At 34.6% G+C, this 71,384-nt stretch overlaps 2 protein-coding genes across 3 annotated transcripts in view; both read left to right on the top strand.

The window, feature by feature from the left end:
* Positions 1-18,994: 18,994 nt before the first annotated feature.
* LOC128239276 (uncharacterized protein DDB_G0274171-like) lies at positions 18,995-35,290 on the top strand. 2 transcript variants are annotated; one of them, XM_052955852.1, is made up of 7 exons: positions 18,995-19,181; positions 21,896-22,018; positions 22,833-22,937; positions 27,444-27,590; positions 31,465-31,608; positions 33,228-33,318; positions 35,094-35,290. In XM_052955852.1, exons 1-7 carry the CDS (start codon positions 19,121-19,123, stop codon positions 35,182-35,184), a joined length of 762 nt encoding a protein of 253 aa, XP_052811812.1. In that variant the 5' UTR covers positions 18,995-19,120; the 3' UTR covers positions 35,185-35,290. The 2 variants fall into 2 exon arrangements, with proteins under 2 accessions (XP_052811812.1, XP_052811821.1); XM_052955861.1 differs by lacking the exon at positions 18,995-19,181 and adding an exon at positions 21,563-21,721.
* A 21,798-nt stretch (positions 35,291-57,088) lies between these two features.
* Positions 57,089-71,384, top strand: part of LOC128235106 (cell death abnormality protein 1-like) — a 16,235-nt gene continuing 1,939 nt past the window's right edge. Inside the window, exons 1-2 of the mRNA XM_052949845.1 lie at positions 57,089-57,148; positions 70,779-71,384. The exon at positions 70,779-71,384 is cut by the window's right edge and continues 51 nt beyond it. Coding sequence (XP_052805805.1) covers positions 57,097-57,148; positions 70,779-71,384 — 658 coding nt within the window. The 5' untranslated portion in view covers positions 57,089-57,096. The remainder of the gene's footprint in view (positions 57,149-70,778) is intronic.

Here is a 71,384-nt window from a genome sequence, read left to right on the forward strand (position 1 = left end):
CGCATTGGAGGGGCTTCATATCTATAAGTCTAAACGTGGTTTATAAGAAACTGGTAGGAAAGGCTCATGAAATGAGAGTGCAAAACATTATAAAACTAATTAAATTCTTATGAATATGTTTGTTTTATGAACATAATTTAATTGATTTTGAATGATATGTTTTATAACTACTTTAATTCACATGTTTAACAATTGTTTATTTAATTATGATACTTGCAAATTTTATATATAAACTACTCTTTGAAATTAGTTACTGCATCGGTTTTTCATATAAATATCAATGTAACAGGGTCAACGGTACCTGAAGTGGCCATCCATCCAACCGGAAGAGATGCCCTTTGCAGTGGAGTTGGCGAAGAGGCGTAATGCGGCTACAATTGCAGTCAAGGTTGCGTAAGGTTATGTAGACAACTTCATCAACAAAGATATGTATTATTTTGCTCACTTTTTTGTTCAAGATTTTGTTTACACTATTTGGATCAGCATTGTTTTTTAAACATTCCATCTTTAAATAATGTTTTCACTAAGTAGGTCACTTTATATTGCATAGCCTTATGATGAACTAATTCAAATATATGGACAACATTATTTAAGGTTTTTATTAAATCAAATATTTTATTAAATATATCAATGATCCTTTGAATTATTGATTCCTTTTTCCAAATACATGAAAATTGAAGGGGCATTTTCTGTTGGTTTTAGAAATCTTACAGTGAAAATGCTAAAAGGTGCCAGCATCCTTTCCCAAGATTTCTTAAACCGAACCCAAGTAGCAGAAAATGTTTATTTCATTTTCGTGTATATCAAAATATATATATTTTTTTAAATAGTATGTTTCACATTGGAGGGGCTTCATATCTATAAGTCTAAACGTGGTTTATGAGAAACTGGTAGGAAAGGCTCATGAAATGAGGGTGAAAAACAATATAAAACTAAATAAATTATTATGAATATGTTTGTTTTATGAACATAATTTAATTGATTTTGAATGATATTTTTTATAACTACTTTAATTCACATGTTTAACAATTGTTTATTTAATTATGATACTTGCAAATTTTATATATAAACTACTCTTTGAAATTAGTTACTGCATCGGTTTTTCATATAAATATCAATGTAACAGGGTCAACGGTACCTGAAGTGGCCATCCATCCAACCGGAAGAGATGCCCTTTGCAGTGGAGTTGGCGAAGAGGCGTAATGCGGCTACAATTGCAGTCAAGGTTGCGTAAGGTTATGTAGACAACTTCATCAACAAAGATATGTATTATTTTGCTCACTTTTTTGTATAAGATTTTGTTTACACTATTTGGATCAGCATTGTTTTTAAACATTCCATCTTAAAAGAATGTTTTCACTAAGTAGGTCACTTTATATTTCATAGCCTTATGATAAATTCATTCAAATATATGGACATTTTAAAATGTTCTGATTAAAACAATTTTTTTTATTAAACTTTCAATGATTCTGGGAATTAATGATTTTTTTTCCCAAATACATGAAAATTGAAAGGGCATTTTCTGTTGGTTTTAGAAATCTTACAGTGAAAATGCTAAAGGGTGCAAGCATCCTTTCCCAAGATTTCTTAAACCGAACCCAAGTAGCAGAAAATGTTTATTTCATTTTCATGTTTGTCAATTTTTTTAAATAGTATATTTCACATTGGAGGGGCTTCATATCTATAAGTCTAAACGTGGTTTATAAGAAACTGGTAGGAAAGGCTCATGAAATGAGAGTGCAAAACAATATAAAACTAATTAAATCTATATGAATATTTTTGTTTTATGAACATAATTTAATTGATTTTGAATGATATTTTTGATAACTACTTTAACTCACATGTTTAACAATTGTTTATTTAATTATGATACTTGCTAATTTTATATATAAACTACTCTTTGAAATTAGTTACTGCATCGGTTTCTCATATAAATATCAATGTTACAGGGTCGACCAAACCTGAAGTGGCCATCCATCCAACCGGAAGAGATGCCCTTTGCAGTGGAGTTGGCGAAGAGGCGTAATGCGGCTACAATTGCAGTCAAGGTTGCGTAAGGTTATGTAGACAACTTCATCAATAAAGATATGTATTATTTTGCTTACTTTTTTGTACAAGATTTGGTTTACACTATTTGGATCAGCATTGTTTTTTTTAAACATTCCATCTTAAAAGAATGTTTTCACTAAGTAGGTCACTTTATATTTCATAGCCTTATGATAAATTTATTCAAATATATGGACATTTTTAAATGTTCTTATTACATCAATTATTTTTATTAAACTTTCAATGATTCTGGAAATTAATGATTCTTTTTTTCCAAATACTTGAAAATTGAAAGGGCATTTTCTGTTGGTTTTAGAAATCTTACAGTGAAAATGCTAAAAGGTGCCAGCATCCTTTCCCAAGATTTCTTTAACCGAACCCAAGTAGCAGAAAATGTTTATTTCATTTTCGTGTATATCAAAATATATATATTTTTTTAAATAGTATGTTTCACATTGGAGGGGCTTCATATGTATAAGTCGAAACGTGGTTTATTAGAAACTGGTAGGAAAGGCTCATGAAATGAGAGTGCAAAACAATATAAAACTAATTAAATCCATATGAATATTTTTGTTTTATGAACATAATTTAATTGATTTTGAATGATATTTTTTATAACTACTTTAATTCACATGTTTAACAATTGTTTATTTAATTATGATACTTGCTAATTTTATATATAAACTACTCTTTGAAATTAGTTACTGCATCGGTTTTTCATATAAGTGTCAATGTCACAGGGTCAACGGTACCTGAAGTGGCCATCCATCCAACCGGAAGAGATGCCTTTTGCAGTGGAGTTGGCGAAGAGGCGTAATGCGGCTACAATTGCAGTAAAGTTTGCCTAAGGTTATGTAGACAACTTCATCAATAAAGATATGTGGCGAAGAGGCGTAATGCGGCTACAATTGCAGTCAAGGTTGCGTAAGGTTATGTAGACAACTTCATCAATAAAGATATGTATTATTTTGCTTACTTTTTGTACAAGATTTTGTTTACACTATTTGGATCAGCATTGTTTTTTTAAACATTCCATCTTAAAAGAATGTTTTCCCTAAGTAGGTCACTTTATATTTCATAGCCTTATGATGAACTAATTCAAATATATGGACAACATTTTTAAAGGTTTTTTATTAAATCAAATATTTAATAAACATATCAATGATTCTTTGAATTATTGATTCTTTTTTTTTGAAATACATGAACATTGAAAAGGCATTTTCTGTTGGTTTTAGAAATCTTACAGGGAAAATGCTAAAAGGTGCCAGCATCCTTTCCCAAGATTTCCTAAACCGAACCCAAGTAGCAGAAAATGTTTATTTCATTTTCGTGTATGTCATTTTTTTTAAATAGTATATTTCACATTGGAGGGGCTTCATATCTATAAGTCTAAATGTGGTTTATGAGAAACTGGTAGGAAAGGCTCATGAAATGAGAGTGCAAAACAATATAAAACTAAATAAATTCTTATGAATATTTTTGTTTTATGAACATAATTTAATTGATTTTGAATGATATTTTTTATAACTACTTTAATTCACAAGTTTAACAATTGTTCATTTAAATATGATACTTGCTAATTTTGTATATAAACTACTCTTTGAAATTTGTTACTGCATCGGTTTTTCATATAAATATCAACATTACAGGGTCAACGATACCTGAAGTGGCCATCCATCCAACCGGAAGAGATGCCCTTTGCAGTGGAGTTGGCGAAGAGGCGTAATGCGGCTACAATTGCAGTCAAGGTTGCGTAAGGTTATGTAGACAACTTCATCAACAAAGATATGTATTATTTTGCTCACTTTTTTGTTCAAGATTTTGTTTACACTATTTGGATCAGCATTGTTTTTTAAACATTCCATCTTTAAATAATGTTTTCACTAAGTAGGTCACTTTATATTGCATAGCCTTATGATGAACTAATTCAAATATATGGACAACATTATTTAAGGTTTTTATTAAATCAAAAATTTTATTAAATATATTAATGATCCTTTGAATTATTGATTCCTTTTTCCAAATACATGAAAATTGAAGGGGCATTTTCTGTTGGTTTTAGAAATCTTACAGTGAAAATGCTAAAATGTGCCAGCATCCTTTCCCAAGATTTTTTAAACCGAACCCAAGTAGCAGAAAATGTTTATTTCATTTTCGTGTATATCAAAATATATATATATTTTTAAATAGTATGTTTCACATTGGAGGGGCTTCATATGTATAAGTCGAAACGTGGTTTATGAGAAACTGGTAGGTAAGGCTCATGAAATGAGAGTGCAAAACATTATAAAACTAATTAAATTCTTATGAATATTTTTGTTTTATGAACATAATTTAATTGATTTTGAATGATATTTTTTATATTTACTTTAATTCACACATGTTTAACAATTGTTTATTTAATTATGATACTTGCTAGTTTTATATATAAACTACTCTTTGAAATTAGTTACTGCATCGGTTTCTCATATAAGTGTCAATGTTACAGGGTCAACCAAACCTGAAGTGGCCATCCATCCAACCGGAAGAGATGCCCTTTGCAGTGGAGTTGGCGAAGAGGCGTAATGCGGCTACAATTGCAGTATAGGTTGCGTAAGGTTATGTAGACAATTTCATCAACAAAGATATGTATTATTTTGCTCACTTTTTTGTATAATATTTTGTTTACACTATTTGGATCAGTATTGTTTTTAAACATTCCATCCTAAAAGAATGTTTTCACTAAGTAGGTCACTTTATATTTCATAGCCTTATGATAAATTCATTCAAATATATGGACATTTTTAAAGGTTCTTATTAAATCAATTATTTTTATTAAACTTTCAATAATTCTGGGAATTAATGATTCTTTTTTTCCAAATACATGAAAATTGAAAGGGCATTTTCTGTTGGTGTTAGAAATCATACAGTGAAAATGCTAAAAGGTGCCAGCATCCTTTCCCAAGATTTCTTTAACTGAACCCAAGTAGCAAAAATTTTTATTTCATTTTCGTGTATGTCAATTTTTTTATTTAAATAGTATGTTTCACATTGGAGGGGCTTCATATGTATCAGTCTAAACGTGGTTTATAAGAAACTGGTAGGAAAGGCTCATGAAATGAGAGTGCAAAACAATATAAAACTAAATGAATTCTTATGAATATGTTTGTTTTATGAACATAATTTAATTGATTTTGAATGATATTTTTTATAACTACTTTAATTCACATGTTTAATAACAATTGTTTATTTTATTATGATACTTGCTAATTTTATATATAAACTACTCTTTGAAATAAGTTACTGCATCGGTTTTTCATATAAATATCAATGTTACTGGGTCAACAGTACCTGAAGTGGCCATCCATCCAACCGGAAGAGATGCCCTTTGCAGTGGAGTTGGCGAAGAGGCGTAATGCGGTTACAATTGCAGTCAAGGTTGCGTAAGGTTATGTAGACAACTTCATCAACAAATATATTTCTTAGTTTGCTCACTTTTTTGTACAATTTTTTTTTACAGTATTTGGATCAGCATTGTTCTTAAACATTCCATCTTAAAAGAATGTTTTCACTAAGTAGGTCACTTTATATTTCATAGCCTTATGATAAATTTATTCAAATATATGGACATTTTTAAATGTTCTTATTACATCAATTATTTTTATTAAACTTTCAATGATTCTGGGAATTAATGATAATTTTTTTTCAAATACATGAAAATTGAAAGGGCATTTCCTGTTGGTTTTAGAAATCTTACAGTGAAAATGCTAAAAGGTGCCAGCATCCTTTCCCAAGATTTCTTTAACCGAACCCAAGTAGCAGAAAATGTTTATTTCATTTTCGTGTATATCAAAATATATATATTTTTTTTAAATAGTATGTTTCACATTGGAGGGGCTTCATATGTATAAGTCGAAACGTGGTTTATTAGAAACTGGTAGGAAAGGCTCATGAAATGAGAGTGCAAAACAATATAAAACTAATTAAATCCATATGAATATTTTTGTTTTATGAACATAATTTAATTGATTTTGAATGATATTTTTTATAACTACTTTAATTCACATGTTTAACAATTGTTTATTTAATTATGATACTTGCTAATTTTATATATAAACTACTCTTTGAAATTAGTTACTGCATCGGTTTTTCATATAAGTGTCAATGTCACAGGGTCAACGGTACCTGAAGTGGCCATCCATCCAACCGGAAGAGATGCCCTTTGCAGTGGAGTTGGCGAAGAGGCGTAATGCGGCTACAATTGCAGTAAAGTTTGCCTAAGGTTATGTAGACAACTTCATCAATAAAGATATGTGGCGAAGAGGCGTAATGCGGCTACAATTGCAGTCAAGGTTGCGTAAGGTTATGTAGACAACTTCATCAATAAAGATATGTATTATTTTGCTTACTTTTTGTACAAGATTTTGTTTACACTATTTGGATCAGCATTGTTTTTTTAAACATTCCATCTTAAAAGAATGTTTTCCCTAAGTAGGTCACTTTATATTTCATAGCCTTATGATGAACTAATTCAAATATATGGACAACATTTTTAAAGGTTTTTATTAAATCAAATATTTAATAAACATATCAATGATTCTTTGAATTATTGATTCTTTTTTTTTTGAAATACATGAACATTGAAAAGGCATTTTCTGTTGGTTTTAGAAATCTTACAGGGAAAATGCTAAAAGGTGCCAGCATCCTTTCCCAAGATTTCTTAAACCGAACCCAAGTAGCAGAAAATGTTTATTTCATTTTCGTGTATGTCATTTTTTTTAAATAGTATATTTCACATTGGAGGGGCTTCATATCTATAAGTCTAAATGTGGTTTATGAGAAACTGGTAGGAAAGGCTCATGAAATGAGAGTGCAAAACAATATAAAACTAAATAAATTCTTATGAATATTTTTGTTTTATGAACATAATTTAATTGATTTTGAATGATATTTTTTATAACTACTTTAATTCACAAGTTTAACAATTGTTCATTTAAATATGATACTTGCTAATTTTGTATATAAACTACTCTTTGAAATTTGTTACTGCATCGGTTTTTCATATAAATATCAACATTACAGGGTCAACGATACCTGAAGTGGCCATCCATCCAACCGGAAGAGATGCCCTTTGCAGTGGAGTTGGCGAAGAGGCGTAATGCGGCTACAATTGCAGTCAAGGTTGCGTAAGGTTATGTAGAAAACTTCATCAACAAAGATATGTATTATTTTGCTCACTTTTTTGTTCAAGATTTTGTTTACACTATTTGGATCAGCATTGTTTTTTAAACATTCCATCTTTAAATAATGTTTTCACTAAGTAGGTCACTTTATATTGCATAGCCTTATGATGAACTAATTCAAATATATGGACAACATTATTTAAGGTTTTTATTAAATCAAAAATTTTATTAAATATATTAATGATCCTTTGAATTATTGATTCCTTTTTCCAAATACATGAAAATTGAAGGGGCATTTTCTGTTGGTTTTAGAAATCTTACAGTGAAAATGCTAAAAGGTGCCAGCATCCTTTCCCAAGATTTCTTAAACCGAACCCAGGTAGCAGAAAATGTTTATTTCATTTTCGTGTATATCAAAATATATATATTTTTTTAAATAGTATGTTTCACATTGGAGGGGCTTCATATCTATAAGTCTAAACGTGGTTTATGAGAAACTGGTAGGAAAGGCTCATGAAATGAGGGTGAAAAACAATATAAAACTAAATAAATTATTATGAATATGTTTGTTTTATGAACATAATTTAATTGATTTTGAATGATATTTTTTATAACTACTTTAATTCACATGTTTAACAATTGTTTATTTAATTATGATACTTGCTAATTTTATATATAAACTGCTCTTTGAAATTAGTTACTGCATCGGTTTCTCATATAAATATCAATGTTACAGGGTCAACCAAACCCGAAGTGGCCATCCATCCAACCGGAAGAGATGCCCTTTGCAGTGGAGTTGGCGAAGAGGCGTAATGCGGCTACAATTGCAGTCAAGGTTGCGTAAGGTTATGTAGACAACTTAATCAACAAAGATATGTATTATTTTGCCCACTTTTTTGTATAAGATTTTTTTACACTATTTGGATCAGCATTGTTTTTTAAACATTCCATCTTAAAAGAATGTTTTCACTAAGTAGGTCACTTTATATTTCATAGCCTTATGATAAATTCATTCAAATATATGGACATTTTTAAATGTTCTTATTAAATCAATTATTTTTATTAAACTTTCAATGATACTGGGAATTAATGATTCTTTTTTTCCAAATACATGAAAATTGAAAGGGCATTTTCTGTTGGTTTTAGAAATCTTACAGTGAAAATGCTAAAAGGTGCCAGCATCCTTTCCCAAGATTTCTTTAACCGAACCCAGGTAGCAGAAAATGTTTATTTCATTTTCGTGTATGACAAAATATTTTTTTAATAGTATGTTTCACATTGAAAGGGCTTCATATGTATAAGTCTAAACGTGGTTTATAAGAAACTGGTAGGAAAGGCTCATGAAATGAGAGTGCAGAACAATATAAAACTGATTAAATTCATATGAATATATTTGTTTTATGAACATAATTTAATTGATTTAAATTGATATTTGTTTATAACTACTTTAATTCTTATGTGAAACAATTGTTTATTTAATGATGATACTTGCTAATTTTATATATAAACTACTCTTTGAAATAAGTTACTGCATCGGTTTTTCATATAAATATCAATGTTACAGGGTCAACGGTACCTGAAGTGGCCATCCATCCAACCGGAAGAGATGCCCTTTGCAGTGGAGTTGGCGAAGAGGCGTAATGCGGCTACAGTTGCAATCTAGGTTGCGTAAGGTTATGTAGACAACTTCATCAACAAAGATATGTATTATTTTGCTCACTTTTTTGTACAAGATTTTGTTTGCACTTTTTGGATCAGCATTGATTTTTAAACATTCCATCTTGAAATAATGTTTTCACTAAATAGGTCACATATTTCATAGCCTTATGATGAATTAGTACAAATATATGGACAACATTTTCTAAGATTCTTATTAAATCAATTATTTTACTAAATAGATATCAATGATTCTTGGAATTAATTTTTCTTTTTTTTCCAAATACATGAAAATTGCAAAGGCATGTTCTGTTGGTTTTAGAAATCTTACAGTGAAAATGCTAAAAGGTGCCAGCATCCTTTCCCAAGATTTCTTTAACCGAACCCAAGTAGCAGAAAATGTTTATTTCATTTTCGTGTATGTCAAAATATAAAAATTGTAAATAGTATGTTTCACATTGGAGGGGCTTCATATGTATAAGTCTAAACATGGTTTATAATAAACTGGTAGGAAAGGCTTGTGAAATGAGAATGCAAAACGATATAAAACTGATTTCATTCACATGAATATATTTCTTGAAAGAACATAATTTAATTGATTTTGAATGACATTTGTTTAAGAGTATTTTAATTAACATGTTTACCAATTGTTTATTTGATGATGAGACTTGCGTATTTTATTGATAAACTACTTATTGAAATAAGTTACTGAATCGTTTTTTTTTATAAAACATATATCAATGTTACAGCGTCCACGGTACCTGAAGTGGCCAACCATATGTATTATTTTGCTCCCTTTTTTGTAAAAGGTTTTTGTTTTCACTTTTGGAATCAGCATTGTTTTTTTTAAACAATTCATTTTAAAAGAATGTTTTCAGTATGTAGGTCACTTTATATTTCATAGCCTTCTTTTGTATTAATTCAAATATATAGAATATTAAGACCATATGAATAAAATTGTTAAATGAACATATTTTAATTGAATTTGAATTATATTTGTTTATTAGCTATTTAATTCATATGGTTAACATTTGTTTATTTGATGATGAATCTTGATTCAATTATATATCGAACGCTTTTTTAATATAAGTGACTGCGTTCGTTCAATGTTTCAGCGTGTGTCCCACCATCCGGTTTGGAATCGATTCCCCATGCATTATGCTTTGAATGACATCACGTATGATACTTGAACAGGAGCAGGTAAACATTGTGTATAAAACTTGAGTTTGAAATAAATGATATAACAATGATTCGGTTATACATGGCCAATTGTAATATTGATGGAAAATGCTTACACTCACTGTACAGGGGATACTGGTGTTATTGATTGTCAATTCGGTCTTACAAAATGATCGTATTGTTTCTAGCTTGACTTTTCGAAGAATAATGAGGGCTATACTTATCGTTTAAGCGTTGTTGTCGGCGTTCACACTTTACATCGTTGTTCAGAACCATCACGCAAGTTATATATCTCCATATCTCCATATCATACTAATTACAAATTACGGCCCCTGATAGACTTAAAAACCTTAGGTTTACTTTTTGGGTACTTTCTTTTCTTGTTAATGTTTAAGGAAAGTTGGGATTTTTACAAATAACTTTTATACTCTTCATTCAGTTGACTTGATACAATTGTTCACGGCCATCTAACAATAAGATTACAAAATTCCAAATTATCCTAAATACAAATTGTTACCATTGATCGACTTTAGTTTTAATCATAATGATGATTTTTAACTTTACCCTCACTTGACCCATATGTGGTTCAATATTTCAGTGTCCAGGGAACCGGAAGTGTCCCACCTTGCAACTCGAAGTGATACCTCATGCAACCTAAACGATGCTCTATCAGTGGCATTTGCAATGGTATGAATTGATCAAAACATTGCTTGATTGAATTTTAGAACTTAAATGAAGATAATATTTAATGGAAATATCATAAATGAAATATCACTCTAGTTCGTTCGAATGGCATTCGTACAACAAAGATATAAACTTTAATTGATATTAAAGTCAATGATTACAATTATAGTGAATATGGTTAAAACGGTGATGATGATGGTGCTGTTGGTGATGAAGCTGAACTTGTTATGTTAAAGGATAATGATTTTGTCATCAAGATACCTAAGCATGATTGATATTTTGTTGTTTAATACAATTTCAGCCCGAAGGCCGCACACGTTCTTCCATTAAGCACACTTGGCCATGGGTGACTACTTAGTGATGACACAGTGGGTAACACCTCACTGATGACACAATGGCTTGATAGCTAAACTGGATCACGCCTTTTCAAGGGAAACACAATGGAAAAATGAAATATTCAATTCATTGAAACTCTAGTTTTGGGCCTTGTGTTGATCGACAAGACTTTTACATTTATGTGACAACTTTATATTGATGTGACATTATAAAAGTTATGTTTCATTCTTATACTGAATTGACTTTCAAATGTTGATTTGACATTCTAGTGTTATGTGAATTCTTATATTGATGAGACATTTCAATGTCTATGTGGCATTAGTATAATGATGTGACATTCTTATATTGATGTGACATTAAGGTGTTGATGTGACATTCTTATATCGATGTGACGTTCTTATATTGATGTGACATTCTTATATCGATGTGACGTTCTTATGTTGATGGTTGAACCATAGATTGATGAAACCTTCTAATTGTGATGTGACATTCTTCCATTGTCAGTTTAACAGTAATTTATAGCGCGAGTTATTTAGGATGAAGGTGTAAAATGTTATGTTGCCATTCAACTTCATGCTGAATACACCATTATTTTTTATATTGTACAGTGTTTATACTTTAGGTTGTATGCGAATCATAAATTTGAAACCAGACAAATGAAAGGGGCTCGACATTCATACTTTGTAGGTCACTTTATATTTCATAGCCTTATGATTAATGAATTAAAATATATAGAACACATTTTAAATGTTCTTATTAAATCAATTATTTTGTTAAACATATCTATGATTCTTCGAATTAATGATTCTTTTTTCCAAATATATGAACAATGAAAAGGCATGTTCTGTTGGTTTTAGAAATCTTACAGTGAAAATGCTAAAAGGTGCCAGCATCCTTTCCCAAGATTTTTTAACCGAACCCAAGTAGCAGAAAATGTTTATTTCATTTTCGTGTATGTCAAAATATAATATTTTTAAATGAAATGTTTCGCATTGGAGGGGCTTCATTTGTATCAGTCTAAACATGGTTTATAATAAACTGGTAGGAAAGGCTCATGAAATGAGAGTGCAAATTAATATAAAACTGATATAATGTATATGAATATATTTGTTTAATGAACATAATTTAATTGGAAAAATGAAATATTCAATACATTGACATTCTATTTTTGGGCCATGTATTGATCGATAAGACTTTTACATGTATGTGACAACCTTTGATGTTACATTATAATGGTTATGTTACATTCTTATACTGAAGTGACTTTCATATATTAATTTGACATTCTTAAGTTGATGTGACATTCTAATGTTATGTGAATTCTTATATTGATGTGACATTCTTATATTTATGTGACATTTCAATGTCTATGTGACATTAGTATATTGATGTGACATTCTTATATTGATGTGACACAAAGGTGTTGATGTGACATTCTTATATCGATGTGACGTTCTTATATTGATGTGACATTCTTATATCTATGTGACGTTGTTATGTTGATGGTTCAACCATACATTTATGTAACCTTCTAATTGTGATGTGACATTCTTCCATTGTCAGTTTAACAGTAAGTAATTGCGCGAGTTTTTTAAGATACAGGTGTAAATTGTTATGTTGCCATTCAACTTCATGCTGAATACACCTTTATTTTTGATATTGTACAGTGTTTATATTTGATATTGTATGTGAAACATAAATTTGAAACCAGACAAATGAATAAGGCTCGACATTCATACTTTGTGAGCCGACACTAGGCAAATGAGCACAGGGTTCCAGAGTTAACCGTCTCTGGTTTTACCTGGCCGGTCGGTAGAGCAGCTCAGGACTTTTGCAGCCAGTGTTTGCTTCAGTGCTATAGTGTGCTTGTTTGACCTTTCTTGACATGTGCACCGCTCAAAACCTTTGTAGCTGGTGTTTTCTACAGTGTTATAGCGTTCCTGTTTTAAATCTTAACATGTGTTCCTTTGTCGGCTGCATTTCATCTCTTAATAAAATTTTCGTCTGGTATTGTATATGTGTTGTTATATTTAGCTACACACGTCATCAGTTTGGAAAATGATTGACTATAATACTATAACTATGAATTTACGGACTAACATGTACATGATCTTAAATTATTTAGCAAATGAGACCCGACTTAACAACTTGAAACCTAATTGGAATATCTTTGACTGAAAGTTGTCTCATTTAAAGAAGCCCGATATGGACCTTGTAGTGGCACTCTTATTCCAAATCACTACATACGCATATATAACCATCATACAATTTGACTGATAAACCTTTAACTACTTACTAAATAATGCATTGATGGAAAAATTAATAACTGATTGTAACCGTGCATTTATTAGGTGAAAACGCCAAAAAATGATTGAGTGCTAAAATATTTACTGTGATCTACTTTTGTCTCATAAGGTAGAAAGAGCGTGTTTTCTGCAACTTTCTTTCCAATTTAGCTCGGTATCCAGCATAAGAACCAATATTTTAGACATTTATTCATCGTTTTTGGTATATTAAAACATTTGTATTAATTGCGGTAAATCTTATTTGAGAGTAAGGGTGCATCTTTAAAGTAATTGTGTCTCCCAAAGCATGGAAAAAACATACAAGAGATTACATTTATCAACGTTTTTTTCCATTAGGGAAAGCGTGGACAATAGTGTTTTTTTATTATTTTGACATTTATTATGTCACGAGTCTGCCATAGTAAAATCAAATCGTCAAAAGACTTGTTGACGACCATTTAGGTGGACTACTGTTTACAGTAGTGGAATTCAGGAAAAAAAACTCAACAATTTTCTCTTTCAACTGACACTGTCTTATGTAAAACTCTGGTATATTGTGTGTACAAGTTACGAAATCAACAACAAAATTGACTTGACTTTTAATAAATAAAACGCCGTCTTAACATTTGCGTTTAATTTACACGGTATTCGGATGGTAAAATAGTTCCGATAAACGATCAATATCCATAAAAAATATTTGTGTATGCCGTAAAGAGTGTAGTTTATACATGCATCAAAACTGTCTATTATGTGATCGTTTTAATCTATTTTTATTCTTAAAATGTTGCATTTTATATGTATACAGTATTCATGGTGTCAAGTCCAAATAATGCATCCATAGAATATTTTCCCATATTTACCATAGATTAACATCATGAAACCTTACCTACATCTACATCAACGTTAAGGATTATGTCTGATTTGCAATTCACCTTTTTCATTCTGCATTCCAGCATACACTGTCTGCCCATAACAATTTTTGTTGGTTAAGCGCAAATATGCCCTATGCTAGTCCTTGTAAACTGATAATCATGAATGTTAATACAACTTTTATGGGAACGATCCCGCCATTCTGTGTAGTCCAGTGGATAAGACACTGGCACATTCACCAGGTGCTCTTGAGGTCATATGTTGGAGACCTACATGCACCGGTTAACAGTTACTGTGAAGAATTAAGATATGAATGCTTCTGATAATGGTAACATTTGTTAAAGGTAAAGGGAAACTTTATTTAACGTCGCATATAATCAACAAACAAATATCAGCTAGGTAAAGTTTTCGTGCGACGACATCTACCTGCGTAACTTAATAAGTTCCTTTTACCCCAAGCATTTAGCTGGTACCCATTTACAGTTGGGTGGACCGAAGAAAATTGGATCAACGAATTTCTAGGCCACTGTTTAATTGCGTGAGTGTTTATAAATGTGTAGTGCAGGTCAAGGTTACAGGAATTCAGCTGAGACTGTGGTCTAGTATGATATAAATTGAAGCCTTTTTAAGACAAAATACTGACAGAAACAATTGTCATAAAAGAAATGTTTGTTATAGTAAACTGGTATATCAAAGTTCTAACATATAAACGTTGCATTTGCTTCTACAATTGTACATTCTTGCAACCGTGGAGCAATTTTTGCGGGAACGTGGTACAGTCCAAGATAGTACATATAACCAGCCGCTTCAGAGTCTTTGACGATTTTTGATTTGGCGACTCTACGCGTCCATATCCCACTTGTTGTTTTCCTAGCCAAGAATGACAGATCCCAGCGCTAAGTATATTGAGCGGAAAGTTAACGGGCACCTGCTAGATAGTGCTAAAATGGCGATACTTTGTTGACAGAAGTTGATCTGAATTAGTGTTTCATGAAACACTTTAGTGTAAATAAGCGAAAGGTATTGGCTAAATTCATTAATGTGTAACTTTTGTTTTTTGAAAAATATATTTTACATTGGTATGAATCAGTGACTTGTGACGTTTAGGGAACAAAATGAATATCCAAATGTTAAACAAAGTTCCCTAAACGCGCATTATTGTGGCTAAGTCCAAGATGGAATAAACAGGATGATTGCAGATAAGGTACATTTCACTTCATACCTGTTTCTATTTTGTTTGAATGTTTTACATTACCGCATGTTCACCGAAAACACTTATAAATGGATGTGTTTTTTTTTGCTTCAATATTAAATCCCTGCAAGAAATTTATGCAAGCTGGGTTTAAAGATTGGGGTTTAAAATGAATAAACAGTTGAGTTGGCACCATGCTGTGTATGTCTCCATCACTCAAAACTTTGGTTTTGATAATTTATTAATTTGCAAGATAACGTTTTGCTCCTGAACATGATCATGTACATCTTTTGCATACATGAATGTAAAATGTATGATTATCATGGACAGTGTTTAGACATGTTCCTTTGAAAATCATCTCTACAATTTAAATTAATTGTTTAAAAAGCCAGAATCCAAATGGAAAGACGTTGGTCTTGGCTCTTATAACTATAAATTACATTTCACTGCTTTTTTCCAGGGGTGGGGGGGGGGGGGGTACCCGGTATAATGAAATACGCCTTAAATGAAACATTTCGGACTAAATATTGTTAAATCTTTCCCAAACACCCTGCACCCGATATTAAGAGCTTCCTCTTGTACCAATATTACTTTTAGTTGAAAATTAGCCAGGAGCACAGCTGCCTATGTGGCTCATAACCACAGTTATCTGCCCGCCGTTGATCTGGATGTTCTTATATATTTTTACATGTAAAAAAACTATTTTAACTTTCAAATTAATGTTTGAAAATAGTTCCAAAGGCTTGTAACTAATGAAAGAAAGCCTCACTTTCCAGTCCAAAGTAGAAATAGAGGGATTTAAGAAAAATATACAACATTAATTTGATTAATGAAAAAGCACGGCCAAACACCAACAGGCTAATTGCCGCCGCCGCATATTGTAAGGTACTCCAATGCACTGTCCAATAAAGTATGGGTTTGTCAATGCCAAGTTTCCTGATGGCAAGTGGCATAACCTGAATGTTCACAGGTTGGGAGGGATACTGGGTTCATCTCTAAGACTAGTGTTGGCTTTATCGCATTTGTCATGACCCACTTTGTGTCACGGTGGAACACCTGAGCGTTGAACCCATCATTTGAAACTGGTATGCCAAAGATGTGTTAACGAGCCTGTTGTATAGGCTATAAGGGCTTCAATGATTGTATGTTTTGGTGTAAGTGTTGTGCATTTATTAATTATCCTTTCTTATTTTTTTAAACATGTGGAAATTATGAAGAACCAACCAGCCAGATGGTCCACTGTACACCCTACCTGAACTTGGTGTACGCCAAATTGCCAACAAATGGGAATTTGTTAGTATTTCAAGATTATATTATGGAAAATAGAATCCAAACTGAAGCATAATATGAGTAAGTTTGGTCATATAAGCTCATTGATACTGTTTGTTCCATTTCTAAATGAATTTCATGCCGTTTATCAATCGTTCCCGTCTGCAGCTTTGAGATAATATATTTTCCTAATAGAACTGCTGACTTGTATTGGTCTTTTGTGACAGTTTGGTCCCTATTGAAAATCTATTCACACATTTTCTCTTGTAAGCGAACATTACATTAATTGTATAAGCAATAAAACAAAACTTATTACACATATGATGATATGATGCAGAATGTTTTATTAAGTGTGCATATGCTTTTAGCTTATGGACAAGAAAACCATCTACTTCAACAATCTCAGCAACACAAAGATATTCCTATTTTTAAGACATATTGTTACCTTTCATTAGTTCATACTATCAGTCATTCATATATATTCATTTATTCATTCATTATTCCATTATATACATTGAAAAACTTAACATCATTGCTCAAGGCAAAAGAAATAAAACATGTGCTGGTTACATTAATATAAGAGCCTTTTTCCTTCATGCATTCGAAATTCACTCATAATGCCTTAAAGCACCAATTTATTGATTATATTTATAGCCAACCTGGCTGCTAAAGCCGCAGACAACGACAAGAACCTGTGCTGGCCAAAACATGGTCTTATGTTATGTTGTTTCTATTGTAAATTAAATACTTCGACATAACGAACATTCGCACAAACCGAAATACAAAACATGTCTTACAACACCAAATACATGCAATAAAAGTACGACATAACCAGAAAATCGAGATAAAAATGTGTTTCGATTGAAGTTAATTATCAGTTCAATGTTGGCTAAAAATCGAAATTTAATTATTAGATACGGAAAAATGGCGATGTACAATCTTATTGAAAAATGTATTAGAAATGAACGAGATCTTGTGAGTGGGGTATGAGATCATGATAAACTGTGCGACATTAGCATTGTCGACTTATCACCAACACATGTTGTAATGGACCAGTCGCGTATCAAGCAATACTCCCTGGGGTGCGTTTCAATAAAGTTTTTTATCGTAAATTGAAATTATCTAAGTGTCATAGTTATATTACATAATTATTTTATTCAGCATTGAAAATGAACAACAAATTGAGTAAATAAAAATAATTGATGTACCTGTATTGTTAATCTTTATACAGGTTTAAGATAATTGAAGTTACGACTAAATCCTTTATTGAAACGGCCCCCACGGCCGGCATTCATGAAACATCTTCAGTCATTTCCGTACTTAAATCATCTACTTAGGTTAACTACCTCGCGTACCAAGCAATATTCCACTGCCGGCATTAAAAAAACATCTTTAGTCATTTCCGTACTTAAATCATCTCCTTAAGTTAAGTATCTCGCGTACCAAACAATACGCCAGAATACAGTAGACCAAGTGTATAAAAAATTATATGTTTTTCAATTTTGGTTTCCCCAAAATGGCAAGTGCTTAAATCGTGTGATCGGGAATAAAATACTATGTGGGTGTTATGTATATGTTAACAATTCAGCAAGGCTTCTTGAAAACAAAGCCCATCAAAACGCGTCCGAGAACTACTCCTCTACTGGTATTTGCAACGCTTAACTGGTTAAAGTTTATTGTTATTTTAATGAAGTTGAAGTTCAGAATGCTTGAAAATGATGTTTGCATCACTGAATTTCACCCTATTGAAGGTTAAATGCGTCCACGGCTTGTATTCAATATTTTTCTTAATTGGATCTGAGAACGATGTAGTTAATCGGATTACTTGTTATTAATAACTGATCAATAGAGTGAATTAAGTGAAAAATGTGTAACCAAAAGATTGATTTCAGTTGAATATTGAATATCACCCCTATTTCTACCACATTTTACATTATGAGACCAAACTTATGAAAGAGTTTCACTTGTAGTGATACGGGTGTACAATTCTAAATGCTTCAGGTCCGCCCCTGTATATAGGTCGAGCTAATATTAGCTGTTGTACGTCACACAGTGAGTCATTTTAGTTTTTATATATTTAAAAAAGACGGGTTATTATATAACCGAAACTTAGAAACAGCTGTTGCAAATGTAAGCTTTCAAAAATCCGAGACATAATGTAATCTAATTAGCTGGCTTTGTAAAATAGATGAAAACCAGCAATGATTCACTCTGAGACGTAAACCACCTTACATTCCCTCAATCTGTCCACAGGGGCGGAACTGAATCACTTTGAATTTCCTTTAACAAGGAAAGTTAATCTGATCACCTTTTTTGGAGCAGACATTGGCAACAGCAGTTTCATAGCCTAAGCTACTGGGGCGACCTGGAATAAATAGAATTATATATAAATACAGGGAGTCTGGCAAACAACACCAATTTTGATAACATTTTACGACAGGATGCTGAGGTTAACGCTTATTGTTGTTTTTGGAGTTGCGATTTATATGGGGGAAATACAAGGTATTTCATATTTATGTTTAGTTGAAAAATGTAGTTTAAATATCATCGGCATTGTTGCATTCCATACGGTCCTTAGCTCAATTGTACTGATTTGTTTACGTTATCAACAAACAAAATTATTCATTTTTATGTCGAACTTTCTTAGAAATCTAACAGTCGAACCCTGTTGGCTCGATTTCCTCGTTTTGCTCGAGGTGAATATAAAGGATCGATTTCTTTAAACTAAATGTAAGAATTCCCGCTTGGTTCGAATTCGCCGAGGCACGAGGTGTTTTGTCGGTCACTGATAGTTCGATCCAACGAGTTCGACTTTAATTATGGTTGCTTTAAACATAAACAAGTATAAGGAGTTTGAGAAATATTTTATTCTTGTTTAAGATATATGACATATTAGGCAAAGAACTGCAATGACATTCATTTGTTTTTTAACTTAGTCTGGGCTTCAACTTTAACATGTATATTTGTCTGCATACCATGACACGTGGCAATTACATTTAATACGAGAAAAAACATTGACCATGCCTTCTAAACGCAAGCTCCACCACTTTATTGATAAGAAAATGAAGTGCCTTTTATTTTTAACAGACGAGAGTTTAAACATTTTCTGATATTTTTATTAAATGGACATATTTCAAAAATTGGGAAAATATGGTACCGCATAAGATCACTTGACTACACATTGGCTACGATCTCGTTTCTATAATGTGTGAACAGTGTCAACAGCTCTTTTTCTTTGAGTTTGATGGTGCTGGCGTTAAGTAGGCGTCATGATGCAAAGCATCAAAGGGCGCTCTGAAAAAAATCCTGAAATAACTTGTTGTCCAGCAATATGATCTTATATAGTATGTACAGTAAAAACCCTGTATACGACCACCAGGTTTTCACGACCACCCCGCTATTGAGACCGATTTTTTTCAGAACTATTAGTATTATTGTACTTTTATATTAGTACTAGTAGTATGTACATATATCATAAATAGATTGTTAAGTGAGAAACTGAAATGAATGAAACAATCCTTTCGTAGCGAAATATGTTTAAATAACATACAAGAGCTCAGTTAAACAAATTTCTTATTTCTGCTTCTCTACTTTTGCATTAATAAATTTAACTTCCAAAATAAGAATAGAGCGTTTTGTAAAACTAGAGTGGTACTGATAACACAGCAGTGAGCCTAGAATACCCTTTTAAAGCACAGAAAACATTCGAAGTGGATACTTACGCTCTTATTAACGAACCGTAGTATTTCCGCCATGTGTTTATGTCGCGATTTCAATGCACTGGTCAATTGTAACCGCAGCCCCCAGGTCGGAGAAAAGCGGGAACTTTTACTTCGGGTCTTGCAAATCCGGGGTGAAATCCCTGCCCTGTGGGGACAAACTGCTGGTAAAATCCCCACCGAATGCCCCCGCACACCGGGGATATCCTAGGTAGAACCATTCCTTGCTATTTTGGCGCGAAAACAAAACCACCGCATTCACTTGGCACTGCAGGGCAACCTGGAAGGTAAAAACACGGGCCATTTCCCCCACTATCCCTGGTATACCCTGGACCTGGGGGTGGGGGGGGGGAAGGTTACAACTGACTGATGCATAAGCATCAAAAGTGTTCCGTGTGTAGCGTTCATGGATCATTATTTAAGCATACGCACTAACTTTTGAAACCATGTCCGATCGATTCTGACGAACGCACCATCAATCTCCAAGAGTCAAATTTTGACAAAATAAGAAACGGGCTAACTAGGCTTGCGGCCCCGCCCCCTATATTTTCTGTAGATTGTAAAAAAATAACTATAACATGTAGTATTTTGGCAATATTTACAAAGAACTCCGTTGGCTCGAACTTCGAGGGTCCGGCAAAATACATCGAGGCTCGGAAAATTCGAGCCAACCGGGAATGCTTACATTCAGTTATAAGAAATCGGTCCTTCAAATCCAGTTCGATCCAAGGAGAACTTCGACCAAGCGAGTTCGAGCCAACGGGTTAAATTCAATTGTATATCAACAACGGCAAACAAGTGGAGGTCCCAATAAATTCAGACCTTGGTATTGCATTTGGTTACAATAATCAACAAATAAATGCTTTCGTTACATTAGCAAAAAAACAGGTTTTCATAATCTATAATTCGTGCTCATTCTTTGCAAAAATAACTGCATCATCTGCATATTACATCAACCTTGAAAAACATGTATCACGATCCGATTAAACTTTTTATCCTAACATTTTCAGCTGGCTGGCTAAGCTAATTCAAATGCAATTTATCAATATCAGATAATGTGAAGCTTTGACGTATACAAATTGCATTTCAAAACAAGACTGAACATGCGCATAAAGCGATTAATTAATTGCGCTTATACAATGCATAATATACGAGCTGGTATATGCAATACTCTGGCAACTAACATCAATTCATCGACGATCATTCTCGCACATTTTGCCATTTAATGCGCAGTAAAAAAGTGAGAATTATTTCTTGACAATATGCCGAAGCTGAATGTATTCCTTGTTTTTGGAATAGCATGTGCTGTAGGAGAGATACAAGGTATTGTTCGAAATAATATTCTTTATTTGACTATAATGTTATTGTGATTTGCCCCAAATCCGATTGGCAAATTACATGAGATAATCAAATGTTTTTTTTTATTTTTTATTTTCTTGCAGACTGTCACGTTTTGATATATATATTTATTTTATTATACTTTTTTCTCTTTTACAGCAGTCATTGGAGCGAATGCTGACTGTAGCAGCATTCGTTGCTATCTACCCAAGTGCGCCTCAGATGAACGGCTCTCCAAAATCCCGAATGAGTGTTGTTACCAGTGTAAAAAGGGAAATGGCGGTATGTCTTGAAGTCGCGAAAGGATATGAAGATGCAGAAAGTCATTAGAACTAGACAACCCGATTTGATACACAATTATAGATGGAGATGATAATGATGTATGGTGTTAGTGGTGGTGATGATTATAATGATGATGATGATGATGATGATGATGATGATGATGATGATGATGATGATGATGATGATGATGATGATGATGATGATGATGATGATGATGATGATGATGATGATGGCAGTGATGATGATGATGATGGTGGTGGTGATGCAACTGCAACTGCTGTTGCTGTGGCTGCTGCTGTTGCTGCTGCTGATGATGATGTAATTGATGATGATGATGATGATGCTGATGATGCTGATGATGCTGATGATAATCATGATGATCATGATGGTCATGATGATCATGATGATCATGATCATGATGACGAAGGGGATGATCATGATGTTGATGGTGATGGTTTAATGATGTTGACGTCGTTAAATCCGTCGGCGTGTACAAACACATAAAAACGAGCGTTGATACTCACAAACTTACAGAACTCGTATGAATAAACCGAACACAACAAACGAGCGTATCTTTTAAATTGTATGCAATTTGAACCATCATATTGTAAAGACTGCATTTATTACCATGTGCACCTGTTTGGGATCGAACCTACGACCTCTCCCTCTGCAAGCGGACACTTTTACGAGTGGCATTAAAGACTAGCTCACTAGCGAAATGGTATTAACAGAATATACGGTAACACTTTATTCATTAACATATAAAACTTATAAAAGACTGAAACTTATACTTAAATAATTGCATACAATGCAGGCCCGCCCTCGCAATGCGCGAACATCGGATGTCTCACACCCGCCTGTACCGACGGGACGCTCGTTACAGTGCAAGGGAAATGCTGCCCCATCTGCATTGGAAAGGGTTTGTACAATCTATCGTATTTGCTGTTCTCTTAGCAACTATATATTTTATCAGTTATTAACTGACATGAAGGAATTGTCAGTACTCGAGTGTTACTCCACGCAAGAAACCGATTATCGATAGACAACCCGGAACCGATTATATAGTTTATAGTTTATTTCAAATGCATAAAGGCCATAGGCCCATGAGCATACAAGAATTTTGCATATATACATATATCATGACAATTCATAGATCAGTGGTCAAAAACAATTTCATAGATACATTTTTTTATTTATTTTTTTACAATAACTAACACTATATTATTATATAATAAAAACTTGAATATATATATAACACTATATTATTACATAATTCAAACTATTATATATATAATGCTATAATATTATCACAGTGAGGAGACAGTGGCTGTTATACAGATATAAACTTATTACATAAGTTAGATATAAACAAAAGTATTTCTTAATTCAAAAGCTTTATGTACATACATCGATAATTTTCTACATGTAGCTTTCCTATCACTAGCAATAAGTTCAACAAATTTCAGTACATTTGGTCTTTTCCAATAATATTTACTGATGTATTGTTTTCTTAAATCATTATACAATGTACATTCTAACAAAAAATGAAACTCATCTTCGAGGATATTACAAATTTGACATTTTCGTTCACTAACAGGTATAGATTCAGGTTTATGCCATCTACCGGCCTCGATTTCTAGTCTATGTGATGAGAGTCTTAACCTCGTAAGGGATTTCCGAAATTTTACAATATTTACATCACACAAGTAAGATTGTAACTTAAAATCTGCAAACAGCACATATGATTTTGCTCTGGATGAGTTATTAATTTCTGCAAACCAGTTTTGTACATAAACATCTTGCAGTCGCTGCTTTTATTCATATATAAATTTATCAACGTCACCAACAGTTTGAAATAACCAAACTTCATTAAATCCTAATGTTTGTAAAATATTTCTAACGCTCTTTGCCCATGATTTACAATTAGGCATTCTCTCTAAGTGTCTATAAAATATTTTATAAACTGCTCTTACATATTTGATATCATCACAATGCAAAAATTTTAACCACTACTTTATAACGCTTACAACTCTTTTAGTGACTAATGGTGTTCTTCCAAGTTCTCCATAAACACAATTGTTCTGTGTTTGGGTTCTTTCACCTAGAATTTCTCTACAAAACTTAAAATGAACTCGTTCTATCTTTACACTATCGTTTAACCCCCAGACTTCACAGCCATAATTCAACACTGGGTATATAAGTTTATCAAATAATGACAAATAGTGGCTTATTGATATACCAGGGAACTTGGTAAGATCTGAATTAAGCTATATAATGCCTTCATAGTTTTCCCTGACAAGGTTTCAAACGTTGTACTGAATGAACCACCAGGTGTAAATACAATGCCTATATAAGTAAACTTTTTTAAAATCTCTAGTTCTTGTCTTTTGTACATAAATTTAATATTTCTTCTAACATTGCCACCTTTTTAAATATCATCACCTTTGTTTTATTTATATTAACACTAAGTTTCGACCTGTTACAATAATCTTCTAGCAGTACTAATCTATTTTGTAACCCACTTTCAGATTCTGAATTCATGAATCACTCTTTATTCATCTGAATTTCTATGGCTAGAAACCAGACCTAAATAAATGTCATCTTTAATTGCGATGTTTGGGTTGGAACTAGGGATGGCAACGAGTACCCGAGTACTCGAGTACTCGATCGAACGTCCGAGTACTCGAGTACCAAATCACTACTCGAGTACTCGGAAAAAAAATAACAATCTATAAAAATCACCAAATACACGATTTACAGACAAAATATCAGATCTGGTTAGTTGCCAAGAAGACAATTTACGGTCCCTCTAATCCCCGCTGTGTACACAATTGACCTCAATCAATTAGTTGACAGTTGTTATGATAGTTGCAAACTGTCAACAAAGGACCCCTATTTCAAATTAAAACTGATGTCAATTAGCGAAGTTTTAATAGCGGTACTTTCACCTACACAATTCGACCGTTACGAGAATTGATTTTTTAATGGGCGCATTTTAACTATTTTTGCAATGATTATCACAATTGATTGGTTGATATTAAGTCAAGAATTATGAATATTAATGAGGTAAACAACAATTACACAGTACGAAAAACTATAATTTAAAAAAAAATTGTAGAGTAAACAACTCAACAACTGAACTTCGTATTGAATATTTTTATGTATGCTATTAATTTTCGTTCATTGTAATTCTGATTGTTGTTCATTTCTGCAGTGCATTCTTGTATAAAATGAAACGAATAAGACAAATTAAAAGCCTGAAACAACATTTGTTTCCTTTTTATATCATTTTTTGTTAAAATAGTAAAAATACGTAATGAAAGTTTACTTTAAAGGTGAAAATGACCAATAATACGACCAACGCACAATATACGTCATTAACGATACATGTATACACAATCTTGTCTTTGCGAACACATATTCAATTTTTCCGAGTAATCGAGTACCCGAGTACTCGATCGAACGACCGTCCGAGTACTCGAGTATTAATTTTACTACTCGTTGCCATCCCTAGTTGGAACACTAGCCCTGTTTGGGAGAGGCATAACACTATACCACTAAACCTCCCTAATTTTGTGTAGGTACTTCTTTCGTCCATAGTGGTCATTGTGTGGGAACGGACACCGGATATAGCTCAAAAAGTGATCAATCGATAAGCGTTTGGTTTTGACACATGGACAGTTTTCTATCATTTTTTTGTATTTTATGGTGATATATTTAACAAAATCGAAGAGTTTTGAATTACTTGATAATGTGCAATATACGACTATGATGGAAATGTGTCTCCTCTTTTGTATAATAGCTCAATTCTCGCCGAAAGTTGCATGATCGCTCATGAATGTTAATTTATGTGGTACGATTTCAAACATAAATCAACAAATTGAAAGTAAGAATAAAAACTGAATCGAGCAAATTCATTGCAATTACATAATCTAGTAATGTTTAAAATATCAATATGATATCTTTTGTTGTTACGGAGATATTCATACCTTTTGATGCTCTGGCAGTGTACTGGGGATAGATGAAGCAAATAAATAACTGCACAGGGGATAGCTATTAAGTGGACTGAGGATAGTAACGATGTATTTAGAAAAACGAGACTGTGATAATGATAACGGCTATTTATCTATACGCGAGCTCGAGGGAAATTGTTCGATGTTGTCCATATCGAGGGATGAGAGCAAAAACGTGTTGTTGTTCTTTGTATCTGTATGCACTTAAAACTGTTTCATTCATACATATTAGTCAACCATGATGTGTTTTTTTCACAAGCATCAATATCTAAATATTTGAAATACGCCGGTAATCTGATTTATTGAGAAACACAAAACATATGGCCGTAGAATTTATGTCATGTTTGCTATTCATATTTATAATATTGCTTTGTAAATCAAGTAGGTACGTTTTTGCAAACAGAAAGTTACCAGAAGGGATATTGTGATCAAATTTGGAACACGTAAAGCTTTGTTCTAAGCTTGGGTCAATGTTGGTATTACTTGGTATAACAGAATAATGGTCTCTGCTCGTTCAATTTAGTGAGATAGAATGTATTGTGACCAACCCTGATATTTACGCAGCTTGCATATATACGTTCATTTAGGAGAGCACGGATCAAACTCATTGTTTACTTAAGTTTGCTCAATAATTTCTTATCAAATTGTACTCTCACTTTTTGCAAATTATTTGAAAGTTCGAAATAGACATACTGTTACAATAAATGTTTGTCCCATTTTACATGTTATCACCAGGACACACATTCTTCAACTTTGAAACTATCCCCAGTGCATAATACGGCTATCCCCAGTACAGTACTGTGAACATTTCTAAGGTCATATCTTTAACAGTTTAAAAGTTACATTGCCATTTCTTACAATAAAAATAGTTGAGCTTATCCTTGTATAATCCTTCGATTCAGATTTTTTATTTATTCGATATATTTCCTAAAAATAACAATACTTGTCGAAATTCAGTAAGTTTTGAGGTGATCATCTCAGATTTGAAGAAACCTTTTACGAGGTCTGCTAAATCGTAAGCACTTTAAAGTATACCATAGGCCACATTTAGCATTCAGCTATTAGTTCAAACACTTGCTTCATTTGTGGATACGGTAGATATGCGTTAACACAGCATGACCTTACCTCTGGTAAATTAAAACAACTGCATAATTGTCTGTTTACTAATCCCTGTTTGAGCTATATCCGGTGTCCCTTCCCACACAGTGGTGGTGAAATGCTAAAATGTACCAGGCCAGTATTCTTCCAAATGTGGCAATAAACCTTTTAAGAAGGTCGGGTTTAATAAAGATTGGCATTTCAAAGCTCTTTGTCAACAATTGCGTGCTTGTACAATGAAAACAGCGTGTTAAATGCGTACATCTGAATCCAATCCAATCACAGAAACACTATTATGTATTTATCTCTTAAAGATCCATGTATCTTTGGCGGTGACGAACTATGTCAGGGTATAGCGGGCTTTCAGTGTGCGGCCGATTCGGGGACGAAGTGTGTGAGCACGGAGACCTACCCTGACGCTCTGGGACAATGTTGTTACATTTATCCGATCAACAGCAATGGCAAGTTCATAGGTGGCAGTATCAAAACGTCATGCGTGACGGTGCGAAATGATGAAATATTGTCTATATAAGAATAGTATACCTCACATAAATGTATCCCTTCTTTGTCTATATAAAGGCTATATCGATCGGTCCGTATATCACTGTATTTTGATGAAAATCCAGTTTTATGACGCCACCGGTCCATATCATATTTTAGGCCGGTCCGGACTTCGCCAAAATTTTAATATGGACCGCTGATGTCATCCAACTGGTAAGTGCGGCTTGTTATTTCACAACGACGAAAAATTGTCGCAAGTAAACATTATTAGCTTTATTCAATAAAACACATCTTAAATATTGAATGGTAATATAAAATATTCGGTATAATAAAAGAAATATTACAGGGGTTAAGGGGACAGGGGGTAACCAATCCCCACTTCGTGCCATATGACATTTTAAGGACCGGCCAGTCAGCCCTCGAAGCTGAATGCACCTCGGCTTACGCCTCGGTCCATATACACTTTCGGTGGCTGATTGGCCGGTCCTTATAATATGATATGAGCCTCAGTGATGTGTAATATTTCTTAAATATAGCATGGCGGTTCCAAGACCGTGTTTATCCCTGTTAGATATATAAATTCAATTATAATCGGCGATTTTGAATATATACAGCCATGTGATCGAAGTCGTTGGGACCGTAGGAAATACTTCGATATAACGAACATTCGATATATCCGGAATACAAAATTTGGCAACTGAACCTATTATACTGTTTGAAAAAAAGTTCGACATTATTGGAACATCGAGATAACAGAATTCGAAATAGCGAGGTCCGACTGTATATGCAAATAACCATCTCTGACCGATACCGATATACGGGTATGCTATGAGCATTTGCGACATATTAAAACGTACTTCTGTAACGAATAAATGGCCGATTGGACATTTGATCAGTGGGTCTTGAGTTTAATCCATATACAGATATTCGTCGGTGATGAGTACTGGCTATCAAATATAGATGGTAAAAGGACTTTTATGTCGCTTGATTTGTAAACTTGCATACATGTTCGCCTTGCTATAGGGCCGATGTTGATTGATGGAACATGTTGAAAAATCCCCATTCGAGGATAAAATACCCATTCCCGGACAAAATTCTTATTCCTCAACAAAATTCCCGTCTCCATTCCCGGACAAAATACCCTTTCCGGTACAAAATTCTTAATCCACGACAAAATCCCCGGCCCCATTCCCGGACAAAATTCTTATTCCCTGTCAAAATCACTGTCCCCCTACTCAGACAAATCCCAATTCCCGGACAAAAGCCACCCAAATCACACTGTATAGTCTAAGGTCATCCCAAATAATGAACACTTGTAACGACTTATAGTCCAAGGCCATCCCAAATATAGAACACTTGTAACGACTTATAGTGGAAGGCCATCCCAAATAATAGACAATTGTATCGACTTCTAGTGGAAGGCCATCCCAAATAGTGAACACTTGTAACGACTTATAGTGGAAGGCCATCCCAAATAGTGAACACTTGTAACGACTTATATTGGAAGGCCACCCCAAATAGTGAACACTTGTAACGACTTATAGTGGAAGGCCATCCCAAATAGTGAACACTTGTAACGACTTATAGTGTAAGGCCATCCCAAATAGTGAACACTTGTAACGACTTAGAGTGGAAGGCCATCCCAAATAGTGAACACTTGTAACGACTTATAGTGTAAGGCCATCCCAAATAGTGAACACTTGTAACGACTTATAGTGTAAGGCCACCCCAAATAGTGGACACTTGTAACGACTTAGAGTGGAAGGCCATCCCAAATAGTGAACACTTGTAACGACTTATAGTGTAAGGCCATCCCAAATAGTGAACACTTGTAACGACTTAGAGTGGAAGGCCATCCCAAATAGTGAACACTTGTAACGACTTATAGTTTAAGGCCATCCCAAATATAGATAGCCTGTAACGACTTAGAGTGGAAGGCCATCCCAAATAATGAACACTTGTAACGACTTATAGTGGAAGGCCATCCCAAATATAGATAACCTGTAACGACTTATATTGGAAGGCCAACCCAAATATTGAACACTTGTAACGACTTAGAGTGGAAGGCCATCCCAAATAGTGAACACTTGTAACGACTTATAGTTTAAGGCCATCCCAAATATAGATAGCCTGTAACGACTTAGAGTGGAAGGCCATCCCAAATAATGAACACTTGTAACGACTTATAGTGGAAGGCCATCCCAAATAATGAACACTTGTAACGACTTATAGTGTAAGGCCATCCCACATATAGATAGCCTGTAACGACTTAGAGTGGAAGGCCATCCCAAATTATGAACACTTTAAACGACTTATAGTGGAAGGCCATTCCAAATATAGATAGCCTGTAACAACTTAGAGTGGAAGGCCATCCCAAATAGTGAACACTTGTAACGACTTATAGTGGAAGGCCATCCCAAATAGTGAACACTTGTAACGACTTATATTGGAAGGCCACCCCAAATAGTGAACACTTGTAACGACTTATAGTGGAAGGCCACCCCAAATAGTGAACACTTGTAACGACTTATAGTGTAAGGCCATCCCAAATAGTGAACACTTGTAACGACTTAGAGTGGAAGGCCATCCCAAATAGTGAACACTTGTAACGACTTATAGTGTAAGGCCATCCCAAATAGTGAACACTTGTAACGACTTATAGTGTAAGGCCACCCCAAATAGTGAACACTTGTAACGACTTAGAGTGGAAGGCCATCCCAAATAGTGAACACTTGTAACGACTTATAGTGTAAGGCCATCCCAAATAGTGAACACTTGTGACAACTTATATTGGAAGGCCATCCCAATTAGTGAACACTTGTAACGACTTATAGTGTAAGGACATCCATAATAGTGAACACTTGTAACGACTTAGAGTGGAAGGCCATCCCAAATAGTGAACACTTGTAACGACTTATATTGGAAGGCCATCCCAAATAGTGAACACTTGTAACGACTTCTTGTGGAAGGCCATCCCAAATAGTAAACACTTGTAACGACTTATAGTGGAAGGCCATCCCAAATAGTGAACACTTTTAACGACTTCTTGTGGAAGGCCATCCAAAATAGTGAACACTTGTAACGACTTCTTGTGGAAGGCCATCCCAAATAGTAAACACTTGTAACGACTTCTTGTGGAAGGCCATCCCAAATAGTGAACACTTGTAACGACTTCTTGTGGAAGGCCATCCCAAATAGTGAACACTTGTAACGACTTATATTGGAAGGCCATCCATAATAGTGAACACTTGTAACGACTACTTGTGGAAGGCCATTCAAAAATGATTCTAGGTTTAACGTCATCTGGTTGGTAGGTTTAAGGCTTTGAAAAACAACATTTTTAAAAATAGATAAATAAAAAAAACATGCATTTCTAAAGCTTTTACATATATTGATGAAGTAAAATATTTTCTAAAATTAACAATAACATAGACTTACAGTTGATTGTTTTTTCTTTGACAGCGCATGTTGTTTATTTCAAAGAAGTAAATTATGTGAATTTGCGCTTGTTTTTTAACGAGTGTTTGTTTGCTTTCCTGCCTGGTAAGAAGGTGCTGTAACTGGAATTCGCAGTAAACTTGGAATCAGTTTGGTAGAGCCTATTCGCTGGCATCGGATTTTCAAACTAAATCATTTTTTTTTAAATCCAAAAACAAAACCACTAAAAATTGTTATACTTAAATGAGATTTTTTTTATCAATATGCGCTTTGTACTGTATATATAGTAGAATACCTGGAATTATAAGATTTTGTTGGATTTAAAAAAAAATGATTTAGTTTGAAAATCCGATGCCAGTGAGTCTATTGTATTATAATTATAACATTGCTGTGCAGGAGTCAAGAAACGTGGGAAATGTCCAAAACCAGTCCCTGGAGAGGTCAGTATTTGCCCAGTGCAATGCGGTGATGATTTTGATTGCCAAAACAACGAGAAGTGCTGCCCTAGTGCCTGCGGGGGTGGCATTTGTGTCAAACCAGGTTAGTGATATACGTTTGATATTGCCCGCCAATTCGATAACGATTTTTTTTTATTCTTAACAATTATACTTAAACATCAGAAAGACTGTTGTAGCTTGATGCCGACTTAAAATGAATAATACAAGTGGGGAAGGGGAGTGTGCTTGCGTGCGTGCGTGCGTGCGTGCGTGCGTGCGTGCGTGCATACGTGCGTGCGTGTGGAGGGGGGAGGGCTTTTGTGTGTGTGTGTGGGGGGGGTATTGGTTAAGGACGATGCCGACAACAACAATTTCACATCTTTTGAAATTTGAAATTGTTTTGTAGGCGCACAATATAGGTTGATGCAAATCTTATTTTTATGTAATTGAGTATCATGTTTAATTGATTTGTCCTTAATGATCAAATAAATAAATATAAAAAAAAATATATTTGTGTTCAGATTAAAACTTATTAGCGATAGTTTGGCGTTTTTTTACTGGGGAATATGTGGCCACGTAGCTATTAATTAAACAATATATATATAGGCTTATTTTTATGTGTACATAAATCATATTTTTTGTTTGATTTGATCATTTAAATGAATTAAATTAATCATAATAATGCATTAACCTATAATATGCTCCTTTACACTTATGTCCGTCCTCCTGTCATGATTGTCTTTCCGTTTCTTTGATTGTGTGTCGATGCGTCAGTCTATCTCTCCGCCTCCCGTGGCCATGTCTATCTCTCCGCCTCCCATGGCCATGTCTGTCTCTCCGCCTCCCATGGCCATGTCTATCTCTCCGCCTCCCATGGCCATGTCTATCTCTCCGCCTCCCATGGCCATGTCTATCTCTCCCCCCCCCCCATGGCCATGTCTATCTCTCCGCCCCCATGGCCATAATCGTAATAACTGTTTTAACGACATGTAGACATGCGCTTGTATCATTCTAATTCTTTAAAGAGACACTCTTATTCAAAATTAATATATACACATGTATTACAAACATACATTTTGAGTGACCAATCTTGAACAAGTTACTAAATAATGCATTTATGGATAATATTAATTACTGATAACAAGATTGTAACCCTTTATTTTATAGCTGAAAGCGCAAAAAATATTGAATGGTTGGTGAATGCTAAAAGATTTACAGTGATCTACTGTTGTCTCATAAGGTAGAAATACCGTGTTTTCTGCACAATGTTTTCAAATTAAACTCGGAATCCTTCACAAAAACAATTGTTTTCGATATTTATTCATCCTTTCTGGTATATTTAAACAATTGTATTAATTGTGGTAAATCTTATTTGGGAGTAGTAGCGCATCTTTAAAGTTTATACTGGTCTGCTTTGGCCTATATGATTGCATTAACCAAGTTAAATTCCCATGGGTAATTTAAAGTTGAAATCGATGAAAAAGAGGAAAACCGCGATTATTGAAGTCTGGATGAGAGCAGGTAGTTTTTTTTTTTTTAAATAAGTCTTCCCTTTTTATAGCTACCCCGCAGGTCTTCATCAAGGTTGCTTTGCCTGCAGATAGTATAATTATTTCTTTATCTCAGAGGGTTCCATGTCCTCTTCGCGACGTGCAAGTGCCATCTCATCGAAGAAGCCGAGCTTGTATAAAAGCTGACCATTTTCATTTATACTTTACACAGTTTCGTGCCCTTCTGGGAGCCCGACACTTCAATGTTTGGTCAACCCGTGCACAGTGGACAAGTGCCCTCAATATCCAAGTGCGGAATGCATGTAAGTGATCAACTCTAGTAATATACAATTAAACTATTAAATACGTTTTATAATACCATTCTTAAAAAAAGGTTGTTAACACTGAGCCGACCGAATAGCATTAACGGTCCCGGCCACCTGGTTTAATAGAAATATTAGAACGCATGTTTCTTCTGCCATTCGGAACTCCTCGGCCATTTTTATCGCAAACAACCTCGGATGTATTTGGACGGTTTACATACTCAAAAAGTGGTACGTTTAAGTCCGCTGCAAGTAGATCGCGTAGTAATTTTATTTAGCAGTTAAACTTTATGACTTAATTCTTGGGAATCTTAATTATGTTTGCAATAATACACTTAACTGGTAATCAATGTAAACTTAGATTAATAAATTCGACTGTAAAACACTACAATTAATCAATGATATAATTAAAAAATATACGAACTACTTCAACTGATGTACCGGCATACAACCGATGTTGTTTTCGATAAATTGGCTGAGGTGTTCCGAATGTTCTTCTGCTTGACATTGGTCATCAAAAACGTAAATCCCTGCCCAAGGTGTTGTTTGGTTTGACCACACGTATTACAACTCCTTTCCGAAGCACGCATTTGCAATCTACAATTTATATAATGAATTGAACATAGAAACACCACTACAACTCTCGTCTTTGGTCAGTATAGCTGTTTATATTCACGAATGACTTAAAAAAATGGTCGGTTGAACTCTTCTGATTTAGCTTCTGTCTGATAGCGAAAGAAATTATATTTGACAAATTTAATTATTGTCGTAATTAACAAATTTATAAACAACATGTTTATTACCGTAATACCAATTTGTATTACACGTTAAAACAATTATTTTAAAAACAAAACAGTTAAAGGAGTCGTTGTTATACTCTTGTTACAAGGACTTAAATTAAGTTAATTAAACTTATTAATTTATAAACTATCGTTTATTCATCAAGAAATGTATGTTATTGTGAACACGTGCATGTATAATTCAAACTTCCTAAACTCTTCTTAGCTCAATAAGGCTTCAAGCAAGCCGCGATGATATTAAAAGCAAATGCACCAGTCAATTGTAACCACGCCCCCCCCCCCAGGTCCGGGGAAAAGCTGACTTTGACAAAATCCAATCCGCTGTTTTCGGCGTGAAAACAAAACCACCTCACTCACTCGGCACTGCGGAGCCACCTGAAAGGTAAAAACACGGCTCATTTCCCCCGCTATTTCCGGTATTCCCCCGGACCTGGGGCATCCCCCCCCCCCCCCTGGTTGACTGGTGCATAAGATAGTTATGAATATACAAAAGTAAACTTTCAAATGAATTTCACTCATATCAATTGAATTAGCAAAACTTTAAAGTAAAAAAACAATACATAAAAACAGGAAAATCAAATAAAGTTTCCCAATTCAGCAAATGAAGTTCATCTATATAGATACACATTTGCACCTACTGCAAGAAATGTTTTTTTGTTTTTTTTTAATGTGCTTAGAAACAAAATTAGATGTAAAAAGACCAACATTTTAGGATCAAGACGCGTTTTTCTGACATATAGGAAATGGAAAGACTTTTTTCGACAACAATATTGAACTAATCAAAACGCAGATCTAAGGAGTTTTGACCCTTTTGCCCTTCCATACATGAACACCATGACTAAGACATATACAACTTTGAACATGTACACAGAATCAAAAATCTCATTGTAGAATGTTTAATGCAGTTAAGCATTGCATATGTTATTGCATGTCGTATTTTTCACAAGCAGGCAAAAAAGTGTTTCTTTTTTTCAGAAACGACAATCCCTGTGAGCCGGCATGCGAAGGGAACTTCTACATCGACGATCGCAAACTGACGAAACTCGAGTGTCAAGGCGGACCTTAGTACAACTATTAAAATTGTCACCAAAGGCGGAGCTCAATTCCAGAGTTTTATTGCATGAAAATAAGACAAATTCTCGAATGCAATTGGCCAATAAATGATATCTATACTTGGCTGTTGGCGTGTTTTCTTTTTTCCCTAGCCCTAGCAACATGTGTTAACAAGTATCGATACATTCCAGGCACAAAATCACGGCGTCTTTTTAAGTTTGATATACCCTAAAAAAGTATGACAAAAAATTGATCGGCATGTCCGATTAATAAAAAAAGAAAAAAAGGATGGAAATGAAATAATGCAATGCGAAAAAAACTTATGGGTTATACCATTGTTTCTTCATCACCTGGAGGCGCGTGCACGCGCCATGTAATTGTAAAACAAATTAACAGAAACATCTAAAGATAGAATATGCATGCTCATGAATTCCATTGCAAATAATTTTAATTAAAATTGCTATGCTGATACGCAATTAATTCAAAACCATGGAGTATCAGTCACTTGAAATACTCATTTAATATGTTGAATACTCTAGACTAGTAGTATGGGGTAATACTCAATTGCATATGAAACCTTATCTGGAACTTTGGTTATATAAACAATCAAAAAAGTAAAAGCATACGGCTTCATGAAAACAGCTCATGGACAACAAAGCGTGAGGAAACGAAGTTAACGCTACTCTGATAGTGCTGAAAAAAGGTAATTGAATAAGACTGTAAACATTATCTGATTTTCCTGCCTTGTAACATTTGGAAAGCGTTTCTTTCAATTCATTTATTCTCATACCAGAACGGTAACCATTAGGTGGAGCTCGAACCGTGCAATAAGGAACATGCGTATAATAGACGATATTCACTTCAAGGGCAGATCCAGGATTTGACGTTAGAAGGGGCGTAACTTAGGAGAGTAACCTTTTGACTTGCGTCCCTCCTTCAGAACCATACCAAAATGTGTTTGTTTTTAAATGTTTGTAGAGGGATGGTGGTGTTCACCCCCATTTTTTAAACAATTTTTAGTCCGAATTGGTGTATTTTGGGCGTATTGTATTACCTTTTTTCTGCTATTTTTAAATTAAATGTAATTTTTGAGCAAAAGATGCCGGGTGCACCCCCCAAACGCACACACTGGATCCGCTTGTGCACTTATACGCTACATATTGATCTTTGTCCGTGACTATATGGAACATAAAAGTACCTTCACCGACTACCCCCATTACTGAATTTGTAAAACTCGCGCTTTGATTGCTGGTGTATGATTTCAATAAATCGTACTTGCAATACAATGAAAACTACAGGGACAAACCCAGAAGTCAAACATTCAATTATAAACCCTGTTTAGAGGCATAAGGTAAGGGCACACACGACACTGAACAGGAGAAACAAACAAGCACACACCACAAACAGACCACGCACGCATTAAAATAGCTTTATGAATAAATAATGGGATTACCCTGGTCTTGTGGTGTAGGCGTCTGCCTAGGGAGTGGGAGGTCGTGGGTTTGATCCCTGGCCGCGTCAAACCGAAGGACGTTAAAAGTTGGCACAAGTAGCTCCCTTGCCTGGCGCTCGGTATTTAAAGGATAGTGCTTGGAACAGTGGTGTACTCGGTACTGGTTTAACCCAGGAAAAGTGTGCCTCGTGTACTGGTGCTTTACACCAAGCACGTAAAAGAGCCAAGGGTTCTCTTCGAAAAAAAGCTAGGGTATCGCACCCGGACTTCCTTGTATACCACCACTGTCTCTCCTGCTCGCTTCTCCATCAGCAAAAACAAAGGACACCGTTGGAAATAAGTGCTTGCACTTTCACGGGTTATTCTTGACCACAAGGTCTAACGATATACATACATACCGCCTTGGAACGGTCAGTGAAAGACCAGCGCACTTGATATTGAAACTATTTTATATGCGCATTACCCCTCCCTTGTTTCAACATAACATTATGAATAATAAGTTACTTTCAATGATGTAAAAGCGAAGAAGCAAAGAAGTACTCAACGATCGGATACAGACATCACCTGGTATTCGAATGAATTAAGCCGTAGGAAAGGTACCAGTTCTTAAAAGGTACGCTGCAGTCAATCATAGACAATCACCTGCATAGCTTGCAAAGGTTTCAAGACATGTCTTCATATTGTCCCACAAGGAATGCAACATTGTACAAATCAGAAGTGGAACAAAATGAAAAAAGCACTAAACAACAATATATGCGGTCGAATATTCTTCGAGATATCAAAACGAAATACATATGTATTTTGCGTTCTTACTGTCTGGAACAAAAAAATGAACATTTCGATTTTTGTTTATAAATAAGTAACTAGAAACGCCGCAATGCGCTGAAACCAGGTTTTTTAATGATTGACAGAAGAACTTTAGCATTCGGTATGAGGTTAGGTTTTAACCATTTTTCTATTTTCAGTAGCAGTGACCTTACCTCAGGGGTCCCACACGCAATCCCATGAAAGGTCTCCATAAACTTTTTCTAGATAGCAAATTCAATAAAGATTAATCAAACCCACCTAAAGTTTTTCATTTTTTTAACCGTTTTTCTATTTTTAGCAACAGTAACCTTGACCTTGGCCCCAGAGGCCCCAAGCGGAATACCATGAAAGGTCTCTGTAAACTCTTCTTATATGCCAAGTTAAGTCAAGATACGTCAACCCTTACTAGTGTTATTCAGCTTCAAACGTTTTTTCCTCTATTTTTAGTAACAGTGATCTTGACGTTGAGCCCGGGGGCCCCAAACGCAATCCCGTAAAACTTGTCCATAAACTTTTCATAAATACTAAGTTTAGTGAGGATATGTCGACCCTAACAAAATTTGTTCAGTTTTAAATCCCTTTTGTATTTTTTTGTTACAGTGACCTTGACCTTGACCTTGACTATAGGGACCCCAAACGCAATCTCATGAAAAAGTCTTCATAATCTCTTCCTATAAACAATGTTTGGTCAAGATATGTAAGCCATAACCAAAGTTTTTCACTTTAATAGGTAAGTTTGACTCCGACCGCCCGCCCGGCCGCCCACCCGAATAACGACGTACGCCATTCTAATAATCAGGTTTCACTGTGTGAAAGCCTGTCATGCGTTCATGTTTGCGAGCGTTTGCTGTTTTGTCCACGTTTGCAGTGTATGCGCTGCGAGGAAACAGGGATACAAAACAAAACTTTTGCTAGCTTTTTGTAAACGCTCGCCTTTAAGAACACAATGCTGGTTAAAAAAGATCATGTAACGCTCTTCTACAGGGTATGGTGACATTTAAACTTAAAAGGGCTTAAATGTCAGAATGAAGTGTGTTTAGTCTGCCTTAATTGTACGATTCTGCTTTCGTCGGCGATAGAAAAGGTTGTCATTGTAAGCCAGAAAACGCCAAAATTCCCGTTATGAAATCTTATCATTCCTTAATTCTCGGCGAAAGACGTGTCATTTGAACGTCAGATATACTAAAGGTCTTGTGTCCAAGCCAGGTGGGAGTTTCGTATTGCGTTTCAAACTGTCCCTTGCTATTATAACTGCTACATCGGCTAGAGCTGCTATCGCTGTTAATATTGAAATGTAATGTTGAAGATGCAATCTTACTCCCACATAAGATTTACCGCAATTAATACTATTGTTTTATCATTCCAAAAAGGATGAATAAATGTCGAAAACAATGGTTCTAATGAAGGATACCTATTTTAATTTGAAAGAAATGTGCATAAAACACAGTATTTCTACCATTTGAGATTATAGTAGATCACAGTAAATCTTTTAGCATTCACCTATCATTTAATATGTTTGCATTTTCAGCTATTAAATACACGGTTACAATCTTGTTATCAGGAATTGATATTTTCCATAAATGCATTATTAAGTAAGTGGTTAAAGGTTTATCAGTCAAAATATATGTTTGTTTTACATGTGTTCATGCATTGATATTGAATAAGAGTGTCACTTTAAGAGATAAGGCTTAGTTTACACGTTGATGCAGTTATTGTCAATGTATGGACTTGAAGACTTATGCGACGTTGATTTACATGTTTGTTTTTCTAACGATATACCGCGACAGAATTTTGATGTACACCTTCCTTCTGTTAAGATACCGCGACGGAATTCTGTATGTTTTATTTCTTACAGTTTGAAAACATAAATAGCAGATTTTTCGTTATTAAAATATAAAAAAACGTTCATATAACGTTCCGTTTTCTGAAATGGCAAGTCATAAATAAAATACGGGTAAATTGCCAAATTTAAATATTAGGAGTCTGTCAAGATGCTTGTAGAAGCGCATTTTTCAATATACCTTGAAAGGATTCATCGCATTTTTAATATACCGTGGTAGGATACATCGGGCGATTCCGGGTAGAGGGAGATATATGGAAAGATGTAATTGTAAGAAACAAAGCGTAATAAAACATGATTTAACTAGTTACTGAACATCTTATCTTGGATTAAAATGCAACGATACATATGCTTAAAAGTGTGTGCAGTTGCCAGACTGACACGCTGTCAGACTGCTTAGATCATGCTTCTAGGCTGTAACGCGGCTTTCTTCTCGCTGCCAGACTGAGCTGTTAGGCTGCTAACTTAACGCTGTCAGGCTGCTAATTTCACGCTGCTATGTTGTCAGGCTGTCAAACTAATTATTTTACGAACATGCAAAGAGCGGCGTGTTATCCGAACTCGTCAAGAGATCCACCATATAAGGCTTATTCGTAGTACAGAAGGTGTTCCCTAGTAATTTTTAATGCTTCCTATCTAGGTTATTGGACGTGAAAACTCCCACACTTCTGCTCCATAGTTAAGGATAGAGGAAACATACGCATCAAATTCGTCAAACGTAGTATGTTTTGTTCGGTATATCAGGCCGGCTTTTTATTTATGAATAAAGGAATCAGAGGGAAGCACTAGCAGGGGTATTTTCGGAGACTGTCCAGGGTCCGCTCAGAGAAACCACCAAAACACTCTTTTATTCTCGAAGGTACGTATGAAATCATGTAAACGACTAAAGGACAACGTGAGAAAACTAGACATCATAGTGAAAATAAAAAGGTGACGTATAACCTATTATTTGGTATCAGTCTGTTGAAGGAGATTGTTCTTGTAATCTGGTTTTACAGGCTGAACACATTCCGCACGATATAATAAAACACCCGCTCTATACCATGTATACCATACGCTATATCATGTATGCTGTAATATCGCCTAATGTGACACCTTATGTGGCATGCTTTAACATGAACTTAGCTTTATACATCGTTGATATTAAGCTGACTCACAGGCACGATGGACCGGAGGTTAGATGTATTATATGATGTTTTGTATTGAAAATGACATCATGTTTTTTTAGCTATGTCAATTCCATAATCAAGTCTACTAACTTAACTTTTTCTCACTTATTACATACCAATTGGTGTTAAACCAATTTTTTTCTATATTTGTTTCCTCTTCCTCACCGACCTTCTATAGGAAAAAATCAACCTACGTGAAACCACAAATAAAAACAGTGGCCTTAGATTCATTTACACTAACACATGTTGTTATGGGCAAAGTATGAACGGGCAACTGTAAATAGTGGTGGAAATAAGTCCCACTGTAAAGTTAATCAAGGAAACATATACAAGTATATATTCTCCAACGTTGACATTGGCAAGTACCTGAAACAATATTTAGCAAGCATCATACATACATCCGTTGCAGCATGTTTAGGTGTAATTAGGAGTTGCGCAAGATTTAATCAGCTTTTCAATCAAAAAGAATTCACACTTTTTTTGCGGAAACTCCTTTACACACAATTAATATGCTGTGTTTGTGTCCGTTTCAATTACCGATTTAATATGAAAGCTGTCCGATTATCCAACACTAATATAACGTCAAATATAGAAGGGGAAATAACGACGATTTCGACAACTACAATTAAACAACTATGATAACTGATGAACGTAGTCAAACTCTTTTGAGTGCGACTGATAAACTTTAAAAAGTAACCAACATCCGTTCTATGTGTGTGTCTTGATTTTTGTTTCAGAGTGACATATCATCAAGATAGGCAGTTCAATGAATATCGTGACATGAAAGATGTTCTTCACATTCATGGCGTTGTTGTTTGATTTTAACTATGCAAATGATTGATTGTATATGAATATGTACTGTACGATCGTGAACTTCAAAAAATGAAAATAATAAATTGAGATGACAAATACTTCTGGAATCTCTTTGAATTGGACAATTTGAGTTGGAAAAATGTTTAAATATGTATGTGCCCGTATTACTGTGCGCTGCTGCTGCTGCTACTGCTACTGCTACTGGTACTACTACTACTGATGCCAATAGTCGGTTCTTCTTGTGAATTTGTCCCTACCGTTTCCCTGGCGGATTGGATATTGATGGTCAGCCCTTCCGATAAACTGGCTTCTTCTGGACTCTTGATTTATCTGATATTCATTGTTGGGCAATCCAACAAACACAATGTTCCAGTTACTTTGAATCGTTCGCATGAAGAAGAACATTAACAATAACTATACCATACGATACGTTCTTGAAATATACCTACCTGACCTATTATCAAATTCACTAAAAGTGTGTCATTTTTCTGCAGGGCAATTTCCCATAAAACATAAAGTATACATTCGCTGGTACTGCCCCTTTTTCCACAAACGGTGGTTTTTGTAATCAATCACGTGATGTTATCCAGCACTTTTTATCCCACAACTCAGAGCCTTTTTGACCCAGTTGCCAAAACTAGTTCAGTTGTTTGTCAACGATTTAACTCCACGACTCGATCGACATTGACATGCTCGTTAGTTTACAATATGGTGGACTGTTTATATGGTGTTTATAATCAATGCAAATCCTCCGAATAAAAACGTATAGTAACTTAATGCATGGAGAGAGCAAGACTTAAAACGTCTTTCTAAAAAAATATGAAACTTACATCCAATTGAAGAATTCGTGTATCCATAAAAAAGCATCAACCAGGCTTCCAAATGAGTTCCGTTTCCACACACATTGATTAAATTTCTTTTATGTTTGGCCGTTGTTGTTAAACATATGCTAAAGTGGCTTATTACCGTAGATGATACTTCTAAATTTGTTACAGAAACATTACACAAAAATTGAATCATGGTTTTCACTGGACCTTTCATTCACAAATATGACTTTACTGTTTGCTAACTGCTAGCATTGGTACACCTTCATTAAGCTTTTTTTTATAATCCATTGTAGAAAAACTAAAACTATAGCAGATTAATGTCTGGGTTATTTTCCCATCACTTTCGGCTAGGCATATGTTTACAACCTTTATTACTCTCGTGTCTCTCCATGAACGAGTCTTAAATAATTTCAGCTAATACTAAAAATGCTAAAATCAATAGGCCACAGGCTAGACACAAAACCACTGTGAATGCCTTTTCTAAAACTGTCGCGTTTACTTCTACTACGTACAACATATTATCAGAGAAATGCATTGGTTCCACTTCTTTGTTGCATAGCCAATTGTATAAAACTTGGATGCATATTCCATAGATTATTGTTGTGGCATATCTAAATGATTTGATTGGTTAGTATTTATAAATTCGACAAATATTAGTCAATTAATAAACGATTTGTCTAACTTTGACCGAACTAAAAACAAACTAGTTGTATACATTAAGTTGCAGAATGTCGTCATATTGACTATATTAATAAGTTGCATAATGATCCTTTTCCAGACCCATTAAAATAACCCTAAAATGCAAACAAAATATACTGTTATAATAATAGTATAAGCAACAAACGACGAATATGCAATGTAGTTAAAAGGTTATTTAGCTTTACATGTAACCAAGATTGTTAGCTAATTGAGCTCTAAATCAGGTACGACTGTTACACAACACCTGATTTTAACAATTTACTGCGATATTTTGTTAAGGTTTTGGCATAAAACAGATTGTACAACCTTGGCTTACATATTCCTACAGTAATATTTTGCCCATGGTTGTGTTTTGTACTATAGCAAAACTTCATGCATCATTAAAACAATATATAAACGCATTTGTATGGTACATGTTAAGTTACATTTGTATTTAGAAAATAACGCATCGTTAAACCCTATCTGTGGATTATCTTTCCAGTGCACTAAGTGATTGTGCATAGACCGTAACAAAACAAATGACTTATATTACAAAGTTTACAATAGGTCTTGCAAAAGTAAAAATATAAGATCCACTGCTATATGATTTACACTGTCATGTACTAATATATAAAGTTGAATAAACGTATCCCTACCGAGGCAGTACACGAAATAAAGTATAGTTTGATTTCGTAAGTAAATGACCATAGACGAAGAAATAAAATTCATCAAAGGGACATGTGTTTCTTGCGTCATAAAAACACGTTCAGGATTACCAAGACGTCAAATAGTTCACGGATCACTCTAACTTGAGTTATCCGTACACTACTATAAACTGTATCTTATTATGAAAGTAGGGCAAGAAGAGCATTCATTCAGGAAATAGTTATATTTGTTACAAATAACACTTTTCCATAAAAAAGAACGATAATAGTGATTTTACAAACGATTTGAAACTGTGATTCGGAGAGTGTGTCTCAAACTGTGATTCGGAGAGTGTGTTTCAAACTGAGATTCAAGACGTCAGTCAGTATACGACCAATTATGCTGAAATAAATTGTTATTAATATGTAAAACTTCAATAAATATTTAACCATTCGGTTGAGTGGTACTAAAACTGCGATAACTACTTACAAATCCGTGGGAGGTTATTATAGAACAGGTTAGAATGATTCCGAAAATAATGACAAGCCAGCCAAACGGCAGAACAAGTTTTTGAATACAATTCCATAATAATTATTGCACTCTACAATACTTCTTATTGATATGCAAGTATTGTGGGCTTGACTGGGTCTTTTAACTGCGTGTACAAAATGTAAGAACAAAACTATATATCAATATTTCAAGATTATACGTATGCATTGCCATTAGATATTGTTTCACATTCAACACTTGATCGAAATATCGAACAATACGAATACAAGTATTTTGAGTACACAGCATTCTCTAAATGTTTGTCATGTAACACTAGTCTACTCAAACCTCTATGTAACCTAGTCCGGATATTTTCTTCAATGAATGTTTGACTCATATATGTATTAAATTCAGCCTGGTTGTTTAACACAAAAATGGTTGGGTCATAACTTTACAGAATACCGTCAGTTTTTTTGTCTTCTTAAATGTTGAGGTCATATCGTTATTAAACACTCTCCGAAAATTTGCCGCAATAAAAGGCTGGGACAGATATTTGTTGAACGCTGTCAGAATGATTATCTCACGTAATATTTCGGTCATATCTTAATCAAACTTAGTCAAAATGGTTGACTCAATAAATGCTAGGTTCGTATCTCTACAAAACCCATTTAATAATGTTTTAACACTATTGATTATACAAATCTTTAAAAGAAAGTGTCTTTGACTTTTAATTACATCAGGAAATACCAGTATAAATGCTCAAATAGGTTGTGATTCATATGTAGAACTTTGAGACGTGTTGAACCGTTCAGTTTCGATGAACCAACTTTTCTATAGCCATTTTTAGTGGAAAGTTAAATATTACATGCTAGAATGATTCCAAACATTCTAAAGACGACAAGTCAGCGTATCGCAAGAACAGTTTTGTATTACAATGTCACAACGGTTGATGCACAATGCAATGGAATATTTCTTATTCACAAGTAGTAACTAAGTGGGTTTTAAAGGATCGTTTAAATCAAGATGGTAAGATTTTAATTATATATCCTTATAGAACAGAACAGAACATTTATTTCCAAGAAGGTCATAGACCCATCTGGCAAAACATGTATATATACAATGGCGAAAAAAGCAGCAATAACACAATAAACACAATTTATGAAATAGAATTAATATAAATAAATCATAATAATAAATACATAATTATGCAGATATAGGGAGGTGCACTAACACTGTGTACTTATTAACAAACAAATAGACGACAATTACAACAAACCTATACACATTACATGGAATACAACGTAGTATTTCTTAATTCAAATGCTTTAAAAATATCAACACTTACATTTTTCAAAATAGCATCATTTTCGATATTAAAAAGTTCCATTAATTTATGCATATTGGGACGTTGTCTATAATATTTTCGTAGATATCTAACTCTGAGTTCAGTATATAATGTGCACTCTAAAACAAAATGATACTCGTCTTCTTATAAATTACAATTGGTACATATACGTTCGTTTAATGGTGTTGATTGCGGTCTATTCCATCTACCTGTTTCAATGCTTAATCTGTGTGAGGATAGCCGCAATTTAGACATAGACTTTCGGAACTTTGTAACATTTAATATTTTGAGGTATGGCTGAAGTATAAAACTTGATACATTAATATAGAATCTAGCTCTATATAATTTATATATATCAATATTTATATCTACTACATAGTCGTTGCCGTAAAATAATTTTTAATTTTCAAAAGTTAAAGCGAAAGATGATCGTACGTACAGATCATCTAATACTTTCGAAAAGTAAACATCATATATGTCCGTCATGTACCACTGGTCTGTTAAAATTGTTATTGAACCTAGTCCGAATGTTTTGTTCAATAAGTATTTCGGTCATATCTTTATCAAACCCAGTCAGGTTTGTTAACCAAAATAAATTGTTGGGTCATAACTTAATTAAACCTAGTCAGAATGCCATAAGAATATTTCCCTCAAAACATGTTTGGTTCATATCGTTATTGAACACGAATTGTGTGCCTTAATATATGGTTGGGACATATCTTTATAAAATCCTTTCGGAATGTTAACATAATAACATATTTCACAGCCGTATGATGTCCGGTGGGTATGTTAATTTCAACAAATGTTTGGTTTATATCTTCACCATACCTGGTCAGAAAGGTACCTCGATATTAGTCATCAAAAAAAGGTCAGATTGACGGCCTGAATGAATAATTTGTCATATCTCTGGAACTTAGTCAGAATTTAACCTCAGCCAACGATTGGGTCATATCTTTTAAACCTGATTCACTATAGATGTTCGTGTCATAGCTTATGACACAGTCAGAATGTTGACTCCAATGCATGAACCTATTGGGTCATATCTTTTATAAACCTGATCCACACTAAATGTTCGTGTCATAGCTTATGACACAGTCAGAATGTTGACCCCAATACATGAACCTATTGGGTTATATCTCTATGATACTACATTTAATGGTAGTTGGGTAATTTAATAAGTAGTTGGGTAATAGCAGCAAGAAGAAAGAAGACGTACACAAGTGCATAAAAATATGAACAGGGATGTTTTTATGGGAGTTGTTTTAATGTTGTTGTTTTTTATTTTTTCAGGAGAATTTATGCGCTAGAATGTAAAGAGGCGTGTAGTTGTTGCAAAACTGGTAAATGCAGTGCAACGGATAACTGTATTCATGGATGCGTTAACACGGTATGGGGTCATAGATGCAAAAGACCGATGTGATCATAACTGTCAAGTGTGTTCGCAAGATTATGGTAAGATTTGCTATGAATGTAAGGACACGTTTTATGACACGGCAACCCACTGTAACAAGAGCTGCTCTATTGGTTGTGCCTGTGGAAATTGCCATGACGACGGATCTTGTATATGTTTGGACAATTTTGAAGGTGTTAAATGCGACAGTTGCATTATGGGAAAGCACGGTGAAAATTGTACACACGATTGCAATACACTTAACTGTCGCTGTTCTGACCAGTATGGATGCGAAGCATGCAAAGTAGGTCACTATGGGCCTAACTGTGAACACGAATGTTCTAAAAATTGTTTCAACGAAGAATGTTCCCAAAACTCCGGAGAATGTATTCACGGATGCGTCTTAAATCACTACGGATCCAGGTGTGAGAACGAATGTCCTCAAACGTGCAAGCCGTCCGATTTAAGCTTGAGGTGCAACGGAACGGGGAAATGCTTAAACGGGTGCATTGACGGTTATTCGGGGAACAAATGTGATTCATGTAAGATACGATAGAGCTATTAGTAAAATCGTACTAAATCTATTTACTGTTGAATATACCATTTATTAGCAATCCGTCTTCATTTACCTACTTATATTCAAGAGTTACCTATTAGACATTAATACGTCAATGCATTGTTTATTTTTCCAAATCTGACTCTAAATTCATATATTCTAATTATTATACAAACTATCTAAACAGGCTTAAATTTATCAATATCGTTCACCAGAGTGATGGTGCTCTGCGTACCACACTCTGATTCAATCGCTTCGATTTCGGGTGCAAACAGCGAAAATTTCAGCCAATCAGAGACATTTCGCCGTTTTCTATTGATAGAATTGAGAGGAATAAACTACTTTTAATATCAATTGCATTTCATTTTCAATAATGAAAAATAAATAAGCGTGAAAACGATTCTGATTGCCAGTGCTAAATGTAACGTGCATTTTAATTGGTCGACAACGATATCATGAAAATGATATTTTATAGGTTTGCACTCGATTTTGGAGCGATTGAATCAGAGGTTAGATTTATCATTATCAAACCTCTGATGAATGAGAATGAAATTTATATATTCTAATTACTTTACAAAATATCGGAATAATTGCTTCTGAGTATTCGATACTTTGACAATTATGTTTTCGTGCAGATACGACGGAATTATTATCCCAGTCCGGCCCTTCACAAGGCCTTGCCACCTGTGTTGGTGTCGGAGGTTTCCTTGCTGGCGTGATTGTTGCCGTTGCCGTTGTAGTAATCCTATTTAGACGCAGGTATACCTTATATTTGTTTTCAAAAACAATACCGATGATAAAATAACAGTGAGATGGACAAACCGACCACAAGCTTGTCGTGGTTTCCATAGCTCGATCCATGCGCAGTTATTGCCTCCTCTTTGAAAACCAACATGAAAGTATTTTACAAAATGACTGATTTAAACTTACACGTTTATTTTAAAACAAAGCTTAGGTAGATATTGCGTTTAACAGTTACTTAAACATATTTAAGAAATAAGGAATTTTCATTTTATAGACATGATACTTTCTAATACTTTCGAAAGGAGAACTGTCTAAATTTCAGATTTCAGACAAGAGGCCGTTGACCGTCACAATGGGCATGTCTTAGACTTCCTTGTAGCATCTTGAGCGAATAGTCGCCTTAGAAACCTGGATAAACAACAGCCAAACACTTTGTTTTTGTTTGTTGATACAAAGAATGATCCCTTGCGATTTTCCTCGAATGTCCAAAGCCAGGACAACGATGTTAACAATATTGAACACATCAATGTATATTATAATCAGTAACATATTTGTAAACAATGCTTGCATCTTTACACTTTATGAGAAGTTTCCAATGTTTAGTGTAAAATCACGGATGAAATGTAAATTGTGAAGTATAACGAAGGAGAACACATGGACTATCTATTTTACTTTTGTGTTTTAGCTTACTTTTGCATTTTGTTTTCTGTTCGCTGATACCTATCATTATGATCAAAAACAATAGTCATGTATCTTATGTTAATCATTAGTAATTTGTATTGTTTACGAAAATAATAACTTCTGTCTGTCATAGTTTTGTGTTCGTAAAATCCTACTGCGATTGTTGACTAAAACTAGGTTTTAGCGCAGTTTGTTGTGTGACTGTATAGCAACCAAAACGAATATCGCCAGAAAACAACTCAAGCCCTGTGAGTAGGATCGTTATTAAAATACGTCTGATGAACACTAAATATACGCTCTCCGTTGGTAAAGGGAGACTTATTAATGAAAATAAAAATGATATTTCATTCTCTCAAACATTGACGATATCAATTTGTTATCTAACTCTGTTTTGAGTTGTATGCCCATTCTCATGTCCAATTTAGAACTGGCATGATATAAAAAAGATAAATTGCTTGTTTCATAAAACTATCGCATTAAAGTCTATCTTGTGAACACCCGAACAAATATATTGCAGTTGTTGCTACGCCACTAATAACTATCTTGCAAATAAGCTGCAGGGCTTCCATTTGCCACTCTAGTTTATTAAACGCTTACTTTTGTAGATTGAGTTCTAATTGTTTTCGTCCGAAAGCATTGACTATTTTACCATTTAGAGATCATGCCCTTATGCTTTAAATAAGATTTGGGGATACATTATCAAGTTCATTGTGTCTATATACATTTAAGATATATACATTTGAGCTTTTGTATGATTATTACAATATGTAAAATAAGTGTGTCTTTTACCTGAATAAACATCAATTAATCAATCGATCTTACAATTCATTAAATTCAATGTTTGAATCGAGGAGGTATAGTTTAATGTCTTAACTTTAAATAAATAACAATAATTAATTTCTAAAAAAACATCTGTATTTTGTAACAAAGTAGAGGCAGTTTATATTGTAAAACTCAATTTTAGGGAAACAAAACATGTGTTAATTTCCTTTACGAAAGTCAACAATAAACGACGTTTGGTAGAACAAATGGATTTTCTTGTTCTGTTTTTCTTCCTTTCTCTATTAAAATCACCTTTTATACAAGTTTAGTGAATTATCATTATTGATATAATTACCGCAATGTTTCTCTCAATAAATTAATATCCGTATTAAATGTAATGCAAAACTGTTCTAACAAGCAACATACATGTAAGAGTTAAAATGATCTTAGTAATTATAAATGCACAGGTTTATACACTAATTTGCGTCAATGACGAAGATATTTTGTTTTATCTATACTTATATACTTTTTGTGACCTTTAGCTATATGTTATTAGATCTTTTATCTTTATTAAATAAAAAATGCAAATCAATTGAACTGAATTGTCATTTTCACTAACAGTATGTCCAAACAAAGTTAAAAGCAAATGTTTGTGTTTCGGTTTCAAAACTTAACGCACAAGAAAGAGAAAAAATATAAATAGAAATAAATCGCAAGATGTCGTCAATTTTATACACTAATACTCATAATGATATTTCTTGTTTTAAGACTACCGAAAAAGATACGTATTATGTACAGTCACATAAAGAATTTGGAGGGATTTGTGAGTCTACTGAAAGCCGTATGCCTTTGGTCTAAGAAATATGACTGTGTTAGATAAAAAAAACTAAATTATATTTAAGCTCAGGAAATAGAAACCTGAGCGACAAACGAGTAATAGCCGCATAATGTTTTACAATGCTATAGCAATAGTTGCACACCTCGTTATTATTTAACACTCGTCTTAAATTGATACATGCGTTTATAATTTCCTGTTTATTTTAAGAATAAGTTGGTTTTGAAGGATCTTTTGGGCACAAGGTAAGACTGTATTTGTGTTTCAATAGTTCAATATTATACTTACTCATTCCATGGGAAAACAATCATTTCAGGAGTTTGATCGTAATACAAACCTACTCAAAAATGGATATCCAGTACAAAAAGGATTCTTAAAAGCTGATGCAGAAACAATGTACTGTTCAAATCTTTATACTAGTCGAAATCTTTGCCTCCAAAAGAAATTCTGGTAAATCAATATGGAAACTTGTCGTCAAAATATTTGACTCAATAAATTTTTGAATTGTGTCTCTATGAAACCCTGTCAAAATGTTTGCTTAGTAAATGTTATAGGCCATAAAAGTTTCGGTTAGTTGATGCTTGATTCTCAGTCAAATATATATTTAATATATAATTTAATAAGAACCGGTCCGAATGTTACTTTTATTAATGGTATGGGTCAAGGCTTTATGACATCCACCTCGATAATTGTTTGGGTAATAGTTACATTAGACTCAGTCAGAATGTTAAATCAACTAAATGTTCAGAACAATGCTTTGTGAGAACCGGTCGGAATGTTGAATCCATTGAATGTCTAGGTCATAGCTTCTTGAGACCTTATCAGAATGTAAGCCTTATTAGTATAATGGTCAATGTCACATGAGACCTGATCAGAATCTTAGCCACAATCAACAATATGATCAATGTTTCATGAGACAAGGTCAGAATGGTAGCCTCAATCAATAATATGGTCAATGTTTCAAGAGACCCGGTTAGAATGTTAGCATCAATCAATAATATGGTCAATGCTTCAGGAGACACGGTCAGAATGTGAGCCTCAATCAATAATATGTTAAATGCTTCAGGAGACCCGGTCAGAATGTTAGCCTCAATCAATAATATGTTCAATGCTTCAGGAGACAAGGTCAGAATGGTAGCCTCAATCAATAATATGGTCAATGTTTCATGAGACACGGTCAGAATGGTAGCCTCAATCAATAATATGGTCAATGTTTCATGAGACACGGTCAGAATGTTAGCCTCAATCAATAATATGTTCAATGCTTCAGGAGACAAGGTCAGAATGGTAGCCTCAATCAATAATATGTTCAATGCTTCAGGAGACAAGGTCAGAATGGTAGCCTCAATCAATAATATGTTCAATGTTTCATGAGACAAGGTCAGAATGGTAGCCTCAATCAATAATATGGTCAATGCTTCAGGAGACAAGGTCAGAATGGTAGCCTCAATCAATAATATGTTCAATGCTTCAGGAGACCAGGTCAGAACGTTAGCCTCAATCAATAATATGGTCAATGCTTCATGGGACACGGTCAGAATGGTAGCCTCAATCAATAATATGTTCAATGCTTCAGGAGACAAGGTCAGAATGGTAGCCTCAATCAATAATATGGTCAATGTTTCATGAGACACGGTCAGAATGTTAGCCTCAATCAATAATATGTTCAATGCTTCAGGAGACCAGGTCAGAATGTTAGCCTCAATCAATAATATGTTCAATGCTTCAGGAGACAAGGTCAGAATGGTAGCCTCAATCAATAATATGTTCAATGTTTCATGAGACAAGGTCAGAATGGTAGCCTCAATCAATAATATGGTCAATGTTTCATGAGACACGGTCAGAATGTTAGCCTCAATCAATAATATGGTCAATGTTTCATGAGACACGGTCAGAATGGTAGCCTCAATCAATAATATGGTCAATGTTTCATGAGACACGGTCAGAATGGTAGCCTCAATCAATAATATGGTCAATGTTTCATGAGACACGGTCAGAATGTTAGCCTCAATCAATAATATGTTCAATGTTTCATGAGACAAGGTCAGAATGGTAGCCTCAATCAATAATATGGTCAATGTTTCATGAGACCCGGTCAAAATGTTAGCCTCAATCCATAATATGTTCAATGCTTCATGAGACCCGGTCAGAATGTTAGCCTCAATCAATAATATGGTCAATGTTTCATGAGACACGGTCAGAATGTTAGCCTCAATCAATAATATGGTCAATGTTTCATGGGACACGGTCAGAATGTTAGCCTCAATCAATAATATGTTCAATTAAGGAATGCATTGCGGGGTTGATGTCATTATCGGGGTATGAAGGCAATTGGGTTGGTCAATGTGTGTGGAGTCCGAAGGACTCCACGCGTACTTTGACCAACCCAATTGCGTTCATATCCCCGATAATGACATCAACCCCGCAATTCATTCCTTATATTTACGCCATTAGTTCATTATTTCATACAAGAATTGTTAAAAAAATACTTTATTTCATACAAGAAAACCTTTCAGTAATCCGTTCTTACCCATTCTGTAAATAGAACGACCCGACTATAACCGGAAACATTTTTTCAAATGACGTCACAATAACGCGGGAAAAGATCAACCACTTGAAATCACTTTAAAACGTAAAATTGAAACACTTCTGGTACCAATATATTTAAAATATAATAAACTAACACTTTTAAAAATGTTGATCTATATTTTACGGGACCTGCAGACACAACACAAACAATAAGAAGATCAATAGCTTTCATGTATATTGTTATGCAATGAATTACGATCCGAACATATCCGAAAATGTTACGTTCATCGATTGATGAACGCAATTGCCGAAAGGCAGTTCATTTAAGGAATGGAAGTTGAGGTGTAAATATTGTTTCATGAGACACGGTCAGAATGTTAGCCTCAATCAATAATATGGTCAATGTTTCATGAGACACGGTCAGAATGTTAGCCTCAATCAATAATATGGTCAATGTTTCATGAGACACGGTCAGAATGTTAGCCTCAATCAATAATATGGTCAATGTTTCATGAGACACGGTCAGAATGTTAGCCTCAATAAATAATAAGGACAACGTTTCAAGAGAAACGGTCAAAATGTTATCCTCAATCAACAATATGGTCAATTTTTCATGAGACCCGGTCAGAATGTTAGCCTCAATCAGTAATATGACCAATGTTTCATGAGACAAGGTCAGAATGTTAGCCTCAATCAATAATATGACCAATGTTTCAAGAGACACGGTTAGAATGTTAGCCTCAATCAATAATATGGTCAATGTTTCATGAGACACGGTCAGAATGTTAGCCTCAATCAATAATATGGTCAATGTTTCAAGAGACACGGTTAGAATGTTAGCCTCAATCAATAATATGGTCAATGTTTCATGAGACACGGTCAGAATGTTAGCCTCAATCAATAATATGACCAATGTTTCATGAGACACCGTCAGAATGTTAGCCTCAATCAATAATATGGTCAATGTTTCAAGAGACACGGTTAGAATGTTAGCCTCAATCAATAATATGGTCAATGTTTCATGATACACGGTCAGAATGGTAACCTCAATCAATAATATGTTCAATGCTTCAGGAGACCAGGTCAGAATGTAAGCCTCAATCAATAATATGGTCAATGCTTCAGGAGACAAGGTCAGAATGGTAGCCTCAATCAATAATATGGTCAATGTTTCAAGAGACACGGTTAGAATGTTAGCCTCAATCAATAATATGGTCAATGTTTCATGAGACACGGTCAGAATGGTAGCCTTAATCAATAATATGGTCAATGCTTCAGGAGACAAGGTCAGAATGGTAGCCTCAATCAATAATATGGTCAATGTTTCATGAGACAAGGTCAGAATGGTAGCCTTAATCAATAATATGGTCAATGTTTCATGATACACGGTCAGAATGGTAGCCTCAATCAATAATATGTTCAATGCTTCAGGAGACCAGGTCAGAATGTTAGCCTCAATCAATAATATGGTCAATGTTTCATGAGACACGGTCAGAATGGTAGCCTCAATCAATAATATGGTCAATGTTTCAAGAGACAAGGTCAGAATGTTAGCCTCAATCAATAATATGGTCAATGTTTCAGGAGACCAGGTCAGAATGTTAGCCTCAATCAATAATATGGTCAATGTTTCAAGAGACACGGTTAGAATGGTAGCCTTATTCAATAATATGGTCAATGTTTCATGAAACACGGTCAGAATGGTAGCCTTAATCAATAATATGGTCAATGCTTCAGGAGACAAGGTCAGAATGGTAGCCTCAATCAATAATATGGTCAATGCTTCAAGAGACACGGTTAGAATGGTAGCCTCAATCAATAATATGGTCAATGTTTCATGAGACAAGGTCAGAATGTTAGCCTCAATCAATAATATGGTCAATGTTTCATGAGACACGGTCAGAATGGTAGCCGTATTCAACAATATGGTCAATGCTTCAAGAGACACGGTTAGAATGGTAGCCTTATTCAATAATATGGTCAATGTTTCAGGAGACAAGGTCAGAATGGTAGCCTCAATCAATAATATGGTCAATGTTTTATGAGACACGGTCAGAATGGTAGCCTTATTCAATAATATGGTCAATGCTTCAGGAGACCCGGTCAGAATGGTAGCCTCAATCAGTAATATGGTCAATGTTTCATGAGACACGGTCAGAATGGTAGCCTTATTCAATAATATGGTCAATGCTTCAGAAGACAAGGTCAGAATGGTAGCCTCAATCAGTAATATGGTCAATGTTTCATGAGACACGGTCAGAATGGTAGCCTCAATCAATAATATGGTCAATGTTTCAAGAGACACGGTTAGAATGGTAGCCTTATTCAATAATATGGTCAATGTTTCATGAGACACGGTCAGAATGGTAGCCTCAATCAATAATATGTTCAATGCTTCAGGAGACCAGGTCAGAATGTTAGCCTCAATCAATAATATGGTCAATGTTTCATGAGACACGGTCAGAATGGTAGCCTTAATCAATAATATGGTCAATGCTTCAGGAGACCAGGTCAGAATGTTAGCCTCAATCAATAATATGGTCAATGTTTCATGAGACACGGTCAGAATGGTAGCCTCAATCAATAATATGGTCAATGTTTCAAGAGACACGGTTAGAATGGTAGCCTCAATCAATAATATGGTCAATGTTTCATGAGACAAGGTCAGAATGTTAGCCTCAATCAGTAATATGGTCAATGTTTCATGAGGCACGGTCAGAATGTTAGCCTCAATCAATAATATGGTCAATGTTTCAAGAGACACGGTTAGAATGGTAGCCTCAATCAATAATATGGTCAATGTTTCATGAGACAAGGTCAGAATGGTAGCCTCAATCAATAATATGGTCAATGTTTCATGAGACACGGTCAGAATGTTAGCCTCAATCAATACTATGTGCAATGCTTCATGAGACAAGGTCAGAATGGTAGCCTCAATCAATACTATGTGCAATGCTTCATGAGACAAGGTCAGAATGGTAGCCTCAATCAATAATATGTGCAATGTTTCAAGAGACACGGTCAGAATGTTAGCCTCAATCAATACTATGTGCAATGCTTCAGGAGACCCGGTCAGAATGTTAGCCTCAATCAATACTATGTGCAATGCTTCAGGAGACCCGGTCAGAATGTTAGCCTCAATCAATACTATGTGCAATGCTTCAGGAGACCCGGTCAGAATGTTAGCCTCAATCAATACTATGTGCAATGCTTCAGGAGACACGGTCAGAATGTTAGCCTCAATCAATACTATGTGCAATGCTTCAGTAGACCAGGTCAGAATGTTAGCCTCAATCAATACTATGTGCAATCTTTCAGGAGACCCGGTCAGAATGTTAGCCTCAATCAATACTATGTACAATGCTTCAGTAGACCCGGTCAGAATGTTAGCCTCAATCAATAATATTGCCAATGCTTCAGTAGACCCGGTCAGAATGTTAGCCTCAATCAATAATATGGTCAATGCTTCAGGAGACAAGGTCAGAATGGTAGCCTCAATCAATAATATGGTCAGTGTTTCATGAGACAAGGTCAGAATGTTAGCCTCAATCAATAATATGGTCAATGTTTCAAGAGACCCGGTCAGAATGTTAGCCTCAATCAATAATATGGTCAATGTTTCATGAGACACGGTCAGAATGGTAGCCTCAATCAATAATATGGTCAATGTTTCATGAGACACGGTCAGAATGGTAGCCTCAATCAATAATATGGTCAATGTTTCATGAGACCCGGTCAGAATGTTAGCCTCAATCAGTAATATGGTCAATGTTTCAAGAGACACGGTTAGAATGATAGCCTTATTCAATAATATGGTCAATGTTTTATGAGACACGGTCAGAATGGTAGCCTCAATCAATAATATGTTCAATGCTTCACGAAACCCAGCCAGAATGTTAGCCTCAATCAATATTGTGGTCACTGCTTCATCAAACACGGAAAGAATGTTAGCCTCAATGAATAATATTGTCAATTCCTCACGAGACCCGGTCAGAATGTTATCCTCAATCAATAATATGGTTTAATGTTTCAGGAGACCCGGTTAGAATGTTAGTCTTAATCAATATTATGGTCAATTCTTTATGAGACCCGTTCAGAATGTTAGCCGAAATGAATATGTAGGTCAGAGTTTCGTGAAATATATTATAAAGATATGACGGTTTTTATGGTTATCGTGCTGACTGGTGACCTGAATCTTTGACCAAAACATTTATACTAGGTAATAATCTAAACAAGATCCATGGAGATACGACCCAATTATTTATTGAGTTTGTCATTCTGACAGAGTCTCACGAAACTATGACCTACATATTCATTGTATAATAAACAAATGTCTATTTATCTTACGGGTATTTAAAGGTAATGATGAGGATTCATTTCGCTCTTTGGCTCTATCTTTCGAGATACTCGTTGGGTATGTATTAACATGAAAAAAAAACATACTTATTATTACTTAAGGATTTCTGTAGGTTAACCTCATTTTTCATGCGTTCTGCCATTTCATGATTGAAATTTTTATTTGACACATTAACATGTTTCAATTAGAACAGGACAGGTAATATCCGTGCCTAAATATACATTGCCTGAAACAATAATTTGAATTGCATTTTTGAAGAAAACAAATGTCATTTCCATGTTATCTATGGCGTGACAAACGTTGCAATATTGTATAAAAAAATATTCGTTCAAAAAAACACAAAATAATTGTTGTTAAAAAAATAATGATTCAATCCTTGAATCATTATTTTTTAATAACAATTATTTTTTTACAACAATTATTTTTTTACCACAATTATTTTTTAAGAACAAATATTTTTCACGCTGCAAAAAAATAATGATTCAACTGAATGCAGAAACCAATTAATGTTGAAAAGTTTTCTTGGAATCTTACCTTTATAAAGCTTGGTTTTGAAGTGTACATTTTTGGTACTGAAATAAGACAAGTTTAGTTTAATTACACACTTTGTTACGAATGTGTGCCAGTTAGAGGGTACACAAAACTTACCGGTATAGAACTTTAATTCACTGCACCTATAGGCCTTCGGATCTGGTTATGTACTGTTTGCAAACGGAATATCCAATCATAAAACAGTTTACCATTTCTACAGAAAGTCACAGAATCGTGTTCGGATAGGTTAATAAGTGCTAGAAGCAAATGCAGTAACAAATTTATGATACAGAGTTTTTATTCCAAAATTCAGTTATGATTTGTCACAATCCCCGTGTACAGGAAGCACATGTATAATCTATAAAACTTTTGATGCTACATGTATATATTAAAATTATTTTTAAATAGGGAAACAATAAATGCATTGCATATTGACACATTGAAAAGGCGAAATAGACAAAAATTGGATGTGTTCACTTAAATCATAAATGAAATGAAAACAGAGAAAGATGGGCATATTATAATACTTTAAAACTCTGAAGCGTAAAAAGAATGGACTGACACTCTGTTGAAATTAGACACATGATTTAACTGCCTTACCATTATTACGAGGCATTAATTTAAATGTATGAAACAGTTAAAAAGTCTAGTTTTAGTAACATGATGTCATATTACAGAAAGCTGGTATGATACATTTCTGAAACTAATGTTGAACATTTATAGAAGGCTCATGCTAATTTATATTACATGTAACATAACATAACATAACATAACATAACATAACATAATGTTTATTGTAGTACAAGGCCTCCGGCCCAAAATACAAATATCAGAGAATTACATAATAGTGGTGACAGAGTTATGCATATATAAGTAGTATAAATATAAAACTGTATAATACAAATATATCAGGAAAATATATCTATGATAGAAAACTATCGATCACGAATGAATTCCTCTCGAATAGCAAAAGCCTTTGCAATATAGTGTGCAACCAATATAACACTTCGCCTATTGTAGTCTGATAATAGTTTGTAAAACAAGTGAAGCGTTATCATTCTATTTTCAAGTTGGTCATACAAGTACGTTTGTCTAACATCATTATACAACGGACAGAGTAATAAAAAGTGGTATTCATCCTCTATAACATAGACATTTCGTTTCAAACAATAAGGACAAAACCTGAAGTCCCGATCAATGTTATCGTGTCGGCCTTTTTCAATTTGCAATACGTGACTAGAGCAACGGAAATTAGAAAACGTCTTTTTCAATATGAATGGTAGATCCATGGAAAGGTATCTTTCTGGGTTTAAAAGACTTTTATAATGTCTGTAGTGCAGCGCTTTCGGAGAAGAATCAACAAATCCCTGCATCTTCTGCATTGCACAGTCTTTAAGTCTGCTTTTAAATAGCACAATAAAGTTTGTTATATTTCCTACTTCGCCAGCGATCCATGCAAAACCGAAACCATGTTCGAATAAAAGTATTTTCACTCCTGTGGCCCATGTTGTCTTGCCAGCACCGTCTAACTCGCGAAGCATTAGATAACAGTTTTTAGGGTACCTATAGTTAGGCATGCTTATCAGTTTTGTCCAATACTTTACACAACGAGTCATATATATCACATTTAAAGGAAGTCTTCCACACTCGCTCAACGCTAAACAGTTAGAAACATTTCTATTTAGACATGCTATATATTTACAAAAGCTTGTATGTACACGTTCGACATTTTCAATATGACAATATCCCCATAACTCAGATGAATAACACAATATAGGTGCAACTATCGAATCAAACAGTTTGAATGCATCCTTCAACTGAAAGTATCCAAAACGTTTCTGAAACGCATATATATTTGACACTGCCTTCGTAGCCTGCAGTCTAAGTGTATCTTGAGTTTTAGTCCATGATAATGTAGGCGTAAAAAACGCCCCGAGATACTTATAACATGAAACTACGTCAACTTGGTTTCCGTTATAGTACCATTTTTCGTATGCTCTAAGTTGTCCACCTCGCCTGACTACCATAACCTTGGATTTGTCAATGTTGATTTTCATCCCAGTTATGTTACAAAACTCTTCAATGTAATTTATTTGTCTTTGTAAATTTTGTTTTGTGTCTGCAACACCTGCTACGTCATCAGCAAACATGAAAGCATACATATCATCAATGTTGTCATTTATGTAAATTCCAGACTCGCATTTCAGCTTTAGGAACTCGACTAGATCATTAATAAACAATGAAAAAATCATCGGAGAACTTACACAGCCCTGTTTTGTGCCTATTGAACATTTAAAGTACCGCGTCAGTCCGTTTTTAACCTTTACACATGATTTCAAGTTCCTGTACATACACTGAAATATTATCAGGAATTTACTGTTCTCTTGTATGCCTTTTCTTGATAAGCTTCTCCATAAGTTCTCGTGTATACAGGAATATACAGGAGTCAAAGGCCTTGAAAAAGTCGATATAAAAAACGTACATTCTCCCCTTCTTTCGACACAAGTATTTTTGAATAACAGCATGTAAATTAAAAATATTGTCTATTGTCGAGTATTTCTTTCGAAACCCAGCCTGAGATTCGCTCACAACCCCGTTATCTTCACACCACCGTGATAGTCTCTTATTCAAAATATTGGTAAATATTTTACTTATGCTTGAAATAAGCGAAATCGCCCTGTAATTATTTGGCTCGTCCTTAGACCCCTTTTTGTGCAACGGTACAATGATACTCTCGCTCCATTCAACAGTGAATACACCGCTATCGTATATATTGTTAAATAATTCCCGTAAATACGGTAAAATAATTCCACTGGTATTCTTAAACATTTCTATGCATAATCCGTCATTTCCAGGGCTACAATCTTTTTTTAACGTAGTTATACCTAATAGTATTTCATCGTTAGTTATCTCCCTTTCTAGTTCATTTGCATTTATATCACGTGCAAGCTCCTCAAACGCGTTTTGTTCATCTTGTGTGTAAACAATATTTGTTTCACTATATAAGTCTGAAAAGTATTCTACCCATGTTTCAGATGATATATTGTTATCTTTTACAACATTTATTTTATTCGATTTCTTAACTTGCCGCCAGAACTCTTTCGGGTTGTTTCGAGAGTCAATCAGTTTTTCTCTGTTAGATCTCTCCGCTGCCTCCTTTTTTGATCTGCATATATTTTTAAATGCATTTCTAGCGTCAATATACTTTTGTAAATCTTCACTATTGTACGATATTCGATAACGACGTAAAAGTTTGTATTTTGTCTGTTTAGCCGTATCACAAGCTTTGCACCACCAGTCCGGCTGCTCGTTTTCAACAGTCATACGCGAAGACCCATTTTGCTTAACACACATGTCTTCACCAGCGTTTTTGAATACATCTATAAATGCAATTAGCTTATCAACAGGATTTGTTGTTACTACACTATTTACGAACGATTCGTATAATGTTGAAAATTTACTCATAAAGTTATCTTTACACTCGTCGCGCCATTTGTACTTAACGTACTTACGAATCTGGTCGCCTTCGTCATAACACTGTAGTCTAAACGTGATGGTTTTCAATGTACAATAGAGCGGGAAATGATCGGAAAAATCTGCTACATCGACACCAAAGTCACAAAAATGCTCAAATAATTCAGTTGAAGCAACAATATAATCGACCACACTTTTTCCGTTATTAGCCATACAAGTGAAATTTCCCTCCTTGTCATCAAAGAGACGACCATTTAATAAATGCACGTCATGGGTACAGCATAATTCAATAAGTGATAACCCAAATTTGTTTAACACTAAGTCTTTTGTGCTACGCGGTAAACAAAACTCTTTTACACGTGCATTTAAGTCTCCGGCTAATAATAATAATATATCCGGAAAGTCTGATTTAATAAGTGTAAGTTTATCATTTAGTAAGGAAATCCCGTCATTTTCATCATTTTCATAAATGACTGAACCCTCCGGTGATACATATGTAAATATCATTATAAGGCCTTTTTGCAAGCAAAGTAAATCCTTTTTCACATACAAAACGATACAGTCCTTAAACTCTTCATATATTCTCGTGATCATTTCAGTTTGACAAAAAGTTTCATTAAGTAACACTAGTACACCGCCTGAATTACGGATACTACCTTTTCGTTGGGTTCTAATACTCTCAAAAACTGAATAACCACTCAAAATATCATTAAACTCATTACGCTTTGATTGCCAAGTCTCATACAAAGCAATAATGTCAAATTGTTTAACATAATTCACAAAATCTAAATCATTTACAAATTTACATAGACCTCTTATATTAAAAGAACATAGTTTCAAATGGCGATCAAATGATATGTATTTTGGGCCTTGGCCACACCCCTATTTCTTAACAGGGACGGGCTTTTTCTGAGTTTCGTCGAATTCATACACTGTATTTTCCACTACAAGTTTATCATGTTTGAAGTGAGCGCGTTTCCTCTCTGCAATGCATTGTTTGAAGAAAGGATACAACCCCGACCTCGCCCGCGCAATTCTAGGTGGTAAATCTTCGCCGATCCTGAAATCGAGTTCAACCTCGCGTCGCTTCTCCCGGAAGGCCGACAGTACCCGATCACGGTCTTGAAGAAGTGCGAAACGCACAATAATTGGGCGGCTTCCGGTTCTTGACGGTATCCGGAACACGTCATCAAATAGGATTGATTCCGCATTTAAGTTTAATTGCTCAGTTAAAATTGACCTTAATTTATCTAATATAATAGATCTAGTTTCGTTTTGATCTTCTGGTATATTGAAAACCTTCAGATTATTCCGTTTTGCTTGAGTTTCAAGTTGTTCCTGTTTGTTTTGATATGTTGAAGAACTGAGTTCAACTTGGTTTAAACGCTCAGAGAGATTATTAACAGAAAGCACTAGGCTATCATTTTGTTTCTTTAATTCCGTTTTCCGCTTTTAACTCGCTAACTTTTTGTTCCAATGTATCAAATTTGGTGTTGATTTGTTTTACATCCTGACGTATCTCTAGTAGTAGCAGGCCTACGTTCAAGTCCCCGAGGTCACCACGGTTGCCGCTGATATCCGTCTCCGGGTTGTCAGTATCCGAGATCCCCGCTGGATCCCGGAAGTCGACAGGTAGAAGCATGTCTTTTAAGGTCATTTGGCTACTAGACCTGAAGGATGCGCGTGACGACCGGGTCCGCGACGAAGGTATTTCCACTTCCGGGCCGATAGCCTCATTACGATCTCGTGCTGTGTTGCCGCTGCGACCTGCTTTTGGGGGTCCGGGATGTGGTTCTACACATTGTGCCAACAGCAGATAAAAGAGCACCAACGTTATGCCTTATGACAGACCAAGGGGCTTTAATGTCTGGAAAGACATTTTAGACTTTGATGGCTGGCTAAAAGTTCCTATTTTGGCGCGCCACTGTTGTACTGAGATTCCCATTTTGAAATATATGAACGTAAACGTTTCTTAGTTTTGAATGTAAATACAGATCAAAAGTCAGTGTTTGTGTGATCGTGTATTGGTATTATCAACAATGTACCGGCTTAGTATCCATATTGAACATTTGCAAAAAACAGCTGTCCACTACTCCGTGACCATCGCTCACTAAAATACCGGCTATTGTCCAGTCAATTGTCCATTCCATTCCATTGTTTTGCAAATAAATGACCACAAAAGCCAATTAATCCATTTTCTTACATAAGTATCTACAAAACACGATTCTACAATCACTAACACAATCACAAATCTATTTTATATTACTCTGCGAACGATATTTTTTTAGTTATTTCCAATTTTCCGAGAGCTCACAAAAACATGACCGTCTTGACCGAACACCACATCATATCATATGTAAGTATGCGTTGAAGTGTTTCAAATATACACCGATTTGCAGAACTTTTCATATGCCCCTCATATACTGAAAAGGAGAGTAAACTAGATATAAGGTAAAAAAAAGTTCTGTCACATGTAGTTTTAAACCATTGTGATAAATATAGCATTTTGAACATCATAGTTCATCTTTAAAATTGTCCATATTTCAAAGTTTGTGCTGTATATTGTATTACCGGTACATGTATTTAAAAAAATAACTTGGGATACATGTATCATGCTACGTCTATGAAATGCAGACATACGTTTTCTAGTGAGTGTTGACTGGTGATCTAGGTCTTCTCTGTTTGAAATGGGATTCAATACAGTAGTCTTTGAAAACACACACTGGTGTAAAACAATTCCACCTCAAAATAATTTCATAAATATTACTAATTATTGGCACTGAATGGGATATGGGGGGACAATGTTTTCTTTTAAAACACACACTGTTGGAAAACAATTCAACTTCAAAGTATTTGTATAAATATTGGGCAACGATACATACTCATTTCTATGCACTAGACATCAGAACATTTTAAGGGTTATGCAGGGTTGACAATAATACTCGAATGAAACTGTAGTATATTTTTAGCTCACCTGGCACAAAGTGCCAAGGTGAGCTTTTGGGATAGTGCTGCTAAATAGTCTATAGGTGACCTTCTACAAAGATGATGATGATATCTCAAAAAGCATAACTGCCAGGGGGTGGGGCTAGTTTTCCTAATATATGCTTTGTAAGATACTTTAACAATCCTCTTCTCAGAGTTCACTGTTCAGATTTGAATGATGCGGACCATGATTACAAGGTGAGCATTAAAGGGCTATCATAGCCCTCTTGGTTTATATGTTCTAGATAGCTATAGATTAGAAAGGAAAAAATCTATTATTCTCACAGTACCTTTGAAATTTTACATAATTATGTTGATGCAAAGTAATGATATAAATGTCTTTTGAAATACATCTGCATATATTGAATATATCTCAAAGGTTGAGTATATAATAAAGGTTTTAGACCCATAATAAACTTTTTCGAACATCGACAAACATCGGAACTCTTCGGCATTTTCCCGTATTTTCCGGAAGTAAGCCGAAATAACAACATGGCTGTTCGAACATCGGCAATGTTCGGACAGCCATGATGTTATTTCGACTAGCATCTGGATATTTTCGGCAATGATTTAGTAGCCATAATATCCTTTTGGATACGTTCTGGAAAATACCGAGTAATGTCGATGTACGTCGATGTTTGTCGAAGTCTATTTATGGGTCTAAAACCTTAAATGTGCACAGTGTTTGCGTTTAAGGGGCAGCGGTACATGTCTGGTTCAGGGCGCTTAATCATAAGTACTTATACATATTGATACATATTTATAAAGCACACACTAGTGTAAAACAAAGCAATCTCAAAATATGTGTATAATTATTGGGCAACTGTGCATAAGTGTTTCTTTGCACTAGTCATAAGCACAGTTAAAGACATTCACTAATGCGGCCAAGTGTGAGCAGGTGATTATCACACTTAAGACCGCTCAGCACGAATTGCATGATAAATTCGCTTATAGCAGAACTGAAAAACGATACTGAAGAAGCTGTATAAGACAACCATTGAAAATAAGACGGACATCTTTTTCATGCTGCAGCTGGTTAAACAAAAGCATAAAGCTCCATTTTGAGGTTTCTGCATTCTTACGACTTATACTTAGCAATCATTTGTCTTCAGTTATCATTGTATTCTATTTAATATGGCTGAATAAAACAGATTATGACAGTAAAGCCATATGTTTGACTATTTAGTTCATTTTTCCAGTATCATGTGTACTAGTTGTTTTCCGCCTCGGGCTTTATGTATCCCATGATTCAAATTGTTGAATCATTATTTTTTTGCAGCGTGAAAAATAATTGTTCTTAAAAAATAATTGTGGTAAAAAAATAATTGTTGTAAAAAAATAATTGTTGTTGAAAAATAATTGTTGTAAAAAAATAATTGTTATTAAAAAATAATGATTCAAGGATTGAATCATTATTTTTTTAACAACAATTATTTTGTGTTTTTTTTAACGAATATTTTTTATACAATATTGCAACGTTTGTCACGCCATAGTTATCTATGCATTTTGCTTTTTTATTTTATCATTATTATGTTCGAAACAAAAAGAGCATGTAATATCCGTAACATAATGTACGTAATAACATTTACCTACTTGAAAATGTCCCAAGTATGATTTTTATAAAAAAATAAATATTTCAAGCGTTAAATTTATTCATTTTGTACGTATCTTAAGGACTTACTTCACAATTGAGTGGCAGATATAGATAATTTTAGGGAAGCACTGGTTTAGATTGATTTAATGTGATGGTTATGTAATAATAGGCAAAATGACCTAAGCATATTACTGACTTGTTTGGCATTGGATTTGTTAAATAATATAGTCATGGTTTTATCGGTCATTGGTGGATCATCATTACTGATCAACAATATTGCGCTTTGTGTGCTCTAAACCACACTGGGATTTATAGGGCACATAAGGATTATGGACAAAGCGAGTCGTTGCCAAAAGTCCAGACGTGTATGTGTGTATTTTAGGTTTGTAACATTGATGATTTACCAATTTACATTTTACAACCCCCAACTCATCGGTTGTATGTTTACATTTTACACTGCACATTTTCATTTTTCATTGTACCAATTGGAGTTTTATTTTCGTTGCATCTATTCAACAGACGATTCAGTCGTGTTTATAAAGTCATTCTGTGAAAGTCACATGCCGAGATTTACATTGCGGTGTGTAGAAGACAGATTTCAGTTCGTAGTTCTACGACGTACATTGTATGGTGGTGACTTTACATTCGCAACGAGATGAATTTAGTTTTATTTATAGATAGCTCCGCCTTAACCATGTCTTAAATCCGCCTTAACCATGTCTTTACTCCTCCTTACGTCTTTCGGAAATTTCCGCTATCACTCGGCTCTATTTAAACCAATTATGGATACTTTGGACCATGGACATTGCAAACGTTATTATGGACATTACGAATCATCTATATTATGACATTATGGACTATGATTTGGAAACAGGATGGATTATAAATTATTTCATGTCGAATAAAATAATATATGATATTACAACATGTTTTTGTCTATATAATAGTAACAGGCGCGTAGGAGCTGGGGCCGTAGGGGCCGCGGTCGCTGCCCCAATATTCTTGCTAGTAACGGCAATGGGGCCCCGAATATTTAATACCGATTTTCTTAATAATCGCAATTTAAATAAAGCTACGCGCATATAGATCAATACCAGTCTGACACGATATTGAATAAATAGGTCACCATGTCATAATTAAACATGTAACCATCTAGCTAATTGGCGTGTGAATGGCGTGAAAACATTCCGGGCGGATTATTAAATTGGAAGAAGAGGCAATAAGACAATACCGGTAATTATTTGTATCGTTTTGGGTCTTTCAAAAACTGTAGTTTATTGTGATAATTGCAATTACTCATTAAATAGCCAGGAATATGTATTATTTAAAACTGGTCACATAAAAGTTTGACATTAAAATGGACGTTCCAAATCAGCCTATAAGTTTTAAATTTCCGAAGAGATGTTTGGCACTAAGAAAACTGAACACATGGCTCTCAACTCGCAATGGTTCCGAAGTCACTCGTGGCTTTACTATGAAGAAGTAAACTGCGCTAATTTGTTATTAAACATACATTGTGAGACTGCGCAAATAGGAATAAATGCTACTAAACGATAATAGTTTTATATCTTTCAACTATTTTAACCGAAAAAGGTTTAGATAAAAACATGAAAATAAAACCTGAACTCAATGGAAATTGAGTCTTTCAATGCCTAAAATTGAAAAAAAAACGACGGTAGGGGACACCCCTCCCGTGCCCACCCGTTCCGCGGTCCCAATGTCAATTTCTTTCCTACGCGTCTGAGTAATTAATACGCACATATGACATGAAATGAGATGTACGCAAAATGATACTTGACTCAAACACAACAAAATGTAAGTCATTAGCATTAATTTAATGTATACTTCAAAAATGAAAAGTCACATTGTCTTACTTTTCTTTTAAAGCTGCACTCTCACAGATTGACCGTGTTGACAAATATTTTTATTTTTTGTTTTGGAATTAGCCCATTTTTGCGTAAATGTCTGGATACCAGTGGTATAAGACTGCTGACAAAAGATCAGATACAGTTTTTCAGTTTTACGTTCACAAATTGATGTTTTATGGCTAAAAGGGATACTACAGTAACGTTTTAAGAAAAATGAAAAATGTCGGCAGTTTTCCAAACAATTTAGATCTGTTATATTGTGAGTAATCTTATTATTTGTATAGAAAGCATTGCTGCCAAAATCAGCCGAGTCTGGGACAAAAAAAGGTTGCCAAAACTGTCAATCTGCGAGAGTGCAGCTTTAAATTACTATAAACACTATTTTAAATTCTACCATTAGAGGACACTTTCTTGCCTTTTTGCAATGTTTAAGATTGCAAGTAATATAAGATCATTTAAAATTTACGAAGAAAAAAATCTAAATTTTCATTAAGTTGAAATTATTCACTAAGATGCCCCAGGTTTCTGGAAATGTATGGATAAAATACACTTAGATTACAACTTCATATAACTCGTAAATGATACTGTAACGAATATTATTTTATAGGTAATTAATAAAGTATTTTAATGATGAAGTCAATTTATTGCTAATAAACAATTATTACTTGCTGCTACCTTTATACCCCACCCACACTCAACAGTCAGGGCTTTTTTCACATTTAGGTGAAGCGGACCTAGCCCTTTTGGAGGGGAAAAATCGAGCGTTTGTTTTTCTAATCTAAGACTCAAGATATCTATTTTTTCATGTTTTTGAAACCCCCCACTTGATTGTTATGGTTCACAGTGGCAGATCCCGTAATTCATAACTGGGGGACACAAGTGCGTTTGAGGGCTGTTCTTCCATCCACATGTATATTTTGTTTCAATGATGTATTGAAATTACACGTTTACACCATACATGCTTATTAAGATAGTTAATGTATAACATCAGAAAAAAACTAGGTGGATGTCATTATGATGTCCATCAAAAGTTTCGTGGGTTTGCTGGAGCAGGTTTTGAACAGGGACTTGCGTTAGAGGGGCGTTACTAAGGGCCAAAACTTTTTGGACATGATCCCTCGAGTGGGCATGACATTAATATGTTTAAAATGTGGGAAGTGGGGTTTACGGGTACTACCCCTAGGGTATTTTTAGTCTGAATTGGTGCATTATGGCGTAATTAAGTATTTTTTCTGAGAAATATTGACAAAAAATTAACCTTTAAGTTCACTTGCGGGCCAACTGGGGGGACACAGGCCCCCCCCCCACACACACTGAACGAACCGCCCATGGTCCACTTGTAAATAAAATAAATGAACAATTTTTGCTTGCTTGGGTATATAAGTAAAAAAAACAACTGACAGTGGCAGTATAAATCTGGGTCCGTGAGCCCAGCTCGGATACACCCAACTGCAATTGACTAAATAATATGGTGATTTATAACCCATTTAGGAACATTGATCGTCAAAATAAAATAAAAGATGAAGTTAATTTTAGTTTTTATTGTGAAATAAAGAGAGAGTACTCGGACTTACAACCGGGAATTTACAGGAGGTAGGCGAAGATGCTATCTCCCTTGCTTGATTCGACGGAAATAAACGAAAGAAAATCTGATTCGTTAGCTCCGCCCATTAACCTTCGTTTCTTCCGGTGACATTTACCATATAAGGTATAGGCGAAATCGTCTGTCCTTGTAATTCTGAACTTGTCAATTGACTTTTGTAAACCTGGATTTGTTGGACTGCAAATGTTCATTTTACAAATGCGAGTGTCGACTGTAGGATTGCAGTTTTACATATGCATGATTCGGCTTTCTAAATTACATCATCATATTGTTAAAGGCAAGTTATACGATCTATGTTTTAGTGAGGTTATACATGGTCGATCTGACAAATATACATTTTGACTACTATAATGACAAATGACAAATCAATACGGAAAAAACTGACGAATAGAAACAACAAATAGCACGTCTACATTGACAAATGTAAGAGATATTTAGTACGATTAAGAAGCACATTGTGGGAATTACACGTCTGGACTTTTGGCAACGAATAGCCTCCATATTGTTCTGCATTGAATGGGCAAAATTCTAGTTAGGAAGGTTTATTTGACACTCAAAGCACTTGAGCAGAGCTTCCATTGGTTTGGTAGTGTAGCCTTAATGAAGCTCTACTGGTTAACATTGAATATAACTTGCTTTTGGTGGACTGGTGTTTGTGTCATGGAATCGTCATATTGTTGCCATAATGAATTTCCTTTTGCATCGTACAGGCTTAAGAAAAGCCATACGTGATCATTGGACGCTGTGAGCTTTCTTGTAACCAAATTATGTGAAACTTCATACTAAACGGGTTTTTTTCTAAAGCGATTCTCAGACATGTCTGATGCAGAATGTGTTAAGGCCCATCCACAGTGAGATTGGAATGTAAAACATTAAATGTTTCAAAATTTCATGTTTTGTTTAGTTTTGAGGAAAACTCTTTTTCAGGAGTTCGACTTACATATTTTGCGACATGTTTGATTCGAAATAAGGAGTTGATTACAGGGGTTGTGTCACTAAATTAAATGAATGGCATCGGGTTTAACGAGCTTAAAATTGCCAATTTCAGCATCTTTTCCACTTCTTTCACAAAGAATAATGATCACATTATATCTCATCCAATACACATTTAACACTTCAGGGGCTTTATTCAATCTTTACGGAGAAAAAAATACATTTTTATTGCTAAAGAAAGGCTAATAATGTATACAAAACATTTGGTTGAGAGTGTATTCAAATTCTTAAATTTATTCTGGCGTTTACTTAAACTTCTGCCTTTAAAATAAAAACTTAAATATTTGGTCGCACTAAACAAACGTAAATGTGAGGATTGCATCCTATTCATTTATCTGTACATTTTAAAAAGATATCTCGTTCTTGTAAATTACATCTTTAATTCGCAGCTCAGAAAATCCTATTAAATAAATTAAGAAAATCTGTAAAACATGAAAACATACATAATTAACTTTATTGGCCCCGATTACTTTTGGAAAAGCTACGTGCCTTATCAAGAATTGAAATAACGTTTCATAATTAAAGACTATGGCTGATCGATTTTTATAGTATTATTCATATTCAAGCGGCCCCGCAAACTAAGTAATATAATTGTTATAATATTGGATAAATAGCCTAAATAAAGCTTTAATCTTTCAGTAGCCGCACAATTAGCACCAGGATGCGAAGAAGTTTGTAGTTGTTGCAAAAACGATAGTTATTGTAATGCTGAGAATTCAAACAATGTCTGCCTAGGTAGTTGTGTTGATACGGTCTGGGGTCATAGATGCCGCCACCGCTGTATGAACAATTGTCAAGTATGTTCACAAGCTACTGGTAATATTTGCTATGAATGTAAGGACACATATTACGACAAGGTTACCCATTGCAACAAGAGCTGCTCCGTTGGTCGTGTCGGTGGCAATTGTCATGACGACGGATCTTGTATATGTTTGGACAATTTTGAAGGCGTTAAATGTGATAAGTGCATTGTTGGGAAGTACGGCGAAAAATGTACAAACGTTTGCATAACTCCTTACTGTCGATGTTCTGAAAAATATAAATGTGTGTCATGCAAAGTGGGCCACTACGGCCCTATCTGTGAACACGAATGTTCTACGGGTTGTCTAAACGACGGATGTTCCAAAAACTCCGGGGATTGCAATAACGGATGCATCTTAAATCATTACGGATCCAGATGTGAGAACGAATGTCCTCAAACGTGCAAGCCGTCCGATTTAAGCTTGAGGTGCAACGGAACGGGGA

The sequence above is a fragment of the Mya arenaria genome, chromosome 1 (genome assembly GCF_026914265.1).
Source record: "Mya arenaria isolate MELC-2E11 chromosome 1, ASM2691426v1".
NCBI classification, from domain to species: Eukaryota; Metazoa; Mollusca; class Bivalvia; order Myida; family Myidae; genus Mya; species Mya arenaria.

Excerpts from the sequence above, each read along its gene's own strand:
- LOC128239276 (XM_052955852.1), top strand. The coding sequence starts at position 19,121 with ATGCTGAGGTTAACGCTTATTGTTGTTTTTGGAGTTGCGATTTATATG. Across the intron at positions 22,019-22,832 it reads GTGTAAAAAGGGAAATGGCG|GCCCGCCCTCGCAATGCGCG; the intron begins GTATGTCTTGAA and ends CATACAATGCAG. Across the intron at positions 33,319-35,093 it reads TATCCAAGTGCGGAATGCAT|AAACGACAATCCCTGTGAGC; the intron begins GTAAGTGATCAA and ends TCTTTTTTTCAG.